This window comes from Lactuca virosa, chromosome 4, assembly GCF_052849685.1.
Source record: "Lactuca virosa cultivar CGN04683 chromosome 4, Lactuca_virosa_CGN04683_v6, whole genome shotgun sequence".
NCBI lineage: Eukaryota > Viridiplantae > Streptophyta > Magnoliopsida > Asterales > Asteraceae > Lactuca > Lactuca virosa.
Genome location: NC_136429.1, coordinates 150,642,480 through 150,714,568, shown reverse-complemented (window position 1 = coordinate 150,714,568; position 72,089 = coordinate 150,642,480).

Sequence of the window (72,089 nt, the reverse complement as noted above, 5' to 3'; positions counted from 1 at the left end):
ATGATGATGACAATTCGAACAAAAAGGTCTCATCAAACAAAGATTCGAAAGAAAAAGAAATTCCACGTGTTGTTGTTGATCAAGTATTTGGTGATACTGAAAATTTCGACAAAGTGTTGTCTGAAAAAGGAGCCCATTATTTGGAAACAAATCAAGTGGTGTATCCGAATTTCAAGTGTACTGATGATGTTGTTTTTCCAAATCAAGTGTTTGTCACCTCTGGAAATGTTGAGAACATTAAACCAGAATTTAACAAAATGGTCGATGATGACAACAAGAAAACAACAAACGAAGGGTTCTTTTCAAATCAAAGCACTGTAAAAAATAATCTAACAAAGAATTCATATGTTTTTCAAAGACAAAAACCACAACGCAAATGGGTTGAAAAATCGAAAATTGTGAAAGAAGTTACAAAAGAGGTTGTTATGGTAAATGAAACTGTTGTCAAATTAAATTCCAAAGAATTTAAAGAACAAATTGACAAGTTTTCAAAAGAAAATGCAATTTCAAAAAGACAAGCTCGAAAGAAGATTTTTTGGCAAACCATGGAGCTTCGAAAACAACAAAATGGTTTGAATTTGAAAACAACTGAAAACACAAAGACTAAATATGTTGAGAACAAGTCTTTTCATTCACCAGTTCATTCAGATCAAAAGCTAAATCCCGCTCAAACAAATAAAGCTAAATCTGAAATTCATCCAAAAACAAATTCTTCGAAAGTTTCAAACTCATCATTTTCAAAAGATAACAAAAATACCTCAAAGAATGTTCAAAATTAACCATCACAACAACGATTTTCTTCTAATAAACAAACTCGATTTTCTCAAAAACAAAAATCTCCAAATCGATTTTCTCAAAATCAAAGTGTTGGAAACATTGATGGAAGTCGATACGCCATGGCATTTCGACCTAAATCAAATGTTGATTTCTTCCCATAAAAACCGAATTTTCCAAATCTTACAGGAAAACAAACCTTAAAAGTTTCGTACACAAAAGGGTTGTCTCGTGACAAAAACATCGATCATTGGCTTGAAGGAAAAGGACGAAAATATCAATCAAGGAAATATTCTCAACAACAAATTCACGAAGCCTATGAGAATTATGTGAATAATTCGTCAACTGAAAGCTCATCGTCAAAAGATTCGAATGTTTTGGTAAAAAATTGGCAACCGGTTTTGAAAGAAAAGCATGATCAAACACAATCTAAAAAGACGAAAGCATGTGTCAGTGACAATCCCAAACTAACAAAAACTTATGTTTCTATTCCTTTACCTAGTGATGTGGACTTAATTGATAGTCTCAAAACTAAAGTTTGTGATTGGGTTAAAAGCTCTTCATTTCATTATGTTTTCAAAACTAATTTCCAAGGACCCAAACAGCCTTGGGTACCTAAATTCTTTCATTGATCGCAGGTACTATGTGACGAGCAATATGATGAGAAATGGTATATCGATAGTGGTTGCTCTCGTCACATGACAAGACGAAAGGAAAACCTGCGAGATTTTCGAAGTTTGGAAAATGCTGGTGTTGTGAAGTTTGGAAACAATCACAAATGTCAAGTGAAAGGCTATGGGAAAGTAACGAATGGACAGTTTACCGTTAATTGTGTTGCTTATGTCGAAGGTCTTCAACATAACTTGATAAGTGTTTCACAACTTGTTGTGGGCACTGGCAATCAAGTGGTGTTTAACGAAGAAGGCAACATCATTTCAAAGGTTGAAACTTACGAAGTTTTTCTAAAGTCCAAACGACATGGTGACATGTTTACTCTTGATATCAAACCAATCATCGACAAACCCTCAGTGTGCTTACTTTCGAAAGCTTCCTCTGATATCAGCTGGCTATGGCATCGATGTTTATCACATTTAAGCTTTCGAAATTTGAATAAATTGGTTGTTGATGATCTTGTTCGAGGTTTACCTGTACTAAAATTTGACAATGATACCTTGTGTGCAGCTTGTGAGCAAGGGAAACAGCACAGGAAAGGACATCCAATTGTAATAGATTCGAAAATTGTGGAACCATTGGAACTTCTTCACATTGACCTTTGTGGACCATCAACTGTTGAAACACTCAACAAGAAATGGTACGTTTTGGTTATTGTTGATGATTTTTCACGATTTACTTGGGTATATTTTCTCAGGTTAAAATCTGAGGTTGCTCAAACAATGATCGAGTTTATTAAGAAGATTGAGATGAGTCTGAAGAAAAATGTTCGAAAGATCAAAAGTGATAATGGATCCGAGTTTAAGAACAAAGTGTTGGATTTATACTTAACAGAAAAAGGAATTTCGCATAACTTCTCTTCGCCCTATACACCTCAACAAAATGGTGTTGTTGAAAGACGAAATAGGTCACTTTGCAAAGCAGCGAGAACTATGTTGACATATGCGAATCTTCCTCAATATCTATGGGCTGAAGCCGTTTCGACAACATGTTTTACTCAAAATCGATCTTTCATTCATCGTCGATTCAATATCACTCCGTATGAAATCATAAATAACCGAAAACCTAATGTCAAATTCTTTCATGTTTTTGGTTGCAGGTTTTTTATAATGAATCTTAAAGATAGCCTTTCAAAATTTCAAGCTAAAGCTGACGAAGGCATATTTTTGGGATATTCGCACAATTCGGTTGCATACAGAGTGTTAAATAAGCGAACAAGAAAAGTCGAAGAGACATTCAATCTTACTTTTGATGATTATTATGTCAAACAAGTGTAAAAGCAATTTGAACAAAAACCAATTATTAATGAATCATCTGATGAAACTGAAGAATCAAATTCATCTGATTTTGATTATGATTTAATTTTTGGTATTTCTAGGAGGGCTGTGGATGCTGAAGTTCATGCGAATGATAATCATCACTCTGAATCTTCGAAGCATAATGATGACTTGGACATTCCTCAAAATATTGTAGATGTTAATTCAACAACGAATTCTCCAGGAGTTGGCGAAAGTATGCATAATAATCCAGTGGAAGTAGAGCACTTGGATTCGAATACTCTGGTTGAGGGGGAGCATTCTTTCGAGGGGGAGAATGGGAGAATGGATGATGTTGTTGAGGGGGAGCATCTAGTTGAGGGCTAGCATCAACATGATAATAGTGTTGAAGAGGAAAATGAGGAAACTAATACGATAAATATTAATCAAAATGATGATTTTCATGATCTAAATGATGATATTTCTGTTACAGGATCTGAAAATGAAGAGATGTACGAAGATGCACCTTTGGAATTCGATCCAACATATCCACCGTTAGAGAAATGGACAAAGACTCATTCGATTGATCAAGTCATTGGGAATCCTCAAGATGGAGTATTAACAAGAGCTCAGATTCGTGCAATGAATGAGGTATTAAATACTCATCAAGAATTTTGCATGTTCAATGTTTTCATCTCTAAAATTGAACCAAAAACAGTTAAGGTTGCAATGGAACACTCAGATTGCGTTGTTGCAATGCAATCTGAACTGGCTGAATTCGATAGAAACAAGGTTTGGCGATTAATTCCTAAACCTGAAAATGTTTCGATTGTCGGGTTAAAATAGATTTTCAAAAACAAAACCGACAAAGATGGAAATATTGTAGGAAATAAAGCACGACTAGTTGTAAAAGGATATTCGCAACAAGAAGGAATTGATTATGAAGAAACTTTTTCCCCTGTTGCAAGACTCGAGGCTGTTCGAATATTCTTAGCTTATGCAGCTCATAAGGATTTCGATGTCTATCAAATGGATGTGAAATGTGCTTTTCTCAATGGTGAACTTGAAGAAACTGTTTACGTTGAACAACCTCCAGGTTTCGTAAATGAAAAGCATCCTGATCATGTGTACATTTTAGATAAAGCAGTTTATGGGTTAAAACAAGCACCAAGAGCATGGTATGCAACACTTACCAGTTTCTTAAAACAGTCGAAATTTAAACAAGGATCAGTTGACCCCACATTATTTCAAAAGAAAGTTGGGAATCATCTAATGCTTGTTCAAATTTATGTTGATGATATTATTTTTGGCTCTACTGACCCTGCTTTGTCTAGTGAATTCGAAAATTTGATGAAAAGCCAATTCGAAATGAGCATGATGGGCAAAATCAATAATTTTCTTGGCTTAAACATTTATAAAAGCAGAGAAGTCATTTTCATCAATCAGGAAAAGTATACAAGGAAGTTGCTCGAAAAATTTGGAATGACAAATAGCACGAAGCTAAGAGTACCAATGGCTGTTGAAACAAGGTTAGCCCCTTCGTTAGAACAGCCTGCGGTTGATCTTACATTATACAGGAGCATGATAGGTTTATTGCTTTATCTTACTGCAAGTAGACCTGATATCATGTTTTTTGTATGTAATTGTGCTAGGTATCAAGCAAATCCACGAGAACCACATCTAATTGCTGTGAAGAATATCTTTCGTTATATCAAGGGAACAATTTCGTTAGGATTGTCATATCCTTCGAAAACAGGGTTTTTCATTCAGGCATTTTCAGATGCAGATCTTGGAGGGTGTACTTTGGATCGAAAAAGCACAAGTGGTGGTTGTCAATTTTTGGATGGCAAGTTGGTTAGTTGGCAGTCGAAGAAACAGACGTGTGTTTCGATTTCTACTGCTGAAGCTGAATATGTTGCAGCTGCTGCTTGTACATCACAAATTATTTGGATTCAAAGTCAGTCGAGAGATTATGCTGTGAATATGAAAAAGATTCCATTGTATTGTGATTCGCAAAGTGCTATACGCATTTGTCATAATCCAGTACATCATTCGATAACAAAACATATAGCTCTTCGTTATCACTTTATCAAAGATCATGTAGAAGATGGCAACATAGAAGTCCATTTTGTGAAAACAACAGATCAGCTTGCTGATATTTTTACAAAAGCTTTGGATGAAAAATCATTTGTTCGAACTTTGACAGGTTTGGGAATGATCGAAGCTAGTTTAGTTCCAGGAATGATATCGCATGTATAACAACAAAGTGTTATATAAATATGTCGATTCAAAGGTCATCATGATTTATTCAGAGGCTGATAGTATTAACCATTCAGCGGTTACTGTTCATAGTCAATGCTTCGACATGCTTCGACTTCGTTACATTGAGCATTTTGGTTTGGTGTAACATGTTTCGTCAGATTTCCAAATTTCTTTTGTATCTTAGTTTTATTTTCGGAAAATCAAAAACTACAAAAATATTTTATGTTTGTTTTGTCATTTTATTTTCGAAAAATCAAAAACTACAAAAAGATTTGATCTTTGTTTTGTCATTTTATTTTCGAAAAATCACAAAATCCAAAAAGATTTTCTTTTGTTTGTTCATTGTTTCTTTTAAGAAAAATCAAAAACATCAAAAAGATTTTTGTTATTTTGTTCATTAATCTTTTGTATGTACAGATTTCACGAAGGCTATACAAGGGTCATGCTTATGTTTCTCTGGGAAGGTACAATTTCGACAACTTTGTACTAGTTAGACTGTCCCTAGAAGCATGCTGCAGCATGTCGACCCAAGCCTCCATAGACTCAATGTGTGTTTACGAAAGCCTAAATGAATTTTTTCTCACGAAAATTTCTTCCCAAGTCAGGCTTATATTCACATTAGTCGAATGAGCTACCTTACTCTTCTCAAATGAGTTAAGAGTTGTCTGTTTGGTCCAATCATAACAGAGGTACAAGTGTTTTCGTCAACCAATCTTTTTCATCACCAAATTTCTTACACTTACACACACGAAGACATATGTCCAAGAGATATTTGATTCAACCAATCAAGATTTAGACATATCAAAATTCTGTGTTAATGATCTGACATCATGAGGCCGTGATGAAAGTGAAACCCAACACTCTATCTTCGTAAGGAATTGACGGGGAACTATGTTCTAGTTTTGACGAAACATTTGTTTCAGTACCACTTTTTGAAAATTCAAATCATATTGATTTCTTTTGCGTAATCTTGATCAAACTATCGAAGCCCACGATGTTTGTTACCCAACAGGATTCAGTATCAATTCTTTCATGAATATGATTTCCGTGTGAGTTTCATTTGCTTTCAAAGCTACTTTCAAAATAATTCAAAGCATACTTGTCACTGACTACACTGGTCAAACAAGTAATTTTGGTTACAATTACTCACCTTATGTTTAGGTTGATATGTAACGAAATTGTAAACTACCCATGAAGCCTTTTAAAAGAAGCCCTTCGATACTTCTCTATAAGTATTCGATTGTAATTCACGGGGACATACACAAGCAGTTGATTATCTCTCTTGATAATTAACGAAGTAACCTTTGCATGGGGTTTATTTGCTTTTGTATCGAATTTATTTGACATCACAGATCCAAATTTTTATTAATTTACTTCTTATCTTTTCTTTGGCACACTGCACTCACGAAATCCTTGAGGTTCCGAGTAATACTGACTCAGGCTGATGATTTCAAAATCTGGCATATGACTTCGCTTTTTATCCCAAAAGTGAAAGAGCCTTACTTTCATCCGAAGATCAGTGACGATTACAATTCAATTGAGATATACGATCCGACTGTTTGAAAAGACGTTCTGTATTCAGTCTGGGTTTCTAGGTGATGTGACAACTACTTTTTGACGCATGGCTACTTTATCGGCATTATGGTGCGAGATTCAAGGTGCCACATCGGATCTCATTTAATGCCAATCCCGCTTCAAGTTCAAACACTAGGGTTACATATAAAAAGGGGAATCAAAGCGTGTTCTCAATTTACGCTTCCAAACGAAAAATTCCTACTTTCTATGAAACCTTCCGATTGTTCTTCAAAGCTTTCAAAAACCCTAATCATGGCCAATTCTGCTGAAGTCGTTGTTCAATCCCAAAACAGTGAAGATGTTACATCCCAACCAATCATGAAGATTCAAGGAACAAACTATCAAGTTGAAGATGATGTTTCTTTATACCCAGATGAATTGAAGATGTTGGTAGTTGCCTTGAAGAGTTCTGTTCTTTCCACTGGAATGTTCAATTCGTTTGCAGTTCCACTTTCATGGCTTTCTCAAGCAGGATCCACTGCTACGTACAGCAAAGCAATGGATATCATCACTTTTCAACTAGTGAATGACAAGAAGATTCGATTGACCAAGAAGATTTTCTGTCAAATTCTTGATATCCCTAATTCTCCAATCTATACTGATCTTTCTTTTGCACAAATCATCCACATGTTCAATGAGATGGGTTATCAACCCTCACTCACCAAGATCAGAGATTTCAAGAAGTCAGGACTTCCAACTGTTTGGAATTATCTCTTCGGAATCTTTTTACGCTGCTTGAATGGTCGCAGTGTAGGGTTAGACAAAGGTCGAATGGAGGTGTATGCAATGGTGGCAGGATTGTATTATGACATTACTGTGGATTATTCTACCCAACTACGGAAGGAATTTCAAAAGAGTGTCGAAAACACGAATGTCGTTCAAAGAATTCCGAAGGGGGTTACAGATGATGCTGAGATATTTACACACATTGCAAGAATTCCAGATGCAATGTTACAACGGGTTGATCTAACGAATTTGGTTCTAATAAGGTACTTAGAAACAATCAATCCGGATGATGGCTCTGGGCAGTTGTTACCAAAAGAAGCAGCTGGTACTTCGAAGAAGTCTCGAAAGTCAAAGAAGGATGTAACAATTACTCCTGAGAAACCAGTACAAGAGCCAAAGAAAAAGAAATCACCACTAAAACAGACGAAGCCAGATGCACAAGTTTCGACTGTTGTGGTTGAACCGGTGGAGCCTGTTGTTGATACTCAAGAAAAAGAAACACTGCCTTCAAAATCAGGTATTTTTCGAAGGGTTAAGAAAAAGTCTCGAAGATCACGAAAGCTTTCTGATGGTTCATTCAAGTCTTCTTCTATGGTTCGTAAACCATATCTGAATCATCAAGGCATTCTTATTCGTGAGGTTCCAGCTCATGTTTCTCCTTCTTCCAAGAAACGAAGAGCTGAAGATGTCGCTACACATATTTCAAAGAAAAAGGTGAAGAAAAGAAAGCTGGTTCTTCAAGCAGAATCATCCGAAGGGGAGAAAGTACCTGAAACTCCTGAAGCTACAATTCTCCAATCAACATCTATTCCTGAGAAGACTACGGTCACACCACCCGAAGTTTCGTTAACTAAATCAATTCTTGAGGAGGTTCGAACTTCAGACATCAATACACACGTATCTGATACGGATGTAAATGTTAATATGGGTGAAGGAAATACGAATAAAGAACTTGTTGTTTCGACTCAAGGTATTCCTGCATCCTCTGCTACTTTTGTTTCTTTACCACCGTTCATTATACCTATCTCAAACACTACCAATTCACCTACCTTTGAAACCATTCTCACCCAACCCATCACAACTTTGTTCTCATCACAAACCACTGATCCACTTCAAAATACTGAGGATACTGATGTTGACGAAGGGGGTTTTGGAGGAACTTTTGAAGAGATGGAGTTTGACGAAGAAGAAGAAACTTACCCTGACAACATGTTAATGACGATGAAGCAGTTTAAGATTTTGAATAAGAAGATGAATTCCATTATTCAATCTCAAGCTGACATGGGGGGAAATCAATCTCTTTCAACTCTGGAATTGGATGTTATGCTTAAAGCCTTCGAAGCCAGGATGGTTAGTAAGGTGTCTGGCATGATTCAAGATTCTGAATCTAAAATCATGGAGAAGGTGGATCAAAGTGATAAGTGTAACAAATTGCTGGTGAAGTCTCAGTCTTCGAACTTTGTGAGTGAAGTTAAAGACTTACGAAGGGTGGCTAAAGAAAGACATGTCTTGTTTATAAAAGATGTGAAGCAAGTTCGCGAAGATGTCAACCTCAAGCTTCAAGAACTTCGTGAAGACATGATCAAAGAGATTGCTAGTGCTCAACAAGACTATGCATCTCTAAATCAAAAAGTTGATATTATTTGTGAGGCTGTCACAAAATATGTCAAGCTGTATGAAAGCTTGAGTCGTCAAGTAACTCAACTTTCAACGGATAACAGTCGAAGCTTTGTGGAGCTTACTTCTTTGTTAAAGGAGTTGAAAGACTTGTCCACCAAACCTGTTGCCTCTTCGATAATAACTCCAGAATTCTTGTCTCAAAAGTTTTTTCAGTTCGAGGCTGTGTTGCACAAACAGTTAGCTCCATCATCCAAGTTTTCCAGTTTACTACCAACAGATGCCCCACCTGTGGTCACAGGGGTGCAAGGGGGAGAGAAGAAGGTTGGTAATGCGAAAGTTAGTGAAGTGTCGCATGAAACTGTGAAAACTGTTGGGAAAATTTTTCAAACAACAATTCCAACAACAAAGCCAATTATCTCAACTGCTGGGCCTGTAACTTCGACAGTTGTTACAACAATGCCAATTTCTACGAAGCCAATTTCAAGACCAATTTCTAAAGGAATTGTGATTAGGGAAGGTGGTAGTAGTTCGAAGCCCAAAGAAGTTAATAGTTCCTCAGTCAAAGATAAAGGGAAAACAATCTTGGTAGAAAAATCAAAAGAGGAGAAGAAAGCTGAAACTGAAGCTGAGCTCGAGAAATTAAGAGTTGTTCAGAGTATCTTAAGTCTTCGTGCAAATGACCCACCTGGTATGAACAAAGGTGATCCTGCGAAGCATTACAACTATGAAACAATCGAAGCAAAAGTTGCATATAACCATATGTATGATTTTGAGAAGAAGCCGAAGCAGAGCTATGCAGTTGTTAATACGAATATGAGACAACTGGATTTCCCAATCAATGAAATGATGTTCATCATGGATCAGTACAAAATTGTTGAGAAGTTCGATAATGATGATGATTACACATACATGAAGCTCAGGTTTCATGCTGTGTTAGGGAAACTTCCAGAGGAAATTTGGTCACTTGTGAAAATCAAAAAGGTGATCAGTATTAAGAAGGATGCTCTTTTCGAAGACATGATGCAGAACCTTCGATTTTACATTGCAAGGGCGAATGGTCAGGAGTGTAATTTCTCGATTGCTGATTTTCCATTAATGAACTTGTATGATCTAATACAAGTTGCATTACTTCTGAAAGACAAAGATGCTTCGTATCTTCGAGAGACTGATCCAGAAGTGTTTCGTCTTGGTCTAGCTCACATCAAAATATTCATAGATAACTACTATGACTGTTTGGCCCTAACGGATGTGGAGTTAGCTACTGCGAAGGGGTTGGAAGTAAAAGTACCCATGCAACCAACGAAGACTCAACCTGAATTGAAGAAGTATGCTGATGGGGAAATATGTTTGAAGCCTTTTGGTATGGTCTTCGCAGGGAAAGACAAAAATGGAAAAGCCAAGAGATTCTTATTCCAAGCTTGCGAAGTGGAAAGATACACAACGTCCCAATATACGAACTTCATTGTTCATATGAATAGCTGCAAGAAGAATAACGAAGGCGACAAGAAAGAATTGAAGAAGATCATTTCTTGGTATTCTGAAATTCGAAGGGTAATGCTGTATGCTATACAGATTCTTTTGAACTGAAGATGGTCGACATTATTACAAAGGGGGAGAATGTAAGGGTCGAAGACCAGTTGTAATATGTCGAAGTCATAAGTTTATTTTACAAGGCATTTATGTAACGAAGCGTATTGTTTTAGTCGTTGTAATTTTTTGTGTGCTTTCATGTTTCCTATAAATAGGGACATTACTTAGAGTTAGATAAGAGTCTTTGTATGAACTTGTCTACATTCTCTCTGTAACAGTGAAAGCATAATAGAGCTGAAACCAGATCATATTTAAATCGTGTGTTCAATCTATATTCTGATTACTCTGATTTGATTCATACTTGATTCCACACTTCATCATTTATATATCGGTTATGACTTCCTATGCTTTTGAACATTAATGAAAAACGTTTCTTCGGAAATGATTTTATCTCACATATTTATTATGTGACAAAATTCCGCATTTATAAAGAATGCTTTGTTTAAAATGAGCATAAAGAAAAAGTTTTTAATTGTCCGTAAAATTGGGGATGTCACTATATATATATATATATATATATATATATATATATATATATATATATATATATATATATATATATATATATATATATATGGAAAGTGTGAATAAAAACCATTATTAATCAAAGAACTAAGTAACCAATCCAAAGTGTCGGAATTTAAAGCGATCAACGACAAAAGAAAAAGATAGTAGATATGTACATTGGATGTGAATGCACCTGATTATACCAAACACCCACTTGCTTCTTTTTACTTTTATTTTTTTATTTCATGTTTTTTGTCGGAAAAAAAACTGAATATACCATTGTTGATGATTTTTCATCCTCTTTAAATAGAGATCTATATTGACATATAAAAATGATAATTAAAAAAAAACCTACTTCATTTTCTTTGTTTTTTTGACAAGTTAAGATGGCAGGAGTCCAAGCCATGATCCGGGTAATGCTAGCTGAGAAAATGGTCGAGACTAGACAACTTCTCCAAGGGAATAGGAGAGAAGTCACTACACCAATTGTCGAACCAGTTTTGAATGAAGGTCATTCCTAAGAGGGAAACTATTGTAGCACTATGGACCACGCTGAACAACCAGTGGTCAAGAGGAACCACCCAGCAGGAGGAATCAATAGGAACGAATGCAAGTACAAGGAATTTACGACTTGCAAGCCGCCGACTTTTAATGGAAACGAATATTTAAATTGAGTTATGGATTGGATCTCTGATATGGAATTAGCCTTCATAAATTGTGTTTGCAAAGGCAAGTTGCAGACCACTTATGTTGTGCGACAATTTAAGGCCGGGGCTGTATGCAGGTGGAATACGTTAGGAAAAATCATAATCCCTTACGAGCCACTGCAGCTTTCATGGGCAAAGTTCTTGGTCACATTAAGCATAAGTTCTGATCATCCCAAAACATGCTAGAGCTGGAGAACTAGTTTCTGACATTAAAGAATGGAACCATGTTCGTTGATGAATAAACCAATGCCTTCACAAACAAAATGGAGTCTGCCTTGCACCTCATACCCGACGAGTTTACAAAAGTCGATAAGTACGCAAAGGGACTACCATGGGAGTACACTATGTTAGTACGTCAGACACCTACTCTTGAGGCAACCATGTGGATTGCCAAATCTGTCGAGCACATGATTAAGGAAAGAGCCACCGAAAAAGGTGAAATTGACGAGAAGAGGAAGGGTGAAGGATTCTCAAAATCTGACAAAAAGAGTAAATTCATGAAATCTAAACCTAACGACAATAAGTTTGGGGGTGAACACCAGGCAAAATGGTATGAAAAGTGCATAAGGAAGCATTCTGAGGGATGCAAAGGGGAAGTGACCTGCTAAAAGTGTGGAAGGCCTTGTCACTATTCTAATGAATGAAGGTACAATTAGAGAGTGTGTTTTGAATGTGGAGAAGAATGGAACATAATGAACGACTGCCCAAAGAAGAAGGAAGATGAAAAGCCAAATGTGCCACCAAAACCAAAGGCACAGGCATTTCAGATGACCCAGGAGGGAGCGGAAGACGAAGCAGATTAAGAGAATGAAGTTACTTATTTAAAGTTTAATATATGAATTAGTCATATAGATAATATTATATTATGTAGCCCGATGTAAGAGGTATGGAGTATGGTCAATTTGAATAAAATTGTAATCGTTTTCAGAAGTTATACAACCCTAATTATATTATTCAATGAGTTAAGTTGTTGTGTGATACTTTTTCTTATGGTGACTTAGGGACTGCGAAGAAATTCTTGGGACGAGTATGAGTAGGTGTGAAAGGTAGTAGACGCTTATATTACTAGAAGCATAGGACTCACTTGGATAAGGAAAATTCACATGGTTACTAAGGTACTAGTAGTTGAGTTTGTTTTGTCTGTATCCGTCGCTACCATCATTTCATTGATGATTAAGAAAATGAATGTTATTCCGACCCTAGTGGTCATAACGAATCGAGTCCGATTAGGATGGATCCGCGAAGTAAGTTACTCGGTTCAAAGAAGCATGTTCGATGTAGTGTTCGACTTTATTCAAATGATTGAAGGGAAAGATAAGCAAAGTGATCGACAGAAGTATTACAGCCGTCACTAAAGACTAAGTATCCTCTAGCTAGAAATGCTACCTGCTATGATGTGATTCATTGTTGTAAAAATAGGCCTAGCCAGCCGCCTAGGCGCTAGGCGAACTCTTATTTTCTACGATTAATGCTAGTCGGTCGACTTAGGCAGAGTCCGTACTGGGCGGTCCTACGCGGCCGTAGGAGGTCCTGGGCGGTCGTAGACGGTAAAAAGGTTAGACATTGAAAATTTTCAAAAAAATCCCCGATTAGTCAAACTTATGATGAAGGGTGACTAAATTATGATGATTGATGAATAAATATGTTAAAAAGATCCCCAATTAGTCTAAAAATTATTATATTTGATGATTTAAATATTTAGACAACTAAATATTCCAAACTTTTATGGTTATTTACTAATTTTGTAAGGATATTGGTAATATTTAATTTTTAAAAAATAAACTTATTACAATTAAGGGTCTCCGCCTAGGCGCCGATTAATCCCCGCCTAGACCGATTACTCTCTTAACCCCAGTCGACGGCCCAACCACCGCCTTGCGCCTTTTACAACCTTGATGTGATTACATCACATTATAACATGAAGGAAGGTATCTTCCATACTAGAGTTTGACTCAAAGAGACCTGAGTCTAGCCATTGTACCATCTGATGGAAGGTCATTAAGGCATGACCATTCGGTCTGTTATGGTACCTAAAGTTAAGACCTTATCATGGGTTAACACTGTTCGAGATGGAGCAGGAGTCTCCGATGAAGATCGAGTTTGTAAGTCAAAGATTAGGACTGAAGGTCCAATAGAGAATGGATAGTGAATGAGAGTTTGAGCACCGCCAACAGCTAAAAAGTCCAAGGGTTTGATACTCATTGAGAAATACATAGGAGGTATGGTTACTGCTTAGAAATGGAAACATCACTCGCAAGATCATTATCCAGCCTTGTTTTACTAATGATTTTGGGACATAATTATCCTAAGGGGGAGATAATTGTAACGACCCCGGATTCAGGCTAGACATTTAAGATATAATAGATAATCTTGGCTAAATATTTAGTAGTCATAATTACTATATCGGAGGTATAAGGAACCCTTAAATCCGACTTTGTATGAAGAAGTTATGCTTCTTTGAAGTTTCGCGATTAAACCAAGACGACTATGTGCATCGTAAATAGTGAATCGAAGATAGGTTGGTTATTAGCCTAAGTAATCTAAACGAAAGTCATAATAACCGTAAAAGCAAACTCATACATATAGATAACGTCCTAATCAGACATCATATAAGGAAGTTATGATTTTTCGAAGTTTCAACATAATAGAGTGTGACACAGAAACGAAATTATAGATTGGTCGATTGTTAAGCAAAACAATCTAAACGAGAGGTAAAGATCTCGAGATTAGGAGTCCTTAGATATAAAGACAGTCAAGAACGGATGTCGTATAAAAGAGTAATTATTTTTACACGGAATTTAATAGTCTAAGCCTGTTGAAAATATAACCTTAAAAATAAATTAAGAATTAGCCGACGAAGTCTAAATGAACTTTGTAGTACTCGTCGATAGCTACACGTGGATATATAGAACGTCGAAAACAGAGCTCGTAAGAGAAAGATACGATTTTCTGAAGTTTTTCGAAAAGCGTCACACACAGGTAGGCGCGACCACCAGTTTCTTGACACATGGCAGCATTTCGGAGGAGCGACATCGAAGAGAGGATGCAACGTGCACCCTGATAGGCACGACGCAAATGCTATATTCATCTATAAATAAGTTGAAAAGAAACCCCATTTCTCATATTTCTCTCTCAAACGATTTCCCAGCCTTGAGTACGACTTTTTCTGGACTTATGCATACTTTAGCTAGGCTCTAGAGTACCTAGGATCCCGACGAAAGGACGTATTCGGCTCGGAGTTCTGCCCGCACAGTTTCCCAGTGTTTGCTAAAATTTCTATAAGTTAAGAGGCACTTATCGCTAAAATTTCTATAAGCTCGTTGTCTGAATTTCGACTCATCCACTTTTAAAAAGTGAGTGCATATTTACTTTTAACTTACACATAGATACAAGTATTCTAAATGCTTAAATTTTATGTGTGTTGTTTAGCTGTGCTTAATATATATATATATATATATATATATATATATATATATATATATATATATATATATATATCTGTGCAATGTGATATAGCTATTACTTGATTAAATTGTATATTTATCATACTTAAAATACGACTGGGTAGTGAATGGCTGTGTGAAATAATAAATGAGAGGTGGTGATAGGTTAGTAAAGGGCTGAGTGAAATAATAAATGAGAGGCTATGATAGGTTAGTAAAGGGTTGTGCAAAATAATAAGTTGTGATCTGTTGTGCCTACCCAAAGTGTTGTTGTACTGTTGTGGGTAGTCATCTAGGAAAGTATTAGTTCGTAAAGGTTGTGCGAAATAATAAGTTGTGCCATGCTGTTCTCACCCAAAGTACTATCGTACTGCTATGCTCACCGAAAGTATTGTTATACTGCTACTCCCAGTCATCTAGGAAAGTATAGACGATGACCACTACTGAAAAAGATCCTTTAGGAGAGGTCCCTCAAGATTATTTTTTAAAGATTAGGAAGTGAGGATAACGAGAATAGGTAACTAGGTAATTTTTTTGCTGATATATATATATATATATATATATATATATATATGTATATATATATATATATATATATATATATATATATATATATATATATATATATAAAATTAAATATTATAATATTGTGTGTTGTAAACCCTATGGGCTCACCAGACTCCCAAGCCTGACCCACTTAGTTTCTTTGTATCATAGGTAATGATACGAAGGTTCATGGATATTGATGTTGAATATGCCAAGAGATTTATAGAATTTTAGGTCCTTTAATGTAAGGCCTGTAAAGACTTGTTTATTCTTATGTATCTGTATCGGTTATGACTTCTCATGCTTTGAACATTAATGAAAAACGTTTGTTCGGAAATGCTTTTATCTCACATATTTATTATGGGAAAAAAATTCCACATTTATAAAGAATACTCTATTTAAAATGAGCATAAAGAAAAAGTTTTTAATTGTCCGTAAAATTGGGGATGTCACAATATATATATATATATATATATATATATATATATATATATATATATATATATATATATATATATATATATATATATTATAGGTTCAAATATTCTAACTAAGTATTGTGTAGATGTAGGATTGATTATGGACCAATTAAAATTTAAAATAAAAATAAATAATTAATAAAATAAATAAGGGTAATTAGGTAATTTGATAAATAACTTCCCCAAATACTCCCCTATAATTATGCTAGTTTATTTTTAACCTAGTTTATCCCCTTTTTATATAGGACATACATCACTCTGAAAATCCCCCATTCCACCATTGAAAGACCATCGACCTAAGATCTCACTCGTGAAATCCACACCAAGAAAGGTGCCTTCGACTGATGTAGGATCCATCTTCATCACCGATTGTAGACACTGGTTGAAGACCTCTTCATGTCGACCATCCAATCACTGGTTGCTGACCACCACCATCATCTTCATCGCCAATGACCACCACCATCTTCCTATCCTTCTGTTCTTCTATTCTAGAGCATTTGTTTTGTTCATCCACTCCATCGATTCCAACAATCGTTTCAAAGAACAATGATCTCTACATCTGATGGGTGTTCTTCGGTTACTTGAAAAGAAGCAAAATCGAGCCTAGAGGGAGAGAAGGACATCAAATATGTGGTTTCTATCTATACTGCTCACGGGAGAAGGTTGGAGGAGATGATAGAGAAGAAAGAATAAGGCGACGCAACTATAATATTTCTTGATTTCTTGTCAGGTAATCACTTTTTACTTTCTAGGGTTCTTTGAATTTCAAAATTCATTAGATTTTTTTCTTCATGAGTAATTGATTCTTCATATTACTTTTTAATTGATTTTTCAAATTACAATCAAAACATAACAATTGTTTATTTTTTTTATTGCTGGAGAAGGCTAAACATCACTTGGTGGCAAAACGCAACCTCAAAATATCTTATCTTTCATAAAATCTTTAAGTATATGTCTGGAGCTCCCAAAGAGTCGATTTATGAACTTTTACCATTTTTAACAAAATAAGCTATGTACTTTTTTAGCAACCAATTAGCAATAAAAGGAAAAGAGAAATGTAAAGCATACCTTGTAGCATAGCAAAAGATCACCAACGTTGACTTTGTGACATTCTGAAGGCACCAAGGGTATTGACCTCTCAAGAAGTCCCTTTCTTACATTCACCCACTCATCCTGATCATGACTAAAACCAGAAAATCTCACACGAACTTCCTGCACATTTAAAAAAAAACAAGAATGCACCTGATTCATCATTACACAATCATACTGGTTACATGTATGGTTGTAATGAGTTGTTTGTTTCATAGATTTTATGATATTTTGAGTTGTTCATATTAAGTGAGATGCTCCCCACATTTGGGAAGAAAGATAAATTTGATTTTTGATGGCTTATTAGTTTATATTTTATAGAAAAATTGGTATGCATTTTTATAAACTTCACCCTGTTACTTTGATATTTTTTTCATTTGAGTGTAATATGTTTGGTGTACAAAATCAACATGATAGAAGGTATGAAGCAAACCTTCTGAAGGAACACATACAAAGCAAGTATGGACAATATTCTTTCATAATCGAATTCTTAGCGTACTCTTTTAGAGTGAGGAAGAACAATATAAGTATATTCTATTATTGATTTTTTTTTTCAATTTATTGATTCTTGGTCGTATATTCTAAGAGAATAACATTAGGTATATAAGAAGTGTTTTCTAAATTCAAAAACCCTTTCTGAGTTGGATGTTTTTGTGTTATTTACTGTGTTTTCTTGTAACGATTATGGTAGAACGGTAAGTAAGGTTTTGAAAACCAGCACTCTTAAAGAATATGAACTTGGTAAAGGTTTTGATATAAACTATTATGCAATAATGTAACATTGTTATTTTTTATATCAGTATATTCTGTCGAAATTACTACAATTTTTTTTATTATTTGTTATATTAAATCATTCTCACAAATTTTTATTCTATATAATTCGATTTGCAATTATTCTCATAGAATGTGTGAAGGGAATGTGATGAGCAAAGGCTTCAAGGTATGGTGCGTGAGATGGAGATGAACAATGGTCATGAATCTTCAAAAAAGAATGAACTATTAATCGTTAAATGCTGACAGAATAATCGACGATAGAACAATAAGATATATGTAATAGTATATTCTGATAGAATATTCAAGTAGAATAATCTATATAGTGTTTTTTCTGTTATTGGAGAGTGTTCTATTATAATAAATTGTTATTCTTCAAAAATGTCTGTCAATCAATATATATATATATATATATATATATATATATATATATATATATATATATATATATATATATATATATATATATAGACAAAACTTCAAAAATGGTCTCTGTGGTTTTCGAAAATATCAAGTTTAATCTCTAAGTTCAAAAAACCTCACAGATGGTCCCTGTGGTTTCAAAACTTTTAACAAACAATCCCTTAGCCACATAAAAAGACTAATATGCCCTTTCTATTTCTTTTTAGAATTAATTTTACCTAATCCTATTTAAAAAAAAATAAAAAGACAAAATAAATAATTCATTGGGCCCACCTCTCTCTCTCTCACTCTCTCTCTCTCTCTCGTGAAAGTCTTTGTCATCTTCTTCTACTCAATCCCCAACACCCTTTGACTGATAAAAAAACAGGCACTTCATTTACATAAGTTCATAGCCCTAACAGCTTGATTTTTAAACATCACCACTACTCCACCACTACTCCGCCATAGAACCACCTGTATCAAATGTAAATCACCAACGTTGGCCACCGTTTGTCAACCAACAACCCCCCTTTTCCCTCTCCTGCTCCGACAATCAATCCTAAAAGCAATAACACCAGCAGAAATCGAGCGAAGGCAGAAATCGAGGGAGGTTCTTCGATCCTCGTCTGATCGAGAAGGGAGAAGCAAGAATAGAAAACAACAGCAGGTGGGGGTGTTCGTGAGGAAAGAATCCGACGAACCAAGGCTGCCGCCCCTGTTTCAGTTTCTCTCCTTCCTCCCACATTCTTCCATATCGATCAACAACTCAAAACATCCCCTCGTTTGCAGTGGTCCTCAATTTTGGCTTCGATAAAGTGAGAGGAAGAAGAACCGATAAACTAGCGAGCTGTTACAACTCCCCATCCATCCTCACTTGGTTCTCCATGACCTCCAGCACCTCCTCTCTCTCCGCCTACTGTTGGTGATTTGAAGCCACAGCTCGGAAGAGTGAGCTATCAGCCGAGAAGGAGCTCATCAGAAAAACCGACTGCTTTTCCCTCTTCCACCATTATAGCCGCCTCCGTCTTTTCCCCCCTTGTGACTGCTTAACTACTGCAGAACCACACTCCACCATCGGAGCTTCCTGATCGCAGCCTTCTATTCGTGATTTCAGCTTCTCCGAACAGACGAAGACGGAGACCTGTTCCCTTAGCTCTCAACCGGAGATGATGCAAGTTAAAGCCTCAGAGGGTCGCCGGAGATCGACGACTCTGTCTCTCCTCGCGATTTGAATGACCACCATCAGAACTTCTCATCGCTTCCGATTTGTTCGTTCCTCCAAATCCCCAAACAGATGAAGAAGACGATGTGCGTTTTTTATGTTGAGAGAGAGAGAGAGAGCAAGTGCGCCCAATGAATTATTTATTTTGTCTTTTTATTTTTTTTAAATAGGATTAAGTAAAATTAATTCTAAAAAGAAATAGAAAGGGCATATTAGTCTTTTTATGTGGCTAAGGGACTGTTTGTTAAAAGTTTTGAAACCACAGGGACCATCTGTGAGGTTTTTTGAACTTAGCGATTAAACTTGATATTTTCGAAAACCACAGGGACCTTTTTGAAGTTTTGTCATATATATATATATATATATATATATATATATATATATATATATATATATATATATATATATATATATATATATATGTATATATATAGGGTGAGGTTCAATAGAGAACCATAATTAACCAAGGAACCAAGGAACCAATCTTTTTTTCAACTTTTAGAACTTATTTTTTATAAAAAAAAAAAAAACTAAAAATACAGAAATTCATAACTTTTTATCCTTTTTCCAATGATATCAAATTCGATTTTTTTATGTCAAATTCACAATGTGAATCTTTGAAAATTCACAATGTGAATCCGGATTCACACGGTGAATCCAAAAAATATTTTTCACATTCACAATGTTAATATATGAATTTAGATATTTTTGGATTTTTTTTTCGATAAAGAATAAGCTCTAGAAATTGAAAAAAAGATTTGGTTCCTTGAAAAACCAATAATTATGGTTCTCTATTGAACTTTTCCCTATATATATATATATATATATATATATATATATATATATATATATATATATATATATATATATATATATATATATATATATATATATATATATATATGGAAATTTTGAATAAAAAGCATTATTAATAAAAGAACTAACTAACCAATCCAAAGTGTCGGAATTTAAAGCGATCGACGACAAAAAAAAAGATTGTAGATATATACATTGGATGCGAATGCACCTGATTATACCAAAAACCCACTTGTTTTTTTTTTACTTTTATTTTTTTATTTCATGTTTTTTGTCGGAAAAAAACTGAATATACAATTGTTCATGATTTTTCGTCATCTTTAAATAGAGATCCAATTGATATATAAAAATGAGAATTAAAAAAAAACCTACTACACTTTCTTTGTTTTTTTAAAAGTTAAGGTATATTTTCTATCGAAAAAAATAATAATAAATATATCAAAATTCATATATTTTTGGTATTCTTTAAACATAGATTCATATTGATGTAAATTTTTTTTTTTGAAATTTCAGCTTTGATTCACATTGTAAATCTATTTAGATTCATATTGTGAATCTGCTGAAAACTAAATTATATTTAGCTCAGATTCACAGTGTGAATGAAGTAAGGTTCACCTTATGAATTCTGAAAACTGAATTATACGAAGTTCAGATTCACAACATGAATAAATTCATTTGTTGATTTTACAAAACTAGTTTACGAGTAATCAAAACATTAAAAAATTATTAAATTACATGGAAATATATTCAATTCATATACAAATTTACTAAATTAATTTGTGAATGATAAAATAGTTGAAATAGTAAGTCAGATTCACATTGTGAATGTTAAATCTGAAATATTTAAAACTCAGATTTACAGTGTGAATTTAAAAAGATCAATGTGTTTTTTTTTATTATTGTTGATGTATATTAATAGAAAACAAAAAATTGAAAATTTTGTTTTTTTGTTATAAAAATAAACCTTAATATGGACAAAAAAAAAACGAAGTGAGTTTTTTGTCGAAAAATAAAATACTTTATATATATATATATATATATATATATATATATATATATATATATATATATATATATATATATATATATATATATATATCAATGCGGATGACTATGCAAAGATGATAAAAAATAATGAATTTTGGTATATTTGGTTTTTTTCCAATAAAAAATATGGACTAAAAAAATTTTCAACAAAAAAGGAGACGCGTTTTTTGGTATAATCCAGTACATGTGTGACCATGTACAAATCTATAACTATACCTTTGGCCGTTGATCATTATGATATACGACGCTCACGATTGGTTCATTGGTTACTTGTTAATAATAGCTCTCACCATATATATATATATATATATATATATATATATATATATATATATATATATATATATATATATATATATAAGTTCAATAAAGAACCATTATTAGGAACCAAGAAATGCATCGAAACTCAAAACGATCAACGACTAAGGAAAAGTTGTAAATTAGTACATTGGTCGCACATGCACTGGATTATACCAAAACCAACTTTATTTTTTAGTTTAATATTCTTAAGCCATGTTTTTTGTCGAAAAAAACCGAATATACCATTGTTCATGAGTTTTTGTCCTCCTCAAATAAACATTCATGTTGATATAAAAAAAATAAACTTTTTTTTTTCAAAAAAATCTCACTTCATTTTCTTTGTTTTTTGAAAAGTTAATATTTATTTTTTATCGAAAAAATTAATAAACATATAAGAATTCATATTTTTTTTGGTACTCTTTAAATATAGATTCATATTAATGTACTATTTAAATATATGTTGAAAACTGAATTATTTTCAGTTAAAATTCACAGTGAGAATAATTGTAAGTCAGATGTACATTGTGAATGCTCATAACTGAATTGTATACAATTGAGACTCACAGTGTGAATTAATTCAATTGTGAATTTTACAAAATGAATTTAGAAAAAACCCACTTTATTTTGTTGTATTTTTTTAATATTAAGGTTTATTTTTTGTTAAAAAAATAAAATAAATATATCAATATTCATAATTTTTGTACAATTGAAATAAACATTCATATTGAAGTATAAAAATATATATTTTTCGAAATTAGATTAGATTACATTGTGAATCTATTAAAATTCACATTGTGAATCTATTGAAAGCATAATTATTTTTAGCTAAGATTCACAGTGTAAATTATAGTAAGTCAGATTCATATTCTGAATTCTAAAAACTTAATTATATACAGTTCAGATTCACAATGTGAATAAATTCACTTGTTTCTTTTAAAAAACTAATTTATAAGTAATCAAAACGTTAAAATATTATAAAATTACAATCAATATATACTTCGATTCACGTGTAAATTTCACTAAATTAACTTATGAATGATATAAGAGTTGAAATAACAAGTCAGATTCACATTATGAATGTTAAAATTGAAATATTACAGTTGTGGATATGAATAATCAAGGTTATTTATTTATTTATTTTTAAAAGTTTTTTTTATCGATGTTGATGTCTAATTTTAGAAGACAAAAATTTAAGAATTTTGGTGTAACTTCCCAAAAATTTATGACCAAAAATTTCATTTTTGTGTTAATAACACCATTAACCAAACATGTTTATAAAAATCATAAGGAAAATCAGAGTATGAAAATAATCATCCAAAAGTACACCAGGATCAAATAAAGCGGAAAATCATGTTGTGTGCGATGCGATCATCCCGAACTCTTCCCCTTTGAACCAGATATACCTAAAACATAAACTGAAAATTGTAAGCACAAAGCTTAATGAGTTCCCCAAAATATTGCATACAATACATATATGTCAGCTCAAGGTTGTACCGGGTCTATATCACCCCTGAGTCTATTTCAACTGATATGTCAGCTCAAGGCTTTACCGAGTCTATTTCACCCTCGGGTCTATTTCACCCGCGAGTCTATTTCAACTCAATTGGTATTTTTCAACCGTACAGTTCTATTTCATCCACAGATCTATTTCACCGTACATATATACAACATACATGCATACATGCATACAACAAGAGTCATAAAGACAACAATAAATCAATTCATTAAACCCCCTCCTGTTGGGTTTTAGTTCCAAAATAGTTTCATAAATTAGAAAAATATGGCAACGGAAGACTTTAATTTTTGAAATAACATAAACATTTTATACCCATCAAGGATCTTCTTGCAAGTTATAGAAAGATTTAAACACCAACCAAAGAAGAGGTGAAGAAGTAGCGACCTTTGTAGTTCTTTGGGTCCTCTTGGGAGGCTTGGAAGTTGATGAAAAATGTGGAACCTTTGAGACACCAACAATGACTCAACTTGATGTAGATGTTAGTCCAAAACTCTTAAACCCTTAAGCTTTAAGTTCATAACCAATATGAACTTAAAGCAGGCATGAAGATGCAAGTATTCTTGAAGAAAAGAAGAACAAAAGGGAGAGAGTAACATACTCTAAGCATGTTATGGTTTTAAGAGGAAGGAATGGTCCAAACTTTCAAGAATGTAAGCCTTTTATTTATATGCATAAAGTGAAAGTATTAACCATTAGGTCTTAACACTTTAAGCACATATGTCCCGATGTCATAAACATGTCTCCCATGCTTCATTTCTTTTGAATAAACTAATGAAAAGCCCATAACCCCTTTGTCTTTATCTAATTTTTGGAATTTTATAAATAAAAAGAAGAGTTAGTTTAAATTTTATAAACTCAAATTTTATAAAATATATACTTTGTCTTTTGAGTACAAGACAAAAGGGTTTCAACTAGTCTAAAAAGTTGTACACAACTTATTAATTCATACCATATGAATTATGTAATATTACTTGCTAATGAAAATTATTATTTCCATGAAATAAATAATTTCCAATTTAATTATAAGAGTTTTATTGAATATTTAATAACATTAATTTCTAATAAATAATCAATTATATTAAGTTGTTCTTAGTGTGACCTATTAGTATCATATGTTATTAGCAGTATTACTTTAATATGATTCTTGAGCATACTAGACCTTTCAATCTCCCACTTGCGCAAGACTCATATTAGACTGATATAGACAGTGGTGAATGTCTAGCAACATTTCACTGCCCCTAACAACATACGACTTTGTGACATTCTATCAATGCCCAATTCCTAAAAATCTCAAAGCTACAATTGGTTAGATAAGTTTATCACTTATCCCTTTGCTACAGACATCATGTTGAACATGAGATACAGATCGCGATCAATCTCATTAGTTGTTCAACTTTCGGTAAGGCGCCTTAGATGTCTAACTCTCAACACATAAGAGGAACAAATCCCATCTTGACTACATAAGCCTCTTGCATAGTTCACACCATACCTGAAAATGGCTTTTATAACTGCCCGGTTAAGGAACAACATTTAACCATATCAAAGTATATTACTCCCTACACTCAAGTCCCACTACGTATCTCAGGTGTTAAGGATACAAAGATAGTATCTTTTAATCAAGTATCATTCATGACAGCGATCCATGAGATGATCTTGATGCGGGTTAGTTCAATACTAGTTCTCTGACAAGTACCAATGAAACTTGGTTACAACCACTTGCCTACTTGCATCTACCAAGATCAACCAATCCAATTCATATTAGTATCACTTCATAATTTCTCCCACAATTATAACCGACTATGAACTTTTAGAATAATAGCATTATTCATGGATTAAACATGTTAATATAGGACACAACAAGTATTAATGTGATGACTATATCCCAATATATCATAGCATTTTCTAATAGTTGTTGTTATAATGTTCCAATATCCAAATACTAAATCCAAATCAAAAACCCATTTTTAGAATAATAAAATGTTATAACTGAAGTGTGACCATTCATACTTATCTCAACATAATGACTTTATCAATGGATCTGACAAAATTTAATTTGTGTGAATTTTGTGAATGCTATCATCTCCATACTTAACTTTACTCTAAGTATAGTTAAATATCTTGGAGAATATGATTGGTGTTCTTCTGTGACATAGAGTCTCTTAGCTAGATTAAGTATACTCTCGAAGTCACAAAGATTTCTATGTGATTCTTGAATGGCAGAAATCAACATAGTTTTTCAATGATCTCATTCATCCAATAATATTTGAATTCAACTTCTAAAGTAGTGTACTCTTATTGTGTAGTAGATTGTGTCATTTTGTTTTGCTTGGACCTCATTCCAACAAGACTTACCCTTCATTCCATAATGAAGTCAAAACCAATTATAATTCATAATTATTTATATCTGTTTAGAAATTAGCATCTTGTGTAGTTCTTTCCATAAAGATCCTTTCTAAACTGATTGTCTCATATACATTCTCTTAGTTCTTTTAAAGTACTCTAAGAATGCTCTCTTAGTCATCCAGTGACTTAACCATGTATTCAATTAGTATCCTATGACATGCTTACATCAAGATCAAATACCATGTCCTATGCATAATATGACATAATGATGAATTCATTTGTCTAGAAAATAGAATATAAATCATTTCATCTAGTTCAAACCTATGAGCTATGTACTTTTGAGGCAAGCTCAAAATGGTGCCATATGACAATGCCAAGAATTCTCCAAAAAAATCTTGTGTCTTGATCCCTTGCAAGATATTGCCAATATATGTATAAGGACATGAAACTTTTAACATTCATTTTGTCTATCCCTTATAGATTTTACATTCCAAGAATGTATCTTCTCCTTCCTAAGTCTTTCACTTTAGAAACACTTTCCGAGTCAAGGTGAAAATGACCTTGCTTAGTCAGAATGTGATTTTAAATGATTAAGTATGTCTTATTCATACAAGATTAGGAATTTCACTATGCTCCCACTAGTTCTTAGTAAACACACATGTTCTATTTATTTTGATGTAAAAAACATACCTTGTGGTTTTACATTAAAGTGATGATTGCAACATTGAGATGTTTGCTTTATATCCACAAGTGGATCTTAAGCTCTACACATTTTTTAGGATAACGTAGATTAAGAAAACCTCCAGGCTAAGCTATATAGATATCTTCTAGTAGATGTCTATTAAGAAAAACGGTCTTTTTTTTTTAAATCTATTTTCTATATCTCATATTAAGAATATGAATTTATAGTAAATAATATCTATGTTGATCTAATCATAGCTACTTGTTAAAAATGTTTGATCACAGTCAATGTCATGAGTATGATGAGGACCATAGTCAATGACATGGGTTGAGAGAATCCTTTTACTACAAGTCTTGCTTTAAATGTGTATGGTTATCCATGTAATTTATTCTTTCTAGAAGAATCATTTACTCCTTCTAGCCTTGCTATATGGATAAATTTTTAATCAAGCCCATACTTGATTCTCATACATGGATTACATCTCATGTTCATGACTTTAAGTCATTTATCAGATTCAAGATCTGATATAACATCTTGGTATTTTATGGATTTTCCAGAAACCATCAATAAAATATCATCAATGAGAGATTCTACATTTCTCAAGTCATAGATGAAGTCTACCATTAATGCGAATAATTTGTGTTTGTGAATAGCTAATATTCAATTTTAACAATCCTTGTTAAAACGAGTGCCAACTATTACTACATAACGTTATGGTTCTTGAGCTGCTTCAAGTTCCATGTACCTCCCACTTGCTTTGTCATTAGAAATTTGCTTTCTACTAACTTAGCATTCACAAGAATAAAAGAACTTATTCTTGGTGGGTTTTCATATGATAATATAAGCCATATTTAGAGTATTACACAAATATGTATTTAGTAGATTTTGGGTTTAGAAGCTTTAGTCCAACATCAGCTTCAAATCCATAAAACATTAAGTAAGATGAGGATGGAGCCTTTCCATACTAAATGTTATAAAGTGTTTAATCTACTAATTAGTTGTTATCTGTATTCAAGATACAATTAATAGTGATTAAAGTATTATCCCAAAAAGATTAAAGGAGGATATTTCTACCGATTAGAAAGTAAATCATACCAAGTAAGATTTAATTCATCCTTTATTATCATTAAGGCCTTAGATGTTTCTTACTGGTTTGTATCTCAACTTTTGAAACCTTCAACAAGATTTCACAATTATGCTTTACCACGTAAAATATAATTAAAACTACTATAGTTGTTAATAAAGTTAATTTGGTATCTTGTGCTTCATCTCATACATTCATTAGAAAGGAAGTTATACACCAAAGTATATAGTTCCTTAATTATTTTCTCTATACCTTAGTGAAAATATCATTAGGAATCCGTTACATATAAATAAGGTTCACATATGTCAAATAAACCACATGATTTGCCTTCAAAGATCTCTTTCTTGAAGTTGGAATATGTGAATGACATTTATGTAATAAAGATAACAATGTCAAAGATGAGTTTGACTTAAAACAAGTTTAAGTCAAAAGTGTTTGCATATAGAACTTAATTTTATTTATAAAATGTTGATATTTACTTCATAATTCTATTAAAAGATCTAGTCTCATAAATAGAAGTTAATCATTTCAGAATATGAATATTATCGTTATGAAAAACGATTAAGTAAATGATCAAACATTTGAATAAAATAACTGAGACATAAATTTAGACATGCTAAATTAAAACATACATTGTTCCAAAACAAATATTGTTTTATATTACAAGTAATTTATGTTCTAAGCATAAATAATAAACTAAACTCCTAGAGTGTAGTTCCAACTTGATTGTGCTCAGCTTGGTTACTCTTCAATAAATATTTGCAAGCCATTTACAAATATTAGATTAACATTTAAGTATCGAGTACCTAAGTGTTATATGAAAAGTATGAGTTCTATCTAGCAGATACTAGAAATACTAGTCTCTTCCAGACTTTCTTTCCAAATAGGAGGAGTAAATCCTCTTCCAGTGTACAATTTCTTCACAAAAGAAACAAGATCCATCTATGTGGGCTTTAGCAGATTTCTTGGGCTTAAAGGTGTTCAGTCCATAAAACATGGGCCTCCTAGATCGCACAAGGTGATTCTTTTAGCCTTGCATTATTACAATGTTTAAACTAGCTTTAAATAAAATATCACTGTATTTATTGGAATATTGCTTGACCTGTCATATCATCAAATAAATGTTTAAATTATCCAAGACTTCCTAGAAGTCATGAATAACTATTCCTAGCTTGATGTTAGAAGCATCTTTAGCATCACAGTGATGCCTTTACTAGGTATCATTTTCAGGTTTATTGCTCAAGGAAAATAGTTTAGGACTAGGACCTTTACGTGTATACAATTTCATATCTCTCACGAGATTGCCTCTTAAGAGATGAACCCATTCATTGACATTGTATCTATTGAATGTTATTGTTTCATCAAGTCATTAAAGAACATGAAAATTCATGATAATGAGAATGAATTATTTAACTACAAAATTTTAACAAAATTCATTTAGTATTTTCAATATTTATTCTTTAATAATTAATACCCTTTTAGTTTCCAAAAACCTTAATTATCAAAGTCTAGGATCCAAGTTGAAAAACAAATAAATGGTTAGTGTCACACCCCCAAACCGGAACAGCGTAAACAAATAAATGGTTCGGGGGTGGAGGACGTCATGTATTGTATCACAACAATTGCATCATAGTAATCAAAGTAAACACAACCATTGCATTGAGTATATATGAAAGGTATATACATCTGTTTGATTCATATTTATATACATCAAAAGTAGCAAAATATAAAGACGTGACTCCATACGCTCCGTCTTCTCAAAAGTCTGCGGGGTACCTATCTACTGATTTCCTCAGAATACAAGCGGTTTTGAAAGAGTATCAGTATTAAGCTGGTGAGTTCATAAGCATGTTTTTGTAATGAAAACCTGTTAATAAAGCAATGAGAATGTTTGTATGTTTCTAAGGAAATTCAATATTTTCTAACATGTGTGTTTTTGTTACAGGATCCCATAATGTATTAGTTCATATGCCTGGTTACCACTAGATGTGTTGTATATTGTTGTTTTGAATGAAAAACCCTTTTACATGAAAAACCCTGACTATCACCAGTATATATAGTAAGTTAGGAAAGACTCTGGAATCCTCCAGTATGTATAGTAGTTCTATTACTTTAAAATAAAACTAACTGAAGTTATTACCATTCATACATTAAGCGTATTATTTAGTACCAAATTTATAAGTTGTTATAACCATACTTGACCATTGAATTGCCTGAACGACGTTCTTCAAGTGTCGGAATCGAAATGACTTTGTCACCCAGGCCTGCCGGCCTAACTGTAGCTAACAGTTGTGGTGCGGGATTGTCAATCCCGTATAGATCTATACACAAACTCACGTTCTCCCTCAAGGAGACTCTGGTTATAATCTCAGGATTTTTGTTAGTACTTAAGTAAGTACGCGAAGAATGCTCACTCATAAAATGCTATACTAACGATTAAGTGTAGATTAAAATGAATCCATTGAATTTAAATGACTGTTTTTTTGACCCATAAACTATACCCTATATAGCTTATATGAGTGTTCGCATTGAATTTATGTTTCGTGCATTGATAAGGTAATTGTTCCATAAACTATACGTATTATAGTTTATATGTTCGTTAATGTATTCAATTCATGTTTTACACTGAAAACTCTACGATTATGTTGAAAACTTCCCTTATGCTCAACATTATACAAAAGGGATGAATATCTAAATGTTTTATAAAATATAAAAATCTTTGGTTTGAATCAATCGCATGAGTTTTGATCCTGTTTATATAAGCCACAATATTTATTTATTTCTTGCTTGTATCCTCCCCCTAAAAACGTTAAAAACATTAAAAGTGTAGGGGTATGAACTCACTGTTAGTTGCGTGAAAGTGTCGGACAACGAAACTGGAAATGAAGACCCTCGGGTTGATGTACGCGACACTTAACGGAATCCTAATAACAGTTAAATACATATATGCATTCTATTAGCGAAACCATTAATTATAGTGTTGGAAAAACACTTGCTTTTGGTTTAGTAATGTTACCGGGACTCGATTGAATCGGAAAAGCGAGTTTTTAGCCAAGTTCACGACTTGAGAAGGTTTGCGGCCGTGAGCTGTTCTCGGTCGTGAACTGTTCTTGGGCGTGAACTGTTTACTGCCCTTGAAGGGTTCACGGCCTGTTCTTGGTGAATATGAAGATTTGAAGGGTTCACGGTCGTGAACTCAAGAACAACAAAGCTCGATTTGATGAAAAACGGATGTTTCGATGCTCCAAAACAAGTTCCAAGGCGGATAGAGTGCTAGATGAAGAGAAATCTGGTGTTTTCGGGTGACGATTTTTAGAGAGAGAGAGGGTGTTCGCGGCCAGAAAAGTGTAAATGAGGAGTAGGGGCTCATATATATAGGGGGTTTCATGGTCGGTGGTGGGGTCCACCCACCGTGAACGGGTTCACGACGTGAACACCACTCGGGCCGGAATCCGCTGATTTTCGAAGGAAACTCGGGTTTTCGCGTGATTTTGTTTCCGAATCTTATAAAAACGATCTTCTAAACCATAAGAATTTAACGGAACAAATAAAATTCGTAATTTATTTAACGAAAAACGGCTAAATTTAACGGAAAAATGTCCAGGTTGTCACATCATCCCCTCGATAGAGGGAATTTCGTCCCGAAATTCAAACGTAGAATACAATCATGGACTCGAAAAAAGATGCAGATATTTCTGTTTCATCTGGTCTTCACGCTCCCAAGTGAATTCAGGTCCCCGCTTGGCATTCCAGCGGACCTTCACTATCGGTATGCGACTTTGTTTCGTTTGTTTGACTTGCCGATCCATGATTTCAATTGGTTCTTCCACAAAATTTAGGTTCTCATTGATCTCGATCTCATCAAGAGGGATCACAAGGGTTTCATCGGATAGACACTTTTTAAGGTTCGACACGTGAAAAACAGGATGAATATTGCTAAGTTCTTGGGGTAAACGAAGTTTGTATGCTACGGGACCGATCCTAGCGAGGATCTCAAATGGTCCTATGTATCTCGGATTCAGCTTTCCATGCTTTCCAAAGCGTATCATGCCTTTCCAGGGTGAGACCTTCAATAAAATATGGTCACCAACCTGGAACTCCAAATGTTTTCATCTCTTTTTGGCGTAGCTCTTTTGTCTATCTCTTGAAGCTTTTAGTCGTTCTCGGATTTGCACGATCTTTTCTGTGGTTTCACGAATGATTTATGGGTGCTATCGGGAACTTGAGCTCTAGCTAGCTGCGTGTCACCCACCTCATCCCAGCACAGAGGGGATCTGTACTTACGACCATAGAGAGCTTCAAACGGTGCAACCTTGATGCTAGTGTGATAGCTGTTGTTGTAGGAGAACTCAACCAAAGGAAAATGGGTGTCCCATGACTTGCCAAAGTCTATAACACATGCTCTTAGCATGTCTTCCAATGTCTGAATGGTTCTCTCACTCTGCCCGTCGGTTTGTGGATGATAAGCTGTGCTCATATCCAACTTAGTTCCAAGAGCCTTCTGCAGTGACTGCCAAAATCTCGAGGTGAATCTGCTATCCCGATCGGAGATAATGGACACAGGAACACCATGTAGACGAACTATCTCTTAGATGTAGATTCGGGTCAGTATCTCCATTTTGTATGTTTCTTTAATTGGCAGGAAGTGGGCAGACTTAGTCAATCTGTCGACGATTACCCAGATACTATCAAGGCCACTCGGGGTCTTGGGCAGTTTGGTAATGAAGTCCATTGTGATTCGTTCCCACTTCCACTCAGGTATTTTTGGCTGCTGAAGTAGGCCTGAGGGCTTTTGATATTCCACCTTCACCTTGGCGCATGTCAGACACTTGCCCACGAAGGTAGCGATCTCTTCTTTCATATTTGGCCACCAATATAACTTTTTGAGATCCAGATACATCTTATCCGAACCTGGGTGAATGAGGTATCGAGTACTGTGAGCTTCGCTTATAACAACCTCTTTGTAACCGCCGAACTTCAGGGTCTAAATCCGGTTCATGAAATAATAAACTCCGTCTCCCTTGATCTCTAAGTTCTTTTCCATTCCCCTCAAGGCTTCATCCACCACGTTCTCTGGTTTTGCGGCTTCTAACTGAGCCTCTTTGATTTGTGTGGACAGATGGGAAGGGATAGTCATTGTAAGTGCCCTCAATCTGCGACCTGAATACTCTTTCCGGCTGAGGGCATCCGCTACCACATTGGCCTTGTCGGGATGATAGCGTATATCGCACTCATAATCGCTGAGTAGCTCAACCCATCGCCGTTGCCTCATGTTTAACTCTTTTTGATCGAAAATGTGCTGTAAGATCTTATGGTCGGTGAAAACAGTGCACTTGGTTCCGTAGAGATAATGTCTCCAAATCTTTAGTGCGAAGACCACTGCTCCCAACTCCAGGTCGTGAGTTGTATAATTGACTTTGTGTGCTTTCAGATGTCTCGAGGCATAGGCAATAACCTTTCCTCGTTTCATGAGCACACAACCTAGGCCCTGATTGGATGCATCGCAGTAGACGACAAAGTCCTCCGTCCCTTCTGGTAGGGATAAGATAGGTGCGCTGCATAAGGTCTGCTTCAATGTTTGGAACGCAGTGTCTTGACTTTCTCCCCAACTAAAGGTTACACCTTTCTGAGTCAGGGCGGTTAGAGGCTTAGCAATCCTGGAGAAATTCTGGATAAACCTATGATAGTAGCCAGCAAGACCCAAGAATTGACGGATTTCTGTGGGTGTCTTCGGTGCTGACCAACTTTCTATCGCTTTAATTTTGGAAGGGTCCACGTGTATGCCTTCTTCGCTAACCACGTGACCGAGGAAAGTTACCTTTCTGATCCAGAATTCGCACTTTGAGAATTTTGCATATAGCTTCTCCGCCCTCAAAGTTTCTAGCACTAGCCTCAAATGCTGTCTATGATCTGCCTCACTCCGAGAATAGACAAGTATGTCATCAATGAATACTATTACGAACTTGTTTAGGAAGGGGCGGCACACCCGATTCATCAGATCCATGAATACCATGGGTACGTTGGTTAGACCAAAGGGCATCACTACAAACTCATAGTGACCATATCGAGTACGAAATGTTGTCTTAGGAACATCACCCTCATGGACTCGTAACTAATGGTACCCTGACCTTAGGTCTATCTTAGAGAAGTAGCTGGCTCCTAGAAGTTAATCGAAGGGGTCGTCGATTCTGGGTAAGGGGTAACAGTTTTTGATGGTAAGCTTGTTCAGTTCACGATAATCTATGCACATCTGAAAGGATCTATCCTTCTTTTTCACGAATAGGATCGGGGCTCCCCAAGGTGAGGAACTTGGTCTGATGAATCCCTTATTGAGTAGTTCATTGAGCTGGCTGGATAACTCTTGCATTTCTGCCGGCACTAGACAGTAAGGGGATTTAGCTACGTGGGTAGCTCCGGGGATTAAGTCGATTCAGAACTCGACTTGGCACTCGGTAGGAATTCCGGGAAGATCCTCGGGAAAGACATCAGGAAAGTTGCAGACTTTGGGGATGCTCTCGAGGTCTTTAACTTCCTGTTTCTCATTAACAACATGGGCTAGGAATGCATAACACTCCTTTCGCAGATATTTTTGGGTTTTGATGCATGAAATGATGTGAAGGCTTGAGCTGAGTTTGTCACCATAGATAATGAGGGTTTCGCTAGATGGCAGATTGAGGCGAATGGCTTTTTCATAACAAAGGATATCATCACGATTGGGGCTCAACCAATCCATGCCAATGATGACATCGAAGTTTTTTTATGGAAACTGGCATGAGGTCGATTAAAAAAGAATGGTCGTTTAGGGTAAGGGTACAGCCTATGAATACGTCGTTAGTGCTCTCTTTCTTTCCGTTAGCCATCTCGACGGTGAATGTTTTGGTTAAAGGTTGGGATTTATGTTTGAGTAGGTGTTTAAATGCATGACTAACAAAACTTATCTCCGCACCATAATCGAAAAGAATGAATGCATAAGCGTTGTCGAGGATGAACGTACCCGTAACTATAGTGGGATCAGCGACTGCTTCCTCTTGGCCCATTGCTAGTACCTTCCCTGTGTTGCCAGCAGTTGTTGCTTTGGGACAATTCCTCTTGAAGTGCCCGGTTTCTCCACAACCATAGCAGGCTTGTCTTACTCCAGCTCCAGAGGCCTGATTGGTTGGTTGGACTGGTGTCCTGCAGAAATGAGTTGTGTGCCCCTTTCCGCCACACTTGTCACATTGCTTCTCTCTGCAAACTCCCAAATGATGGAAGTTGCATTTATTTCACAAGGGCAGGTTTCCAGCATAACGGATGGGAGTTGTTGGAGTAGTGGGAACAGCAGCAGGAACGGTAGCAGCGTGGACTGCCACTGTTTGTTGCTTCTTGGAGGGCTCCTGCGAAGACTTGCCCTTGCGTTTTGTTCCAGAACCTTTTCTTCTCACCACTCTCCTGTGGTGGTTCCGGAACGGCTGCTACTGTTTCATGATCAACCTCGTGATCTATTAGTGTCTGTGCTAAGCACTTGACGCTGTCAAAAGTGGAAGGTTTAGCAGCCAAGACATTCCCTTGAGTTGGGGGTGTCAATCCCCAAATGTATCTCTGAATTTTATTGCTTTCCGGGGTGACCATCCCTGGACAGAGAAGAACCAGGTCACTGAACCTAGCAGTATACGTAGCAATGTCAGAACCTTTCATCTTTAGGTTCCAGAGCTAGTGCTCTAGCTTTTGCATCTCGCCCCGTAGGCAGTACTCTTCGAGCATTAGTTCCTTTAGACTTTCCTAACTCATGGCATTGGCCACTGGCAGAGTTAGGGATTTGACTTGGCTATTCCACCAAGTCAGTGCTCTATCGGTGAAGGTGCAGGCGTCAAACTTCACCTTGCTCGCCTCGGAGCACGCACAGATTTCGAAAATTGATTCGATCTTCTCGAACCAACGCGTTAGGGCAATGACACCTCCATTGCCGTCGAAGGATTTGGGTTTCGCGTTCATGAAATCTTTGTAGGAACACTCCTTCGGGTGTCCCTGGACACCATCAAGATTGCGGGGGTTGGGTCCACTTCCCGATCCGCCAGCGCCGCCAGAATTCATCTGCGACATTGCAGCAGCCACAGCGGCTGTAACTGCTGCATGGAAAATGACAGGATCGAACGGAAGAGGTGGCGGCGGCGGAGGATCGTTGTTCTTCTTGTTGGGTCTGTTTCTGGGAGGAATCTTTTCTCTAAAAAGATACAAGGGGAAAATGACGATAAGCCTCCTATTCGATCATGAATCGAATATTTTCGATCAAGATATATCTTAATCCTACAACGATAACAGAGACCTACAATGAAATTTTACTAACATAAACAAGGATTTGCAAGTCTTTAATTTGTGAGGGTTAGTACTACTTATAACAATTTTGTGTAGTGTTATAGATCCATAAAATACTCCTATAGTATTTTAACTATGTGCTTCATTAGTATAAGATTTGGTGAGTTTTAGACTTGTAGCAACACCACAGTCACTCCCGAACACATGTTGGTCATATCTCGGACAAATATAGTTGATCAGGTTATATTGGTCCCACATGTGACCACATAACTATTCATGTTTAACCGTAGTGTCCAACTCGTCCTAAATACTTTTATGTAGTTCTTACTATGTTATAGCTTTTTGTACGTATGTATACTTGTATACTTCTTGTAAAAATACTTGTATTTTAAAGTATACTTTTAGTTTCAGAGCTCTTCGGCCCCTTTAGTGTTTATAGTTGTATACCATGTAAGGTTCGGTATACTTAGTTCACTATAAAAAATAGCTCTGATACCAATCTGTCACACCCCCAAACCGGAACGGCGGAAACGTTCGGGGGTGGAGGACATCATGTATAGTATCACAACAATTGCATCATAGTAATCAAAGTAAACACAACCATTGCATTGAGTATATATAAAAGGTATATACATCTGTTTGATTCATATTTATATACATCAAAAGTAGCAAAATATAAAGACGTGACTCCATACGCTCCGTCTTCTCAAAAGTCTGTGGGGTACCTGTCTACTGGTTTCCTGAGAATACAAGCGGTTTTGAAAGAGTATCAGCATTAAGCTGGTGAGTTCATAAGCATATTTTTGTAATGAAAACCTGTTAATAAATGAATGAGAATGTTTGTATGTTTCTAAGAAAATTCAATATTTTCTAACATGTGGGTTTTTGTTACAGTATCCCATAATGTATTAGTTCATATGCATGGTTACCACTAGATGTGTTGTATATTGTTGTTTTGAATGAAAAAACCTTTTACATGAAAAACCCTGACTATCACCAGTATATATAGTAAGTTAAGAACGACTCTGGAATCCTCCAGTATGTATAGTAGTTTTATTACTTTAAAATAAAACTAATTGAAGTTATTACCATTCATACATTAATCATATTATTTAGTACCAAATTTAAGAGTTGTTATAACCATACTTGACCATTGAATTGCCTGAACGATGTTCTTTAAGTGTCGGAATCGAAATGACTTTGTCACCCAGGCCTGCCGGCCTAACTGTAGCTAACAGTTGTGGTGCGGGATTGTCAATCCCGTATAGATCTATACACAAACTCACGTTCTCCCTCAAGGAGACTCTGGTTATAATCTCAGGACTTTTGTTAGTACTTAAGTAAGTACGCGAAGAATGCTCACTCATAAAATGCTATACTAACGATTAAGTGTAGAATAAAATGAATCCATTGAATTTAAATGACTTTTTTATGACCCATAAACTATACCCTATATAGCTTATATGATTGTTCGCATTGAATTTATGTTTCGTGCATTGATAAGGTAATTGTTCCATAAACTATACCTATTATAGTTTATATGTTCGTTAATGTATTCAATTCATGTTTTACACTGAAAACTCTACGATTATGTTGAAAACTTCCCTTATGCTCAGCATTACACAAAAGGGATGAATATCTAAATGTTTTATAAAATATAAAAATCTTTGGTTTGAATCAATCGCATGAGTTTTGATCCTGTTTATATAAGTCACAATATTTATTTATGACTTGATTGTATCCTCCCCTAAAAACGTTATAAACATTAAATTTCTAGGGGTATGAACTCACTGTTAGTTGCGTGAAAGTGTCGGACAACGAAACTAGAAGTGAAGACCCTCGAGTTGATGTACGCGGCACTTAACGGAATCCTAATAACAATTAAATACATATATTCATTCTATTAGAGAAACCATTAATTATAGTGTTGGAAAAACACTTGCTTTTGGTTTAGGAATGTTACCGGGACTCGATTGAATCGGAAAAGCGACTTTTTAGCCAAGTTCACGACTTGAGAAGGTTTGCGGCCGTGAACTGTTCTCGGCCGTGAACAGTTTACTGCCCTTGAAGGGTTTACAGCCTTTGAAGGTTTTTTGAAGGGTTCACAGCCTATTCTTGGTGAATATGAAGATTTGAAGGGTTCACGGCCGTGAACTCAAGAACAGCAAAGCTTGATTTGATGAAAAACGGATGTTTCGATGCTCCAAAACGAGTTCCAAGGCGGATAGAGTGCTAGATGAAGAGAAATCTGGTGTTTTCGGGTGACAATTTTTAGAGAGAGAGAGGGTGTTCGCGTCCAGAAAAGTGTAAATGAGGGGTAGGGGCCCATATATATAGGGGTTTTCATGGTCGGTGGTGGGGTCCACCCACCGTGAACGGGTTTACGACCGTGATCGGGTTCACGGTTGTGAAAACCACTCGGGTCGGAATCCGCTGATTTTCGAAGGAAACTCGGGTTTTCGCGTGATTTTGTTTCCGACTGTTAAAAAACGATCTTCTAAACCATAAGAATTTACGGAACAAATAAAATTCGTAATTTATTTAATGGAAACTGGCTAAATTTAACGGAAAATGGTTCGGGTTGTCACAGTTAGGTATCCTTTATCCCATCTATTTGAATTCAACCCGGTAGATATCGATTATCAATTATATCTTGCTATATAATTCCTAGATTTATGGGATCTCTAATAACAAATTTAATTAGACATGTTTGATCCCATCTATGCCTCGTAACTCTCTTGCTTAGGTATCCTTTATCACAAAAGATTTTCCGATCAAATCATCCAACTTGAAAAAATTGTGTAATCGGCCTATAACTTGGCTATAGAAATCGTGAAGACACCCCGACCATCAAAAGTTAACACTAAGTGGTTAGATATCCTTTATCCCACTAGTACATACAAGAGATGTGCGAGTGTTCTTCAAAAGGGTTACATAGATTTGAGGTTTGTAAAAATGGTCTTTATATGTTTTATAATTCTAGTTTAAAAAACATATGATATCATGGTTATTACATGCATATAATAAACAATGGTATCAATTTTCAAAAGAAAATCACTTTTAAAGGTTCTATATAAAAAGCTAGTTTTTATATAATTTGACTCAATTCAATTTTAATAATCGGTATTAATTTTGAGTGCATTTGAACCTTTATATATCTTTAATAAAATGTCATTTTATTACTTATATATATGGAGTTTGTATAAGTTAGAAAAAACACCATTTTAAAACTTATAATGAAGTATTTCAAAAATTACGGTTATTAACGATTTTATAAAACCGGGTTTTTATTTTTAAAATAATAACTTGTTACATCTTATGTCCAATTTTGAAAACCCAAACTCCATGTGATGTTTATTTTGTCCAAAATTATTTAAGCATGTGAAAAACTAATTTATCAACCACACATAATAATTGCATAAAATAAACAATACAAACATGCATTAAAAGATATGTACATAAACATAGCCAACTAATGACATTTTTTGTGAGTCAACACAAAAGATGCCAAGTCCATTCCTAAATGGACATTCAAGGGGACCAAAAAACTTCTTGTAATGTTGTTGTAGAAGCTCTCTCTTGAGTAAACACCCATTGCTTGCAAAAGTTAGGAAAAACTTTTTGAATGCTAAAATTCTGCAATTGTCGCTAAAAGTCCAACAACCCTTTGTAAACAACATTAGTGACACTTTTTCAGAAAATGTCACTAAAAATCCTGCACACGTTTTAGACTTGAAAATTGATCTTTTGTCTTAAAAAAATGGTTCCAACTTCATTTATTGTTACACTTTTGTAGAAATAAATTAAATCTAAAAACTAATCTATTACTTTACAAAAATAAACAAGAAAACTAATCTATTTAATTTATTACATACCATATGAATAAATAAATTATTACAACAATTTTTTATAAACCAACACAACAAACACAATGGTCTTTGGCTAGTTTATGCACATTATATACATCAAGATACACATAAAACAACCTTTGTTTTTTTAAGACAACTTTAAATGACAAAAGATGCATGAAACTTTTGTCACATAAAAAAAACAATTATAAAGTTGTCATAGAAAATATGTATGAACTTATTTTTATACAAAAACAAGTTATCCATATTCTCCAAAAACTAAGATTTCCAAAAATCAAAAATCTAACCAAACTTGCAAGGTGACTCTAATACCAATTGTTGGGTTTTAGTTCAAAAATACTTAAATAAACTAGAAAAATATGACAACGGAAGACTTTAATTTTTGAAATAACATAAACATTTTATACCCACCAAGGATCTTCTTGCAAGTTATAGAAAGATTTAAACACCAACCAAAGAAGAGGTGAAGAAGTGACAACCTTTGTAGTTCTTTGGGTCCTCTTGGGAGGCTTGGAAGTTGATGAAGAATGTGGAACCTTTGAGACACCAACACCGACTCAACTTGATGTAGATGCTAGTCTAAAACTCTTAAACCCTTAAGCTTTAAGTTCATAACCAATATCAACTTAAAGAAGGCATGAAGATGCAGGTATTCTTGAAGAAAAGAAGAGCAAAAGGGAGAGAGTAACATGCTCTAAGCATTTTATGGTTTTAAGAGGAAGGAATGGTCCAAAATTTCAAGAATGCAAGTCTCTTATTTATATGCATAAAGTGAAAGTATTAACCATTAAGTCTTAACACTTTAAGCACATATGTCCCCATGTCATAAACATGTCTCCCATGCTTCATTTCTTTTGAGTAAACTAACGAAAAGCCCATAACCCTTTATCTTTATCTAATTTTTGGAATTTTATAAATAAAAAGAAGAGTTACTTTAAATTTTATAAACTCAAGTTTTATAAAATATAAACTTTGTCTTTTGAGTAAAAGACAAAAGGGTTTCAACTAGTCCAAAAAGTTGTACACAACTTATTAATTCATACCATATGAATTATATAATATTACTTGCTAATGAAAATTATTATTTCCATGAAATAAATAATTTCCAATTTAATTATAAGAGTTTTATTGAATATTTATTAAAATCAATTTCTAATAAATAATCAAATATATCAAGTTGTTGTTAGTGTGACCCATTAGTATCATATGTTAATTAGCAATATCACTTTAATATGATTCTTGAGCATACTTGACCTTTCAGCTCCTTTAGGGTAAAAGACTATTCTACCCTTTCCCTTAATCGAGCCAAAACCGTGACCCAACCCAAAAGCACCTAAAGACCAAAATGACCCAGCTTTATCAACTCACAGTTAGGAGTATGCTGAGCGTACCCAATTCGTACACCTCGCGTACTTACACTGACGAGATTACGGGGTTTGAACCTAGTACGCGCAACGTACAAACGAGTACGCCCGACGTACAGGTATGTGAACCAATCCCCATATGGATGGCTTAATCCCATAAGCCCCTTTCGTCCCAACTTCATGTCTACTCTAAAACAAGGTCTTAATCTAAAAAGTCAGAAGCTTTAAGCTTATGCATGGCTTAATAAGTCCCAAAACCCAATTTTAACACTCTAGCCTCAAGAAATGAACATCAACCCTTGCATGGTTGAGTTAAACACATAAAGCTACCATTTTTATGCACAAGGGACCTCATAAACACTAAGATCTACCATCCTAAGCTTCTGGAGTAGCTTATACTCACAAGAAACAACTCAAGGGAGGAAAATATGCCAAGAACTCCAAACTACCTAGATCTAAGAGTTGAATAAACAAGGTTGCAACTTTATACCTTCTGAGACTTGCCAAGATGATGAAGATTCTGGATCTTCGAGCTCCACTGCAACCAATGCTTGATCACCAAGCTCCTACTTCTTCACAATGCATAAAAACACCAAATGTTTACCACTAAAGCTCAAGAACACACAAGGAATGGCTAGGGTTTCATGGGGAGTCCTTAGAGGGAAGGAAGCTAATGAGGGGGCAACCTCAGGGTTCATAATGACATTTAAATAGGGGTCAAACCCTAAAAACTAGGGTTTGTAGCCTGCTTATGTACGCCCGACGTACGTATGGGTACGTCCAGCGTACACCACCAACACCCACGACCAACTAAAAGGAATATGCCCAACGTACTCCATGTTGCGCCCAACGTAACAAAGACCAAAAATGCAATTTTTTTAAACTAAATCCAATATTGAAGGGTAACTGAATATCGATCGTTACATTTAGTATATTTAGTTTTTTTGGATAAAATATAAACCTAAATAGAAAAAAACAACAAAACGAAGTGAATTTTTTTGAATATTTTATATATCAATATGGATCTCTACGGAAAGATGACGTAAAATCATGAACAATAGTATATTCAGTTTTTTAATAAAAAACATGGTCTAAAAAATTAAACTAAAAAAAGGTAATTAGTTTTGATATAATCTAGTGCATGTGTATCCAATGTAAAAAATATACAACCATTTCCTTGGTCGGTGATCATTATAATTTCCGACCCTCATTATTGGTTCCTTGGTTCATTGTTAATAATGGTTCTCTATTGAACCTCATCCTATATATATATATATATATATATATATATATATATATATATATATATATATATATATATATATATTGAATGTTTGTAATGATCGGATACACTTCAACTATAAATAACAAACGTAAGACTAATCTAAGAAAAATAATAAACAAAAAGTAAATGACGTAGAAGTTCTCCAAATTGTTCTTTCACCAAGAAAGATTTTTGTCTTCACTAAGAAGACGGGTTTGTCACAAAGACGATTGACACAAAGCCACGATCACACCACAACATTAGGGTTTGCCCTAATGTTGTATATATACTAATCTATACATGTATATCCCTTGATTGAAGGGATTTCATCTAATCTATACTAAGAACCGATCTTATCACAAAGATACTGGATCTGTGATCTATTCTATACTTATCTATATCATTACCTAATATACAAGAATTACAATCAGATAACTAAACTAGAAGCTGACACTAATAAGCTTGATACGCTGGCGCTGTCAATGTTGTAAAAGTTAATGCTGATAGATTAGCATTTTGTGTGTTTGACTCATCAGATCATAAGGTCTGGCCTTACAATCTCCCCCGATCTAATCCTGTCAAAACTAATCTTATTTTGTATATAAGCGGAATGCTTTTGGCTTATGCTCCCCCTGAGAGTAAGATTTTGACTTTTGTAGTTTTAACAAGTGCTCCCCCTTAGAGCATTGGCACCAACTTGAATTGACTTCCCCTTAGAATGTGCTTTTCTATAGTTCTAGTAGCAAGACTTACCAAGATTTTCTCCCTTTTTTTTACATCATCAGCTAACGTCAAGCAAAATAGAGTTTCAACTTGTAGTCTAGTAAGATTGTGATGTCTCTTGATAGTGTGGGCTTAAACTACCATTTACTGACATATTATTATGAGATCTCATCAGCATGTGGTTTCATATGCTGAATCATACATCTCTTTTATTAGAAGAAAAAATGGCAAGAGTGGATATGTGCGTGTAATATATCACGGTCAATGATATACCCATCGACGCAGATTTGTCAAGCTCTCATTAGCGTGTGGTACATTACGCTGAATTATAAAACATTAAAGAAGAATATAAGGGCAAGAATGGATTTGTGTGTGTGATAGCTTACGGTACATAGAATAACCATCGAAACGGACTTTCAAACTTTTATCAGTGTGTGGTTTTACACAGTGAATCATTAAGTTCTGTATTAGAATACTTGTGGAGAAAATGGATTGTTTTAGTCACACTGAGGTGAAATCAGCGTGAATCATTAACAGTTTAACTCATCAAAAAGAAGTGGTTTAAACTTCCGTATCATGGAGTAGGTTTCAATCTAGACTCAAAAATTCATCGTTAAATCATAATGGTACCATGTTATACCTCAGACTAGGAGGTCAGGGACATGAACAACCCTTTGTCAATTAAGGACCTGACAAGTATCTTTTACGCTGATGACTATACAATCAGGGTAAGCCATTGGGTTTTTGCTCAATGTTTCAGCAGAACATGAGACTTGATGCATACGGAAAGCATGCTTCCAGGGACATGGTCAGATAACGATGAATAAATTAAAAATAAACACTCAATACTTAAGATAATTTTTCTAACTAGGACCAGGCAATCTCACTTTGAATGTTTAAACAATGCTACACAGTCAGCGTGTGGGGGTGACTCAATGTTCTAAGTAAATGGTCTCACTAATGAGAGACTTAGAGAGATTTTGTCACATACATCAGCATGCTTCTAGGGACAATGAGGTGTCAAAAGTTGCATTCTAGGCTTAGAATTGCCACCGTCAGATTCCTTTACAAAATGGTACAAAAGAATAAACAATATAAGAATACAACAAAATAGTTAGTCAAACAAGAAAATAGTTTAAACAGCTAAATATGTGCAGCTTTTTCAGAAAGGTGATTAAGACTCTTTCAATCAAATATTTAGAATTGAATGGTCATTAATGTACTTCCATTCTCCAAGATATCTACCCCTTATATTTTGGCTATATAACAGATAAAAGAAAAAAAGGTACGCACAACAATATACAACTCACAATAAATCATAAATAATGAATCCTTTTATTATTGAAGCGTTACAAATGAATTCCAAGCTTCATATTCATAAGGGGAAAGAGATAATTAACGATTAGTCTTTGTAACCGAAGATTTAATTGACTCGAATCCATAAAAACATTGTGTCTTCAAGATCAACACAAAGGCACTCGAGATTTTATAGGATCATGAGTCACTAGATGAAAACAATACTTACTACATTGATGGTTGTTATTTGCATCCGTAACAGTGAGTGAAGGAGAAATGAGGTTTTCGCAAGAATAAGAGGACATGATGCCACTCCTTTTCTCAGCAGCAAGAGCATTGAGATCTTTCAAGATCTTATAAATTCTGAAGAAGAAAGATACAAAGAAGCTTTAGATAGATCTGAAAGATGAAAAGAGAGAAAAGAGAGTATATGTAAATACTAGAAGCAAAGGTTAAACAAACTAATGTAAACGTTTGTAAAAATAATAAAAACAACATTTGTTTTTTGTATTTTTTTTCTCAAAAATCAAGAAGAAACAACGTTAAATCATAAGAGTTAGAAAAAAAATTAAGTCATTGAAAGCAGGCCAAGATCTGCAATCAATTTGTTTAAAGTCTTCTCGTACAATGCCTTTGTGAAAATGTCAGCCAACTAATCAGTGGATGGAATGTAAAATAACTCCACTTTTCCATTTTGAACTATGTCCCAGATGAAGTGATGATGGATGTCAATGTGCTTGGCCTTGGAATGTTGCACTAGATTATGTATCATCTGAATGGCACTAGTGCTGTCACGATAGATGGGTGGCTTCGAGAAGTTTAGACCATAATCCAAGAGCTGATTCTGAATCCATAGAATCTGAGCACAACACCTTCCAGCAGCAACATATTCATTGTCAGCGGTCGAACAAGCCATTGATGTCAGCTTTTTGTTGGACCAGCTTACCAGTCTATTTCCAAGCATTTGAGCTCCTCCTGAAGTGCTTTTTCGATCAATGCCACACCTGCCATGATCAGAGTCAGTGTATCCCACCAGCTTGAACTCAGAGTCATGACTATACTATAACCCAATATTGGTTGTATGTTTTAAGTACTAGAAGATCCTTTTAATGGCATGAAGGTGAGATTCCTTAGGAGTGGCTTGAGAGCGAGTACAAAATATGCTGGAGAACATTATGTCAGGATGATTGGCTGTAAGATAGAGTAAAGAGCCTATCATTCCTTGAAACAGGGTTGCATTTACATCAGTGCCACTTGGATAAGTGCCAATAGATGCTGATGAAGACATCGAAGTCTTTTACGGTTTGCAGTCAGAGAGACAATACTTCTTCAGTATACCTGCAATATATTTAGCTTGACAAACAAAAATATCATCAGTTAGTTGTTCGACCTGCAAGCCTAAAAATAAGGTTAGTTCACCCATCACGCTCATCTCAAATTTCTTGGCCATGACCTGCGTGAATTATGAACTTAGCTTTTCATCAGTGGATCCGAAGATGATATCATCCACATACACTTGAGAAAGAATGATATGAGTGTTGGGTTTTGAGCACTATAACACTCCTATGGTGCACATGCAACCTTAAATGCTTTGGATTTATGTTTTCTCTAATTATACATGCATTTTCAATTTTCCAAAGCATTCTCCCTAACCAGCATACAATTGAACAATTGAACAATACAACTAGTTAGATAACTTACCTCTTAGTAAGACTTCTAGTTCTTGGCCTTTAAAAGCTTGAGCACCTCAAGTGTGATGCCTCTAATGGTTCACAAACACCAAATGCAAGAGGAGGCTTGAGAGAATAAGTTACTTAGCACAAAATCAACTTCACCCTCTTAGAATGAATGGGGTAGCCGATTTTGGGACTAGGGGTATGCTTTTATAGTGTTACTAAGCTAGGGTTACATTCATGAAAACCCTAATGCTCCATGACCTTTCACATTCTTATGCTCCATGGGTTAAACCGCCATGGACTATCCATGAATTATCTCATTGGTTTAGCCCATCTAAACAATCATGGATCATTGGCCCACACTATAAGAATCATTGATTTACATAATCAATCCCCATATATTTAATTAGTCTCTTTTGATCACAAAAATAATTCCAAATTAATTCTTGATCAATACTAATTAAACAATATGATTTCTCAACCAATATATTATACTTATAATATATTAATAAATCACAAATAACCTTATTCTCAAAACTCCATCCTATCAAATTGCACTGATGAAGGCAACCCAAAAGGACCATGCTACAATCGGGTCAAGTACATCAGGATCCGATTAGTCTAATTAGACACCAAATCCAACAGTCTCCCACTTGGATAAGTCTAATAACTATAACTGCCAATGCAACATCAGGATCCGATTAGCAATCGTAAGCTTTCAAAAGCAGCTGTCGAACTTTGACCCAGTCAGTGACTCATCCTTTAGATAACGGATCATATATTCCTCTGTTCTCAAGAAATATGTGCGGACAAATACATGGAACATAATCATACTTATTGTCCTTCAATTTTGTTTCACGATTTCCGATTCGTCTGACATAGAACATATCTGAACACATCAATTCAGTTATGACCGGGCCCGACACATAGTTAAAACAGAATCATGGAGGGGCCCACGATATCGCTTTTAATCCTCTTAGGATAAAAGGAACAAATAAACTTCGACATTATGTGCTTGTACTAACTACTCATCAAATCATGCACAACGACACGATTTATAACATCAAGTTACTGATGCGTTTTCATGCCATCAATGCACAACCAACTCGCAGTCAACAACTCATATATATTGGTTTGAAGATTATATGATTTTATCGTCTCACAATCAGTCGTGATAAATTCCATGAAGTGATTCAGGTGAGCGCGGGTTGAATTCAATATTCAAATCTTATTTCAGGAGCACTCATGAATGGTGTAGCACACTTTTGCTATGTCTAACGCCTTAGACAATCTACAAGCCAACTCATGAAAATCTTCTTTCATACTTACTTCCAACGTATGATCAACTATGGATAGTTTGAATAATTTTATTATTCTGGAAGTCAAAACATGAAAAGTGAAACAATAGTAAATAATTGACCCAAGACAGTAACTTTACTTATAAATAAAACTCCTTTTATTTAATCATCAAATGTCAATTACAATTTAGCTATTACAAGTTTCTATTTATCTAATCACTAAAACTAATATCGCCCGTTAGCCCAATGCTCCTTGCATGCTGCAAGTGCTTAACCCTGTTCAGTCCCTTTGTAAGGGGATCTGTCGGGTTGTCCTATGACGATATCCTCTTCACCACTAGGTGTCCTTCTTCTACTTGATGTCTTATGAAGTGGTACTTTCTGTTGATATTCCTGGATCTACTATGATCTCTCGGTTCCTTGGTTAAGGTAACCACCCCTTCATTATTCCAGAAAATCTCCACAGGCTCCTTTATGGATGGTATGAGTCTAAGGTCTCTGATGAATTTTTTCAACCATATCGCCTCCTTCGATGCTTCGCTTGCTTCTATGTACTCTAATTCACACGTTGAATCAGCTACAGTCTCCTGCTTGGAACTTTTCCATGTTACTGCTCCTCCATTTAGGGTAAACACCAAACCCGACTTAGAGCGGAAATTATCTTTGTCGGTTTGAAAGTTGGTGTCACTATACCCTGTCACTCTCAATTCATCACTCCCACTGAGGGTAAGGACCCAGTACTTAGTCCTCCGCTGGTACTTAAGAATGTTCTTAACCACAGTCCAATGAGCTTTACCAGGATTCCCTTGATATCTGCTGACCATGCTCAAAGCAAAGGCCACATCAGGGAGAGTACAAGTCATAACATACATGATCGAACCAACTTTGGAAGCATATGGTATGTGATTCATCTCTGCTATCTTAGTATCTGTACTCGGAATCTGAGTCTTACTCAGTTTGGTATTGCATTGGATAGGTAAGTCACCTTTCTTGGAGTTCTCCATGTTGAAACGTTTCAACACCTTGTCCAAGTATGTACTTTGACTAAGTCCTATTAGTCTTTTACTCCTGTTTCTCAATATCCTTATCCCTAGGATGTAAGAAGCGTCTCCAAGGTCCTTCATAGCAAAACACTTCCCAAGCTAGGACTTAACCTCCTACAAGGTTGAGATGTCGTTTCCTATGAGTAGTATGTCATCTACATACAACACCAGAAAGATTACTATACTCCCACTAGCCTTGACATACACACATGACTTATCCTCGCTTCTCGAAAATCCAAACTCTTTGACTTTCTCATCGAAACAAAGATTCCATCTGCGAGATGCTTGTTTCAATCCATAAATAGATTTTTCAAGCTTACAAACGCTATTAGGGTACTTTGCATTGACAAAACCCTCTGGCTGACTCATGTAAACATCTTCAGCCAACTTTCCAATAAGGAAAGCGGTTTTGACATCCATTTGCCATATTTCATAATCATGAAATGCAGCTATGGCCAGCATAATCCTTATAGATTTAATCTTCGTTACTGGTGAGAAGGTCTCATCATAGTCAACTCCATGAGTTTGAGTAAAGCACTTCGCAACCAGTCGCCTTATATGTGTATACTTTCCCATCCATGTCGGTCTCCTTCTTGAAGATCCATTTGGGCCCGAATGTCTTACGACCTGGTACATTGTCAACCAAGTTCCAAACTTGATTGTCATACATGGATTGAATCTCGCTGTCCATAACCTCTTTCCATTTTGCAGACTCGGGGCCTGCCATGGCTTCCTTGTAGTTGTTAGGTTCATCCAGATTTACCAGTGTGCTATCAGTGATAAATGTATCACCCTTAGATGTTATATGAAAAACATATAACACAGGTGGAACAATAACTCTACTGGAACGCCTTAGAGGTACGAACTTGTAAATTGGTTCAACCGGAGTTTCTTCCTCGGGTTGAGTGCTAGTGTTTAACGTTCCTTCATCGCTTAACTCTTGAAGCTCTTCAAGGTCAATTTTCCTCCCACTGTCCCCTTAGCCTATGAGTTCTCTCTCTCGAAAGACTCCTCTCCTTGCAACGAAGACAACATTGTCACTCGGTCTGTAGAAGAGATATCCAAAGGATTTCTGTGGGTAGCCAATGAAAATACATCGTTCACTCCGAGTTTCGAGCTTGTCGTGAGTTCCTGTGACAACCCGAAATTTCTATCTTAAATAGTTGTTCAAATCAATCAAAGTTGGACTCATTTTGCTATCTTCTAGCATTATTTAGAGTCAATTAGAGCGTTTTAATCCTAGTACATCCAAGGATCGGGTATTAAGAAGTAACTGCTTGAGTCCATTGTGCACCAAGCAAGCCATAAACTTCATCATGTGGAGTTTATGGCCACACCATATGAGTTTACGGTCGTAAACTCATGGTGGCCGTAAACTCACCCTATAAACATGATATTCCACCCTTTCTTCCTCATTATTCACCATTTCAACCTCAAAAACTCGAATTCTCTCACAAGTATCATAAGGATCTTCATTTTATTCTTCAAAAATGTAAGTGTTTCATCCTTTGTTTAGTTGATACATCTCATTATCTAGTATCAACCTTTGATTTCATCCATTAACTTCATCTTTTTGGGTTTGATCTTCAAGATCACCAAGAACACCAAGAATACACTCTAGTGTTTTGGGCCAAAATCAACTCTATTTGCTTCCATATTGTAAGTACCTTCTTCCTATACATGTTATCAAGTAGGAACCCTCGATTTGCACCTTGAAAACATCCTTTTCCCAATAAAAATAGGAGTTTACGGCCAAGAGCATCTCCCTTGGCCGTAAACCCTTGTTAAAGGTGCATTTGTTGGCCATAAACTCCCTTAAGCTAAGCATTGAGTCTAGAACACTTCCTTGATGTTCGCAAGGCCTTGACTTTTTGACACAAAACTTCTTGTGTTTATGGTCGTAAACTTATAGGGCCGTAAACCCTATGGCCGTAAGCTCATGAGGCCGTAAACCCCATGGCCGTAAACTCTAAGGCCGTAAACTCAAATGTTTGGCCATACACTCCTTAGATGCAATCCCTTGTGATTACAACACTTCCATATAAGTGTTTCCTAGTTCCTAAGGTGTGTTCCTTTCATGATTAGTTGTTTAAACACTAACTATATACATATATGTGTCATTATATGCTTATTAGGATCCGTTGTGCTCAAGGCTTCACTTGGCACTTATCATCCTTCAAATCGATCTTTCATTCGTATCACTCACTACAGGTGAGTTCATACCCCTTTTACTAACCTTTTAAATGATTTTAAATGCTTTTATGGGGGGAATACAAGTACAAACATAATAGTTATTATATCAATCCCATGTGATTAATAACTATCAAACAAATAGAATTCTTATACTTCAAACCGTGTTTTCAACAAATTGCTTCAAATAGTTTTACAAACTCTTTTATATATGCAAAACTCTTTATCAAACTCTTTCAAACTTATATTTTGTCAAAAACATATCTATATGGATATAGTTATATAAGTAGGATTGAAAGGACTTAGGACTGATAGCTCGCCTTACTTCCTGTTCCTTGTTTGGTTGTGGACTTAGGGTATCGGTTGTTTGTCCGAAGGTCGTTTGAATCTTAATTATATATTATGTGTATGTATATAGATATAAAAGTTATTCATTCAGTTCAATACCTTTGGGTAGCAAAGGTGTACAAACATGTTCATTCATACAAACAACATTACTAGTAAACTATAATAGGTATAGTTTAGGAAGTCACTAATACTATTACTAGAACAACGAAACATACAAAGAGTCAGTTCATACATGAGTCAATACATACTATAACAAGAAAAAATACTCACTATAAAGAGAAACAGACATAGAACACTATAATGAGAAACAATACATACTACACACTATACACTAGAGAACATACTACATACTAGACAGAGAGAACATACATTACACTAGTACATACTATACAAATACAAGAATACTAAAACATTAATGTGAGATACTACTTCATGGCTCGACATATACTTTTGTGTCACGTTTTGTACCCAGAGTCTCCTGGAGGGAGAGCGTGAATTTGTGTATATATCTATATGAGATTGACCCTCCTACACCTTGTTGCTAGCTACAGTGGGACCTGCAGGTCTAAGGATGACGAATGTTATATCATTTCTACGTCTAGAACGTCGTGTTATCCTGGTCGATCGAGTATGGTTACAATCATATCACATTTTACCTTAATTAACTAACAAGTTTAAAGGTAGTTAGTACATTAGTAGTTACCTAGATGAAACTACAGTACATCTTTATTTTTCCCAATTCACTCACATTGTAATCTTCTCACATAAACGGTAATGAGAAACTATATTTTGGTAATGATAGTCATACTTTGGGAAAACTCACACTTTTACAAAAAAACAAACATAGAGATCAGTTGAGTCTTGGTAGAAGACTACTTTAGTAGAAAATATAGGATTTTCTAGGAAGTTTGCAAACATTTACATCAAATACTTACAAACTTTTACATCAAACATTTACAAGTACATTCTTCAAACTTATATAAACAATGACACTAAAATACTTATGAACTCACCAGCTTTAATGCTGATCTACGCTTTCAAAATAACTTGTATTCTTAGGTCACCAGTAGACAGGTACCGATGACCAGGTTTTGAGAAGATGGAGCACGTTCAAGACTCATCTCTTATTTTGATTATTCATTTTTGGTGTCTTATAAACTTCAGAACACACTTGTATTAAAATTATTACTATTAATGCAATGGATGATGTTGTTGCTTGTTTACTATTATGCATTATTGTGATACTGTACATGACGTCCTCCGCCCCCGAACGTTTCCACCGTTCCGGTTTTGGGGTGTGACAGTTTCTTTTCTCACAAAAGTCTCGCAAAGCCAAAGTTTTATGTGGTCTAATGTGGGAACTTTCCCTGTCCACATCTCGTGAGGTGTTTTGGCAACGTTTTTGGTAGGATCTAGATTAAGGATATGGGCGGCATTCTCCAAGGAATATCCCCAGAATGAGATAGGTAACGAAGCTCGAATCATCATGGAACGAACCATATCTAGCAAGGTTCGGTTGCACCTCTCAGCCACACCATTAAGCTGTGGTGTCCTAGGTGGCGTCAACTGTGAAACAATTCCACATTCCTTAAGATAGTCTAGGAAATCGATACTAATATACTCTCCTCCACGATCGGATCGTAGCATTTTTGTCTTCCTGCCCAACTGATTCTCCACTTCCTGCTTAAACTATTTGAACTTTTCAAAAGTTTCTGACTTATGCTTGATTAAGTAGATACAGCCATATCCACTGTAATCATCAGGAAAAGTCACATAGAAGCGGTTAGCATCCCTTGTGGCGGTTCTTAAGGGCCCACACACATCGGTGTGTATGAGATCCAACAAACCTTCATCCCTTTCACAAGTACCACTAAAGGGTAATTTGGTCATCTTTCCAAGTAAAAAAGACTCGCAAGTGTCATCCGACTTCAAGTCGAATGACTCCAAGACTCCAGCCTTTTGGAGTTGGGCTATGTGCTTCTTGTTGACATGTCCAAGACGACAATGCCACAAGCATGCCTTGTCCAAAACATTGGACGAATCAATATTCAACACATTATTTCCTTAGTTATCTACAATCATCACAGTTTCATATACACCATTGCAAGGTAATGCTTAAAAATAAAAAACACCATTACAATAAGCATAAATACCACCATTTTCATTATTAAAAGAAAAGGTAAAACCTTGTTTATACAAACTGTGAAAGGAAATAATATTTCTTGCCATATCGGCCGAGTAACAACAATTATTCAAATCTAAATTTAAACCATTACTAAGAAATAAAGAGTAAATTCCAATCTTGGTCACAGGCGACATTTTCCTATTTCCCATGATTAAGTTTATCTTCCCGTGCTCCACATCCCTACTTCCTTTTAGTCCCTACAAATCAGAACAAATGTGAATGCCACAACCTATATCAAGGACCCAAGAATTAGCATGTGATGAGTTATTAGATTGAATAGTGTAAATACCTGCAAAGGAGGGCTTGATCTTGCCATCCTTTATGTCCTGCAAGTACTTGGGGCAGCTTCGTTTCCAGTGCGCTTTTTCATGACAATGGAAGCACTCTGCATCCTTTGGATTGGAAGAAGGATTAGCTGAACCAACTTTGGTCCCACTTGAAGAGGATCCATCAAGAGACTTTCCCTTGCGGCTCTTGTAGGGAGCCTTCCTCTTCTTTCCCTTCCCATGTCCAATTTCTATAACAGGGGCAAAATAGTAGTACTAGGAGTAGACACAACCGACTTGCCTTTCAGGTTGCTTTCTGCAGTTCTTAGAAGGCTTTGAATCTTGCTAAGAGTGACCTCCTCCTTGTTCATATGATAGGTCATACGAAACTGATCATAACAAGAAGGTAAAGAGTGTAGAATAATATCTATGGCCAACTCTTCATCAAAATTGACATTCAATTTAAGCAAGCGGTCCACAAATCTATGCATCTATTGCAAGTGGGCCGTGATGGGTTCTCCATCTTTCATCTTGGTTGCGATCATGGAGGCAATGATCTCATACCTCTCCTACCGAGCACTTTGATGGTATCTTTCCATCAAATCTTGATACATTTCAAAAGGATAGTAGTCCTCATAGGACTTCTGCAGCTCAGCAGTCATGGTAGCAATCATTAGAAACGACACCTTTGTCATATCCCTCTCATGAGTAGTATGTTATGTGATCTGTTCGGGAGTAGCAGTGGTGACATCAATCTCCTTAAGATCTTTATCTAGGACATATTCTTTGTCCTCATAGCGAATAGCCATTCGGATGTTTCGAATCTAGTCATTGAAGTTCGAGCCATCGAAAATGACCCTCTCACATAGGTTGATGAGGGAGAAAGAGCCCGAATGGATTGGGTTGGAAGCATTGTTTGGGATAGACATATGAAAAAGAAGAAGAACAAAGTTTAGATTATATGATAATCCTTAATATTACACCCAAATGAAATATTAAGGCTAGGACCCAACACAATATTCTACAATTGCGAAAAGGGATGCCGTAATCCAATTGTAAAATATTTGAAGGTAGGTAAATGACGATTTACCAATTTCCACCATGAAAAACGAAATAGATTATTAAGTTTTAATTGGATTGAAATTCCTAGATCCTTTGAGATTCATTGAACTTTTCAATGGCATGCTTTAATCTCGATTGTGCCCTTCAAGTTTGTGACTGGGATGCCAAGGACCACAAACAAGGTGTGAATAACCATGCAAACCAGTTTGGTACACTCAATGTTACAAATCACCTAATCAATCTGCCGGTTAACCACGCACACTCCATTAATCTATTATTAGCAGCAAGCTACCCTTTTCCACACATTGTCAGTCCTAGATTAGTGTGTCGGTTAACCACACACGCTCCACTAACGACTTAACAAGGTGCAAAGTGTAATTTCATGGATTAGCACCATTTTCACATTTTCATAAAGTAACTAAGATTGGGAATTTAATAAAAATTTAGTTACTTTATATTTATCATTATATTTTTAACGAGAATTAATGTCCTATCCTACCCGTTCGGCTAACGACCCTCCACCAGTCAAGGAAGTGGTGGGTGAGAGTGGACACCCATTAAACTGCCATTTTATAGGCAGTAACCTTATACCCACCTTATAGACCGGTTTCGTGAATGAGGCCTACTAACAGTAAGACTCACTTGTCTTATACATACACACACACACACACACACACACATATATATATATATATATATATATATATATATATATATATATATATATATATATATATATATATATATATATATTAAACTTATAATATTATAAAGTATAAGGGTTGAATTTTAACTTTTAAAACTCTAGGGTTTGGAATTAAAGTTACATTAGTGAGACTTTACAAATTCCAAAACTTGAGGGCAAGTTTTGAAACTTGTCAGAACTCTTCATTTCTATAACTTATTAGTTTAATTGCATTTTAATGGATGAGACCTTTAATTTTCCATAACTTGAGGGAAAGTTATGGAGGTCATTAAAAGCATTAAGATCATCATTTTAACTAACAAAAAATTATCAAGTAATTTATCTATGATCTACTTAAACGCATAGGTCAAGATAATTCACATCAACAAGTTAAGAAATTAGCCTAATAATATAACCTAATACATATCTTGAAATTTTGACAATTATATTTTAATTGGATGAGCATGATCATTACCATATCAAGAAAACAAATTATATGTTTCAAAAACAGTTTGTGGTAATGATCTTAATCCAATTCTGGCCAAAAACACGAAATCCTGCACCCAGAGCCATCAACTCGGCGAGTGCATGAACTGGACTCGTCGAGTTGGTCATTTACTGAGTGGACTCGTCGAGTCAGCCGGCGAGTTCATCAGTCAGAAGCCAGAAAATCGATTTTTTCAACTTTGAAAAGCAATAAGCATCAAGTATAACAGAAAACAATCCTAGGCTTTGATACCACTGTTGGGTTTGAGCACTATAACACTCCTATGGTGCACATCCAACCTTAAATGCTTTGGATCTATGTTTTCTCTAATTATACATGCATTTTCAATTTTCCAAAGCATTCTCTCTAACTAGCATACAATTGAACAATTGAACAATACAACTAGTTAGAGAACTACCTCTTAGTAGGACTTGTAGTTCTTGGCCTTTAAAAGCTTGAGCACCTCAAGTGTGATGCCTCTAATGGTTCACAAACACCAAATGCAAGAGGAGGCTTGAGAGAATAAGTTACTTAACACAAAATCAACTTCACTCTCTTAAAATGAATGGGGTAGCCGATTTTGGGACTAGGGGTATGCTTTTATAGTGTTACTAAGCTAGGGTTACATTCATGCAAACCCTAATGCTCCATGACCTTTCACATTCTTATGCTCCATGGGTTAAACCTCCATGGACTATCCAAGGATTACCTCATTGGTTTAGCCCATCTAAACAATCATGGATCATTGGCCCGCATTATAAGAATCATTGATTTACATAATCAATCCCCATATATTTAATTAGTCTCTTTTGATCATAAAATTAATTCCAAATTAATTCTTGATCAATACTAATTAAACAATATGATTCTCAATTAATATATCATACTTATAATATATTAATAAATCACAAATAACCTTATTCTCAAAAGTCCATCCTACCAAATTGCACTGATGAAGGAAACCCAAAAGGACCATGCTACAATCGGTTCAAGTACATCCCAGTTATAGTTATCTGCTTAGACACCAAATCCAACAATAAGATCCTGATTGCTTTATGAACATAGTGTTATCGATCTTTCCTCGTTTGTATCCACTTGCGAGAAGATAGCTTGCCAAAGTGTCATACCATGCTCTAGGAGCGTATATAGAGCTTTATCAAGACGATACACATGATCTGGAAACTCTTCATTTTCTAATCTTGGAGGTTGGTTTAGAAATAATTCTTCTTGAAGATCTCTATGTAGAAAGGCAGTCTTGATGTCCATTTGGTAGACTTTAAAGTTTTTGAAAGAGACAAAAGCTAGAAACAAATGAATTGCTTCAAGTCTTGCAACTGACGTAAATATTTCATCATAGTCTAATCATTCAAGCTGACAAAAACCTTGAGCTACAAGCCTAGATTTTTTTCTTATGACGATTCCATCTTAATCCATTTTGTTCCTGAAAACCCAGCGAGTGCCAATGATAGTCTTTCTTTGAGGTTTGGCAACAACAGTCCACACACGATGACGTTCAAATTCATTTAGTTCATCTTGCATGGCCTTAATCCAATCAGCTTCTTTCAATGAATCAACGACATCCTTTGGTTTAATCATTGAGACGAAGTTAACAAACATGCAGAAGTTGGTGTTGACTCTGTTGCGAGTGAGAATCCTAAAATTTACATCTCCCATAATTTGAGATTGAGGATGATCTCGAAGGATTCTTGGGTTTAAACCTTCAATTGTATTGCTTTGGGTAGAGTCTTCCTGATTGGATGAATCAGCTTCTTTAGGAATGATAGGATGATCTTCAGAGATAGGTTGTGGATTGATTAATTAATCAACATTGGGAACAATGGGATCAACGTCATTTGACAAGAGCTTAGGAACAGGGTCTGAAGGACCGTAAGTAAGTTCATTCAGGATTGATGAGGGGTGATCAACTCGATCATGAATGAATGAGTCCTCATCAAAAGTGACATGAATTGTTTCTTCAACAATTTGGCTTGAAAGATTAAATAATTTGAAAGCCTTGGATACGCTGGAGTATCCAAGGAACAATCCTTCATCATCTTTAGCCTCAAACTTAGAACGCTGATCTCTTTGATTCAAGATGTAACAAAAACATCCAAACACATGAAAATAAGAGATGTCTAGTTTCCTTCCTTTCAGTAGCTCATAAGCAGTTTTCCCATGACTTTTAACAATAATAGACCGGTTTTCGGTATAACATGTTGTATTGACAGCATTAGCCCAAAATGACATTGAAAGACCGGCTTCAACATCTATAGTTCTTCCAGCTTGAATGAGAGTTTTGTTTATTCTTTCTACAATACCATTTTGTTAGGGAGTTCTAACTACTGAAAAGTTAGATTCCTGAGACTGAGAATCTAGAAAGGAGTTTTTGAATTCAGTTCCATGATCACTACGTAATTGCCTTACTTTGTGATCATAGAGGAATTCCCACTGCTTAATGAGAGCAATGATTTCATCAGTGGAATGACTCTTTTTCTTAAAAGGACTACCCTCGTAAATCTTGAAAATTCATACACAATGACAAGAGTATATTTCTTCCCAGCGCTTGACTTAATTGGAACTGGTCCAAAAAGGGTCCATATAAAGGAGGTGAAGAGGTTTGATGATTGAAGAACATGACTTTAGCTTGAATGAAGACTTGGTTTTCTTCCCTTTTTCACACGTTGAGCACAGTTTGTCCTTTATCAATTGCATCTTAGGAATACCTCTCACAGGCTTATACCGTGCAATCCTTGAGATGTTCTTGAAATTCATATGCGATAGACTTTTGTGCCACAGACAATTTAGATGAGACTGAGCCCGAGAGAAGAAGCAACAACGAAGAGAGTTGTAAGCTGAAAACATATCCAAAACATAGATGTTGTTTTGTTGATTTGCAATAAGAACAATGATGTTCTTTTGATCAATAACTTTTCCTTCTCTCTTGTTAAAGAGAACTTCATAGCCAGCATCACACAGTTGACTAATAGAAATGAGATTAATGTAACATTCATATTTAGGTAAGTTTCCTTTTAGCCCTTATTGCAAAATTCCTTTCATTTTTGGTCCTTGGCTAATATGCGGGGCGTACTCTATGACTACACTTAAGGTACTAGCTCTTTGCTGATCGCGGAATTCACCACGTACGTGTGACATCCCCATTTTCACGGCCAAAAAAGACCGATTTTGTTTATGCTTTATAAAAATCAGAGTACCTCTTTTAATAAAAATGTTGCGAAATTTGTTCCCAGAAAAACATGATAAATACTTTATCAAAACATTTCCGAAGAAATGTATTTTTATCTATTTTAAAACATTTGGGATGTCATCGTCAATACAGAAACATAAGAATAAACAGAAATTACATTCATTTACACTAGTGATCTACATCTCTTTTAAACCCCTCAATGTAAAGTAGCTTCATATCGACACCTGAGATACAAATAAGCTTGAGTGGGTCAGGTTGGGAAACCTGGTGAGTACATAGGGTTTTCAACCCATAATAATATAAATATTATGTTAAACATCAAACAATCAACCCAATTACCTATCCCCATTATCTTCTTTACTCTTAAGGATCTACCCTAAGATTCAGCTATTCCTCGTTCATTCATTCCTAAGGAGTATCCTAAGGAATCGACACTAAGTCTGCATAGTCGCCAAGGTTTATCTCGTTTATTGACAGTATCGTTTTCGAGAGTCCACTCGTAATACCTGTCAATGGGTTTTTAGAGTACACCGGGTGAACACATCGTTCACAACACCTATAGGTTGCGAGCCTGCTAGTGTTTCACTAGACTGTCTAGAATAGTCCGTGGTTGTCATCCATACTCTGCTAGATGACGGGGCCATCACTTGGGTCATCGTTTGGCTCATCGTTTGGCTCATCATTTTGGCTCATCGTTTTGGCTCATCGTTTTGGCTCATCGCTTTGGCTCATCTCTTAGGTCATCGCTTCGCACCATATTTAATCACTCATATATTATCGCTCATCATTCATCTCATCTTTCATCGCTCATCATTTATCTCATCTTTCATCGCTCATCATTTATCTCATCTTTCAACGCTCATCATTTATCTCACCTCTAATCTACCCATGTTTTACCCAACACATTTTGTAGATATAAAATACATATACAGTTTAGATCATTTAAACATGTATAAAACGTTTTATCCAGCATAGACAACAAGTATTCAGACAGTATACACACATAGCACATAATTTATATAAAATACTTCATCTCTATGTGTAAGATGAAAGTAAGTATGCACTCACTTGTTAAAGTGATGACTCCAAACTCGGGCAGCGCTTCGCTTTTAACGATTCTATTTTCCTTCGACGAAACCTAGAATTATTATCGCTAAGTTTTAGTCTAATCTTTATTGTGACTAATTATTAGTCTAGATTCATCATTAACTCAAAGTCTACTTTCATGATCTACCAAGTAAGGAACAACCAGGTAGGATCATATCGGAGGCAGGGTCCGTTTTGTATACGAAGTATACTGTTTGGAAATCCCACTTTAAACACCTCACTAAATCACAGCCTAGACATCATTACCGTAAGTAGATCAATCAGTATAACAACTTTGAATCACTAATAAATATTATTTCTAGGTTCATAATAACGATATTATATTTAAATATAAGCTATCTTTAAAGTATGGTAGGCTTATTTCACTTACAACGGGTTTTATTAAAAACCGGGCTCCGCTGGAGCAGAGCTTCTGAGCCGAAAAGCGCTTTTTCTTGGAGCCTTCGTGCACTCCGGGGCTTTCTTTTAGCGCTAGGGAAGTTTCCTAGGATTTAGGGGGGTTTAGGGAGTCTAGAGAGAAGTTAGAGAGCGAAAGAAAGGCTTATGGTGTGAAGAAAATATGAAGAGTTCATCTCTTATTTATAGGGGTTTTCTCGTAGAGTAGGCCCTAAGTTTCGTCTGTATCTTCCGCGTACGAGCTCTGTTTTCTACGTTCTTTATATCCACGCGTTGGTATATACGAGTACTACAACTTTCATTTAGACCTTGTCGGCTAATTCTCTTTCTATCTCCGATTTCCAAAACTGTATCGAATTTATCGCGCTAGAAGAGTAGGGACTAAGTTTCGTCCATATCTTTCGCATACGAGCTCTATTATTGACGTTCTTTATATCTACGCATTGGTATTTACGAGTACTACAACTTTCATTTATATCCCGTCGGCTAATTCTCACTCTATCTCAGATTTACAAAACTGTATCGAATTCGTCGTGCTCCAAGAGTAGGGACTAAGCTTCGTCCATATCTTTCGCATACGAGCTCCGTTTTTTACTGTCTTTTTATCGTTTAACTCCTATTAACGATATATTCATTTCTCGTTTAGATTATTTTGGCTAAAAATCACCCGATATAAAATTCAAATTTCGGGTTGTGCACTGCGATGCTAAATTTTAAAAAAATCATAACTTCCTCATACGAAGTCAGATTTGGACGTTCTTTTTATGCACACTATCGGTTTAACATATACTACGAATTTTGTTTAGATCGATAAGCCTAAAAAGTATTTTATCGTAAATTCACATTTTACGATTCCCGATGTCGTGCCGGTTTAGTCGTAAAACTTCGACGAGTCATAACTTCTTTGTTATAACTCGGATTTCAGCGTTCTTTATATGTACGGAACCCTTGTGACATATACTATAACTTGGTCAAGATTATTTATTCTAAATAATCTTATATCAAAAAAGTTATTTTTGACGCTTATTGTCTCTAAATTGACTAACCCGAATACACGGGTGTTACAATTATCCCCCCCTTAGGATGATTACGTCCCGGAATCATCAACGAAATAGGGCTTGTATAATGACTCCATTTGTTATATTTTCATCCTAGGTATTAACCGTAACTCCTATGTTCCTTCGAATGAGTATCTAACTTTTGGACTTCTGGACTGCAGGCGGTGCTCGATCTTGCACCCGCTCTCTATCTCATGTTGGACTTTCAATCGTGACCTTCAAGTCACAATCTCGATCCTTATTGGAGACTATTGCTCCTCCAGAAACAGTCTTTACTTCGATTACCATAACAGACTGATGGGACATGTTCTAATGACATCTCGTCGTATCATGCAACGCTTAGACTCAGGTCTTTTAGAGTCAAATTCCAGAACGGAATATACCTTCCTTCATGTTCTAATGTGATATAATCACATTCTAGCATGTAGCACTTCTAGGTACAAGCTTCTAATCTTAACAACGGTTGTGATACTTTTATTGATCGCTTCGATTATCTTTCACTTCAATCTTCTGACTTAAGTCAGATGCTACATCGATCTTGGTTCTCTGAACCATGTAACATACTCATCTTACTCGGACTCGACATGATATGACCACTAGGGTCAGAATAATAATCATCTTCTTAGTCATTACCGGAACGATGGTAACAACATACATGAACAAAACGGAATCAATTACTAGCGCCTTGGTAACCTTGTGACTTTCCCTGATCCAAGCGTGAGTCCTGTGCTTCCGGTAGTATATGCCTCTACTACCATTCACACCTACTCGTACTCGTCCCAAGTATTGTATCGCAGTTCTTCAAGACATTATCACAAAAACAAATTTAACACATAGAAATGTGTCCAAACAATCATATAATTTCCCCTACACTCTACTAGGACTTCTTTCATGCGTATCTTCAATCATCAATTCTGCTTCAACTCGGTTGGTGATGGAAATGTCAGACGATGGGATAACTTCATGGATTATACCAAAAGTGCACTTCTCCGGTACTAGACGTATTATTTATTAGATGCATTCTAAAGGCAAGATATCACTCTTAAAATATCTTATGATAGGTATCATTCAATATCGTAAGCCTTCTCATTTCCTCCATTTGCTCAGTGTGCTATGAGTCCTTATTATGAAATTCTATACACCAAAGCAGGCGTTTGGTGTATCGAGACAAGAATATAGATAGAGGAAGATTTAGACGCGTATTCCTCCTTATTACTCCAGAAAGTTACATGCCAGTTCTAATGTCGTAATTAAACGTTTAGAAACCTGAGCACATAAAATTTCCAGATGTGGTCGGCAACAGACCATAGATCCAATCAAACGATAGCATAAAGCATCACAAATCATTTAGCACACAAAAGCATTTTAGGCATCTTCCCTAATTAAGCTAGTGCTTGTGTCTATTCAGGTGTACTTCCTAAAATATATTAGACACACTCATCACGATCATCGCTTAGCATTCTAAGTTTAAGTCTAGAAATAAATCCTTATTCCTAGTTCGCTTAAACTAATCCTCTGATACCAAGTGTGACATCCCCATTTTCACGGCCAAAAGAGACCGATTTTGTTTATGCTTTATAAAAATCAGAGTACCTCTTTTAATAAAAATGTTGCGGAATTTGTTCCCAGAAAAACATGATAAATACGTTATCAAAGCATTTCCGAAGAAATGTATTTTTATCCATTTTAAAACATTTGGGATGTCATCGTCAATACAGAAACATAAGCATAAACATAACTTACATTCATTTACAGTAGTGATCTACATCCCTTTTAAATCCCTCAGTGTAAAGTAGCTTCATATCGACACCTGTGATACAAATAAGCTTGAGTGGGTCAGGTTGGGAAACCTGGTGAGTACATAGGGTTTTCAACCCACAATAATATAATTATTATGTTAAACATCAAACAATCAACCCAATTACCCATCCCCATTATCTTATTTACTCTTAAGGATCTACCCTAAGATTCAACTATTCATCGTTCATTCATTCCTAAGGAGTATCCTAAGGAATCGACACTAAGTCTGCATAGTTGCCAGGGTTTATATCGTTTATTGACAGTATCGTTTTCGAGAGTCCACTCGTAATACCTGTCAATGGGTTTTTAGAGTACATCGGGTGAACACATCGTTCACAACACCTACAGGTTACGAGCTTGCTAGTGTTCTACTAGACTGTCTAGAATAGTCTATGGTTGTCATCCATACTCTGCTAGATGACGGGCCCATCGCTTGAGTGATCGTTTGGCTCATCGCTTTGGCTCATCGCTTAGGTCATCGCTTCGCACCATATTTTATCACTCATATATTATCGCTCATCATTCATCTCATCTTTCATCGCTCATCATTTATCTCATCTTTCATCGCTCATCATTTATCTCATCTTTCATCGCTCATCATTTATCTCACCTCTAATCTACCCATGTTTTACCCAACACATTTTGTAGATATAAAATACATATACATTTTAGATCATTTAAACATGTATAAAACGTTTCATCTAGCATAGACAACAAGTATTCAGACAGTATACACACATAGCACGTAATTTATATAAAATACGATATATGTGTAAGATGAAAGTAACTATGCACTCACTTGTTAAATTGATGACTCCAAACTCGGGTAGCGCTTCGCTTTTAACGATTCTATTTTCCTTCGACGAAACCTAGCATTATTATCGCTAAGTTTTAGTCTAATCTTTATTGTGACTAATTATTAGTCTAGATTCATCATTAACTCAAAGTTTACTTTCATGATCTATCAAGTAAAGAACAACCAGGTACGATCATATCGGAGGTAGGGTCCGTTTGGTATACGAAGTATACTGTTTGAAAATCCTACTTTAAACACCTCACTAAATCACAGCCTAGGCATCATTCCTGTAAGTAGATCAATCAGTATAAAGACGTTGAATCACTGATAAATATTATTTCTAGGTTTATAATAACAATATTATATTTAAATATAAGCTATATTTAAAGTATGGTAGGCTGATTTCACTTACAGCGGGTTTTATTAAAAACTGTGCTCCGCTGGAGCAGAGCTTCTGAGCCGAAAAGCTCTTTTTCTCGGAGCCTTCATGCGCTCCGGGGCTTTAGGGAAGTTTCCTAGGCTTTAAGGGGGTTTAGGGAGTCTAGAGAGAAGTTAGAGAGAGAAAGAAAGGTTTATGGTGTGAAGAAAATATGAATAGTTCATCTCTTATTTATAGGGGCTTTCTCGTAGAGTAGGCCCTAAGTTTCGTTCGTATCTTCCGCGTACGAGCTCCATTTTCTACGTTATTTATATCCACACGTTGGTATTTATGAGTACTACAACTTTCATTTACACCTCGTCGGCTAATTCTCATTCTATCTCCGATTTGCAAAACTATATCGAATTTATCGCGCTCGAAGAGTAGGGACTAAGTTTCGTCCATATCTTTCGCATACGAGCTCTATTGTCGACGTTCTTTATATCCACGCGTTGGTATTTATGAGTACTACAACTGTCATTTAGATCCCGTCGGCTAATTCTCACTCTATCTCAGATTTAGAAAACTGTATCGAATTCGCCGCGCTCGAAGAGTAGGGACTAAACTTCGTCCATACCTTTCGCATACGAGCTCCGTTTTTTACTGTCTTTTATCATTTAACTCCTATTAACGATATCTTCATTTATCATTTATATTATTTTGGCTAAAAATCGACCGATCTAAAATTCAAATTTCGGGTTGTGCACTTCAATGCTAAATCTTAGAAAAATCATAACTTCCTCATACGAAGTCAGATTTGGACGTTCTTTTTATGCACACTCTCGGTTTAACATATACTACGACTTTCATTTAGATTGTTAAGAATAAAAAGTATTTTATCATAAATTCACTTTTTACGATTCCCGGTGTCGTGCCGGTTTAGTCGTAAAACTTCGACGAGTCATAAATTCTTTGTTATAACTCGGATTTCAGCGTTCTTTATATGCACGGAACCCTTGTGACATATACTATAACTTGGTCAAGATAATTTATTTTAAATAATCTTATATCAAAAAAAGTTATTTTTGACGCTTGTTGTCTCTAAATTGACTAACCCGAATCTACGGGTGTTACAGTACGCTGGGCATACGCATGGTTTGGGAAAACCCTAAATTTTAGGGTTTTCACCCTATTTAAACAACTTAAACCTCTTCTTGGACATTTATTGACCAGCCTCTATCTCCCTATACCCTGAAAACAAAACCCTAAGTGCATTTGGTGATACTTGAGCTTGAAAGTGAGTTTGTTGGTGTTTTGTGGTGAAGAAGAAAAAGAAGAGGAACACTTGGAGGAATAGCTTGAGCTTGTAGATCCAGAGCTACCTTCACATCTGCAAGCCTTTTGAGGTAAAAAGCTCTCACCTTGATGGTCATTTCTGCTAGATCTACTTTATGGTATTATTTAGGCATTTTTGAGTTCTTTGAGTTAAAGTTGACCTTTTGATCTACTCCAGAAGCAATGGATGTTAGATCTTAGCTCCATAAAGGCCCATTGTTCATGAAAGGCAAACTTTGTGAAAGATTTTAGTTCATGCAAGTGTTAAGAGCTTTATTAAGCTTCTTTTTGAGTGTTGAGTCCTATTAAGCCATGCATGGGTGTAAAGTCGCAAACTTTACGTATTAATTCACCCTTAGGGACCAGATCTAAGAGTTTGACAAAAGGTCTTAACTGTTTAAGTGTTTAATGATGATGTTTGGGAGGCTAAGGCATACACTGGGCATACAAGCTGAGTACGCCCCGCGTACTCAACAAAGGGACACGTGGGCTTTGCGTTCAAAGGTTTTGGGCCATGCTTTGGACTTTTAAGATTGGGCCTTGATGGGCCACTATACTTCTGAATTGGGATTTTGACTAGTATATTGGTCATCCTTGGATTTCAGGTCTATGATGGGTTTTAGGCCCAATTTAAAAGATTGGGCCATATTGGGCTTTAGGTTGCCATTTAGGATTTCGACCTTTTGAGCAGTTGGGTTCGGCCTTGGTTTTGGGTCAAGTAAGAAAAAGGGTAAAATGGTCTTTTACCCTGGTTATGGGCTAAGTAGCTTAGATTCTTGGTTATCGGTCGAGATCCAATTATTAATTGGAAATTATTTTGATGATGATAGTGTGGGATTTTCCAGGACCAGCAGACCGAGATTCATTTGAGTGTTTCAGCAGCTAGAGGTGAGTTTCCTCACTATGTTTAGCGGGTCAAAGGCACCAATGCTGGGCCATGGTTTGTTATGTTTAGGTTGCTTGATGTCTGCGTGACTCTTACATATGTTATGTGTTTATATGTTTACCGGGCGGGGCCCGATGACCATTCTATATGCTATTTATCTTGGTGATGTTTGCAAGTGTTATGTGTTTATCTGTTTATATGTTTATATGTATACCAGGCGGGGCCCGATGACTGACAGATCTGTATACCGAGCTGGGCTCGATGTCGGGCGGGGCCCGATGACGGGCGGGCCCATTATATGTTTATTATATATGGTATGTGGTATTCTGGGGAACTCACTAAACTTTTTGCTTACGGTTTCCAGTTTATGTTTTTAGGTACCTCTGGTACGAAAGGGAAGAGCACGGGATGATTGCATTGCACACACCATTTTGTTCCGCATTTTATGTTACTCTGATGTTTTGTGATGTTGTTGATACACTTGTTTCACCATGAATTTTTATGATGGTGTTTTGGATAATAGTTTTATTAATTTAAAAACGAAGATTTTTAGTCTTAATTTTTGGGACATTACAATTATGCTGAGGACCTTCCACATAAGAGACATTCTTTAATACAACAGAATTGCACTTGATGGATCCATATCCCTTTGTAGATCCTTTTCCATTATCTTTATATGTAACTGACGAACCATCATTCTTTATGAAATCTTGCAGGAGAGACTTAAATCCTATCATATATCTTGAGCAGCCGCTGTCTAAATACCAAATATGCTCTTTACCCTGAAACTATGATGTATAGTAAGTCTAAAAAATATATACTAAATATACATTGACCCTTTTGCAAAGGATCACTTATCGTTTCGATTCATGATATTATCAGAGCGAATGGTGTTCTTTTCAAAAGAACACTCGTCGGTTTTGTAAGAGGCATCACCACAATGATAACAAACCTTAATTCCAGGATTCCTTCCGTTAACATTAGATTTTGATTTCTTTTCAACTGCTGAATCTGAGGAACCTTGATTATTTGACTTAAGTGTTCTTGATTTAGTTATGGAACAAGGAATGTTATCAATGGTATGCTCATATACTACCTTGTTATGAGACTCATGATCCTTTGAAGAGTTATCAAGAGTAGAAGGCTTTGAGTGATCTTCAGGTTCAGAATTGCTAACTGAGCACTGAGGAAACATGCTAAGAATTTCATGTACAGAATGAATTTTACCATTACATATAGGAAACTTTAGCAAAATATTAGTGGATAGAAGAACATACCTACGATGAGAGGGTTGGAGAGAAGGATCAAGAACAGATAATTAAAAACACATTTGGTAATGCCATTAGAATTAGTAAAGCAGTGTGTAATATCCCAATTTTCAGAAAATTTTTAAACTTTTGAATTTCATAAACATCATCCATAGTAAGTACAAAAATCCCAATACATATCCATATCATTTTTGAATTCAGAGTACAAAAAGCTAAATGTGAAAACGCTGGAGAATGCATGCCACACCATCAAGTTGGACCCTTGCCCTTATCAATAGAAGTACCTGAAACATTCAATAAAACTGTAAGCATAAGCTTAGTGAGTTTCCCAATCACACAAATCATATAATCACATAATGTCATGCTCAAACATATACATATAAGATTGCCATGGACTCCCTTCATGGTTTTCGATGGAATGCCATGGGCTACCCCCATGGTCTTATATCCCCGTGCCATGGCCTCCTCCCATGTTCTTGCCAAGTGCCATGGGCTCCCCCCATGGTCTGCACATAAGACCACATATAATTCAACTACCAAACAATCACATACTCCCATACGAAAAATTTCATAATTAGTAATGGGTCGGTCTTGGTGCCTTCGACCCATGAGTGGGGTGAGAAGACTCACCTCAATACTAAACGGTAGCTGACTAGACCGCGACTCCAAATATCTTTTCTACACAAGCCCTATAACAGAAACACTTCCTTAAATACAACTCAAAATGCCCCAAAACCCAATAAAGGTCAAACTTTGTCAAAGACTAAGGTCAAAAGTCAAATTCAACGGCCTGAGTTGACCCAACTCGTCGAGTTGTCCCTCAACTCGTCGAGTATCTCCATCATCCGTACAGATCGGGCAAAATCCCATCAACTCGTTGAGTTTACTAGTGAACTCGTCGATTTGGCCAGAAATCCAACCTCTTAATGCATTAAGATGATTCCATCAAATCCAGGAAATATGTCGACTATATACTCAAGAAGACTGCTATTGGTGAAGAGTTTCCGGATCTATAATCCTTCTTCCAAGCTTGATGCTTCCAACTTCCAAGCTCCTTCCAAAGGAATCACCAAAATCAATTCTCCAAGCTCGCCACAACTCACACACGCAAACTTCCAAGGAGATATACGAACTTACGGTTTCTGAAAAAAGGGAGGCTGGTAAGGAGGCCATCCAAGGGGGTTTAGGTCCTTTAAATAGGGTGCAACACCCAAAAATCAGGGTTTTATCCCAGCCTCCAACTCGTCGAGTTGGGTCATTAAACCCCGAGGCGACAATATTCTCCACACGACGAGTTGGAGCTCCCCAACTCGTCGAGTTCTAACAATGATTTCTAATATTTTGAGAAATGATTTATACCTAGACCAAATGTTACAAATCTCCCCCACTTGATCTGGACTTCGTCTTCGAATTCTGCTGATGCAAAAAGGTCCGGATAGTGCTTCCTCATCTCTTCCTCCGGGTCCCAGGTCCAATCGGAGCCTCGTCGGTACTGCCATTGAACCTTTACTAACTTCACTTCCTTGTTCTGAAGGGCTTTCATTTCTCTGTCCAGAATCGCAATAGGATTTTCCACATAATTCAGTCGCTCATCAATCTGAATATGATCTAGCGATACAACCATCGACTCGTCAGCCACACACTTTCGCAGCTGCGAAACGTGAAATGTATTGTGGATTTGGCCAAGCTCCTCAGGCAAGTCCAACTGATACGTAACCTTGCCCACCCGGGCGATAATCCGAAACGGGCAAATATACCTGGGGCCCAACTTGCCCCGCTTCCTGAACCGGATAACCTCCTTCCAGGGTGACACCTTCAGGAGCACCATGTCCCCGACTTGGAATTCTAGGTCCAACCTGCATCTATCCGCATAACTCTTCTATCTACTCTGCGATGTCTGAAGCCGGTCGCGAACCTGCTGGATCAAATCGGTCGTCTTAAGCACCACTTCGGCGCTTCCCATAATTCGATGCCCAACCTCCCCCCAACAAACTGGAGTCCTACACCTCCGACCATATAGTGCCTCAAACGGGGTTTGGTCAATACTAGCATGATAACTATTGTTGTATGAAAACTCTGCTGGTGGAAGGTAGGTATCCCAACTCCCTCCGAAATCCAATACACAGGCCCGAAGCATATCCTCGAGCGTCTGAATCATCTTCTCACTCTGTCCATTGGTCTGGGGGTGGTAAGCAGTGCTGAAATGAAATTGAGCTCCCAACTCCTCATGAAACTTCCTCCAGAACCTGGAGGTGAAACGAACATCGCGGTTCGAGACCGTAGATATTGGCACCTCGTTCCTGACCACCACCTCTCGCACATCGATATCTGCAGATTTCTCAGCGGAGATACTCTCGGAAATCAGAATAAAATGTGCACTCTTGGTTAACCTGTCCACAATAACCCAAATAGAATCCACACCTCGCGCCGTCCTAGGAAACTTCGTGATAAAATCCATAGTAACCTCTTCCCATTTCTACATGGGGATAGGTAGCGGCTGAACCTTGTCGTGGGGCCTCTGATGTTCGGCTTTGACCTTCCTACAGGTCAAACACCTCTCAACAAACCACGGAACCTCCCGCTTCATGCACGGCCACCAATAACTCAACCTCATATCTCGATATATCTTCGTGGCCCCTGGATGGATAGAAAACTTGGACTTATGAGCCTCCTCCAAGATCTTCTGTCTCACTCCCCCAAATGACAGGACCCAAATCCTACCGCACTGAGTCAATAAACCCCAACTATCTCGAACAAATAGTGGAATCTGACCACGAATCCGCTCAACCTTCCAGTTCTCCTTTTTCAATCCCTCCACCTAAGGCTCCTTGATCATATCCAAGAAAGGTGAAATCACCGTCATCCTCAAGAAAATATTTTGGATCGGAGCACCTTCCGCCTTGCGGCTCAAAGGATCGGCCACTACATTGGCCTTCGTGGGATGGTACAAAATCTCGCAGTCATAATCCTTTACTACATCGAGCCATCTCCTATGTTGCATATTCGGATTCTGATGATCCATCAAATACTTCAAACTCTTGTGATCAGTGAAAATGGTACATCGGACCCCATACAAATAATGTATCCAAATCTTGAGGGAAAACACCACCTCCCCCAATTCCAAGTCATGAGTGGGGTAATTCGCCTCATGGGGCTTCAACTACCTCAAAGCATAAGCAATCACATGGCCCCTCTACATCCTAACCGCTTCTAACCCCAATATAGAAGTATCACAATACACTACAAAGCCATCCAATCCCTCGGGTAGTGCTAGAATCGGGGCCTCACATAATTTTTACCTCAAGGTCTCGAATGCCGACTGCTGATCTGGACCCCACCGAAAGGTCTCGCTTTTCTTGGTCAACCGGGTCAAAGGTACGACGATCTTGGAGAAATCCTGAATAAATCTCCGATAGTACCCTGCAAGACCCAAGAAAGTCTGGATCTCGATGCGTTCTTCGGAACCTCCCAACACATCACCGCCTCAATTTTGGCTGGATCAACCAAAATAACCTCTTGATTGATGATGTGCCCCAAAAACTGCACCTCACGCAACCAAACATCACATTTGGAGAATTTGGCATACATCCTCTCCATCCTCAAGGTCTCCAACACCTCCCTCAAATGATGCTTGTGCTGCTCCTTGGTCTTAGAATCGACCAAAATATCATCAATAAAGACGATCACAGACCGATCCAACATCGGTCTACAAACTCGGTTCATGAGATCCATGAACGCCGTTGGAGCATTAGTGATCCCAAATGGCATTACCACAAACTCATAGTGACCATAATGAGTCTTGAAGGCTGTCTTCAGTATATCCTCATCCATAATCCTCATCTGGTGATACCCCGACCGAAGATCAATCTTGGAAAACCAAGATGCACCATGAAGTTGGTCGAACAAATAATCAATCCTCAGAAGCGGATAACGGTTCTTCACCGTTAGCTTTTTCAGCTCTCGATAATCAATACACATTCTATGCGACCCATCCTTATTTTTCACGAACAGGATCGGTGCTCCCCACGGGGAACTGCTCGGACAAATAAGTCCTCGGTCTAGCAACTCCTGGAGCTGCGTAGACAACTCCTGAATCTCAGGCGCAACTAGACGATATGGTGCCTTGGCTATCGGAGCCGCACCAGGCACTGAATCAATACATAACTCCACTTGCCTTTCCGGAGGCACCCCTGGCAACTCCTCAAGAAATACGTCGGGAAAATCTTGCACAATCGGAACACTGCTCAACTCTGGCGTGGCCTCAATCCTCGTATCTAAAACATAAGCCAATAACCCAGAACAACCCTGCTGAAGAAGCCTCCTAGCCCTCACGGCCGAATAGAGAGCTGGCCCACGCGAGGTTCTCTCTCCATGAATAACCAGTTCTCCCCCACTTGGGGTTC